Source organism: Choristoneura fumiferana, chromosome 4 (assembly GCF_025370935.1).
Source record: "Choristoneura fumiferana chromosome 4, NRCan_CFum_1, whole genome shotgun sequence".
In the NCBI taxonomy this organism is placed as follows: domain Eukaryota; kingdom Metazoa; phylum Arthropoda; class Insecta; order Lepidoptera; family Tortricidae; genus Choristoneura; species Choristoneura fumiferana.
In genome coordinates this window covers 6319640-6391728 of record NC_133475.1, presented here as the reverse complement: position 1 = coordinate 6391728, position 72089 = coordinate 6319640, and the positions used below count along the sequence as shown (strand labels likewise).

Below are 72089 nucleotides of genomic sequence, written 5' to 3'. Positions count from 1 at the left end.
TTGATTTTTTCACAGCTCCAAGGGACAGTAGACCTCAGTACTTTATATAAATTTCTGCTTGATTCCTCCACGCGTTCCCGAGAAAAAGGGTCTTGACAGACAGACAGACAGACAGACAGACGGACAAAAAGTGATCCTATAAGGGTTCCGTTTTTTCCTTTTGGGGTACGGAACCCTAAAAATAGTTTTTATCTCGGGAAATTGCATAATTCCCGCGGAATAGCGAGCAACAAATTCTTAATAGACGGAGTTACGGGTAAAATCTGGTTAAGAAATAAATTAGGTACTCCAATATCAAGAATTACGCTCCAGGTCTTTTTAGGAAAGGAATTACATTAGAATGACAGAGCCTACCGAGATTACTAAGCCTAATTGAGACTGGGATGGCCCCGTCTTTTGAAAGAAAGAAAGAAAGAAAGAAAAACATTTATTCATGACATTTTTTACAAATTAAAGAATACGAAAAAAGGAAATAAATTTTGTCACGAAATGGTCCCAACTCAGCATGATGTCAACCTTGCGGCCGACGCTGGTCTTCCGTTGGAACCATTTAAGAGAGTTAAAAGTATACAGTGGTGGTCATGTAATTAAGAACGATTTGAAGTTCCAGATTATTTTTAACTAAATCATGTCATGTGTAGTCGTGGTTCCTTCTTAGAAGTAACTAGTTACGTTATGAAATAGCCTCATGTATAGAGCAAACGGGATTAAGAATAAAGAATAAAATTGCTGACAATTTTTTACAAATTTTGTTTTTATTCTCTTTAGTAACAAATTAAAATAGTAATGAAGCTGGACAAATAATTAAGAACGATTTATTGAACTGCTCGAAAGTTTTTTTATTTGAAACTTAGATTAACTAAATCACACTAACGTGAAGTTTGTACACAAAAAAAAGCAATTTAATACATTTTAACTAAAATTAATAGTTAGTAGCATGTCCACGGCTTTTTATTACTGCCTTACACCGGCGAGGCACTGAATCTATCAATTTTTGACATTTCGCAAGAGAGATAGAGTTCCATTCTTCTAAGAATACGTCATACAGTTCTCTTAAATTGCCACACTGTCGATTTGAAACCTTTTTCTTGACTTCGCACCAAAGATGCTCTATTGGGTTAAGATCGGGGCTGTTGGCTGGCCAATCTAAGACAGAAACTGATTGTGATGTGAGGAATTCCTTAACGGTACGTGCAGTATGCTTGGGATGATTGTCATGCTGGAATGTCCAAATAACCGGAAGCACGCCTTCAGCATATGGTAACATTGTTTCTTCCAGTATGTTTTTGTATTGAAATTGATTCATGTTTCCTTCTATCAGCCTAACAGGTCCAACACCATGTCCAGAAAACATCCCCAAATTTTCACATTTCCTCAGCCATGCTTTAAAGTCACTTTTGTGTACTTTGGGTCGAATGCTTTATTTGAAGGCCATTCTTACATATCGTTTGCCATCAGAACATACCCTATTTATTTTTGTCTCGTCAGAAAAAAGAACGTTTTTCCACTGTCTGACTGTCCAGTTTTCATATCTTCTTGCAAATGCAAGGCGGGCTTGCCTATGACACTGTTTCAACATAGGCACCTTCCTTGTTATCCTTCCGTGCAACTTTTCTTCTACCAAACGCCTTCGAATAATGCGTGCCGAGATTGCTGAAGGGTTGTTTTCGCCAAAATATTTTTTTCTTAACTCATTAGACGGTATTAGACCCTTTAAAAGGATTTTGTTTTGCCAAACGAACGATATTTCGATCATCTCGACGAGATGACTTTCTTTGTCTAGGTACACGCGGAACATTTGAAGTAGTTTGATACGTGGCAAAATGCTTTATGGCGTGGAAAACCATAGTTTTTGAACATTGCAGATGATCGGCTATGTGTTTATACGACCAATTCTTGTCGCGAAGTTTTAGTATTACTTCTCTTGTAGATTTATCACAACTTTTATTTTTTCCCCATTGTTTTTATATGAAGCAATCGCCCTTAAGACTTTTACGGCACTAAATGGCGCCAAAATTATTCGAATAATAACCTAAACCACAAAGCGGCGGTCCGTTCTCTATATAATTTGAATAAAAAATAAACTATTCAGCGTTCTTAATTATATGACCAGCCAGTAAGTAGTAATACTAGGTTTAGATGTAATGTATAAAGTTTATATATTTATTTTTTAGCCAATTATATGTATAAATAAATTTACCGCTAGTACGGAAAAGTTTTACGATACCGAGAGAAGTACAAAAATATACATGCAGTTAGTAACACTTGTCAGTTTGAAAAAATCTTCTCTATAAAAAATCGTTCTTAATTATATGACCACAACTGTACATCAACAGCGTAATATTTGTACAATTGTGCATGAAAATGAGCTAGGTACTCACTATACAAAGATGGATTAGTTTAAGTTTAAAGTTTCGCCATGTCCGTCTGTTTGTCTGTCTGTCCGTCCACGGCTTGCTCAGAGACTATCAGAGCTAGAAAGCTGTAATTTTGCACGGATGTATATATAGCAACTATGCCGACAAAATGGTAACAAAAAAATGTGAAAATATTTTTTTAGGGTAGGACCTTCCATCCCATAGTCGTAAAGTGGGGGTGATATTTTTTTACGTCTAATTATTTATTATGTGTATGTTAGTCGGTAAGGTATTTATTTTATGGGCCGTGTTTCCCTTAATAAACGGTTTTATTAATATACTATACATGCAGGTGGTCGGAACGAGGGCCGTGCAGTGCTTCGTGCGGCGGCGGCGTGCGGCTGGTGCGCCCGCGCTGCCTGCGCGGCCAGCGCTGCGCGTCGCCGCGCTACGAGCCTTGCAACATGCATAGGTAAAAACTACAATCCTACTAATAAACCCCTATCACACTTGCGAGTAGTGAGCGTATTTTGTATGACAAAAGATCACGCAACGAGTTCGCCGCGACTGATCTAGACACGCGGCAGCCTGTCAAGCCAAGTTCAAGCTAACAGAACTTAACTGCAGCACCGTGTGTAACTTTAACGGAACCATTTGGAGCCACTTTTGACCCCCTCATAACTTAATGGAGTCGATCGTCGTTCGTCGATCTTAATAATTAAAGGAGTCGATCGTCGATTTTTAGGTTTCCATACCCAAAAGGTAAAAAGGAAAACCCTATTACTAAGACTTCGCTGTCCGTCCGTCCGTCTGTCACCAGGCTGTATCTCGTGAACCGTGATACAAACACTAAACACACGTGAACAAATACTATTTAAGGGGGGCTCCCATACAACAAACGCGTTTTAAGAAAATTTCGGATACTTCTCACAATTTTGAATGGGGGTTGAAACTTCCCGTTTCTAAAATTTACGTTTCCTCGTATCTTGTAATAATTTCCAGAAATTCCTGAGAACTTTTCCAACTTTCTGGAAACTTTCCGCAACTTGCACATCTGATAAATGTCTAATGTTGTACAGATAATGGTACGGAACCCTTCGTGCGCGAGTCCGACTCGCACTTGGTTGGTTTTTTATCTCTTAATAAATGGACCACTTTGACCAGTCTTCTTTCAGCAACGCTCGGGTCAAGCTGCTATAATGCGACATTGACAAGAGACGTACATAGCGCTATACGTAGTATCTCTTATTTATTAGTCTGTGGTAGCGCCGTTTCAAATGCTAATGCGAGACCGGCAGTCTCGGATCGACTGTGTATATCTAGTGCCATCCTCGAAGACGCGTGATTTTGTCAAAATTGGCCATTAATAACATTGTAATAAGAACCACGGCACGCGTCATTGTGAATGACTCTACCTATAGTCTACGCATATAGGTACAATACAATACCAATTGAGCATTTGATAGAGATACTTGTCCAACTTTTTAATCAAAAGCAGATCGACACAGCTTGACTTTTCTGTCGAGCAACTATATAGGTATCGAGTTGACAGTAAGCGCGCTCCAATTGATTACACAACAAAATAGTTGTTCAATTAAAAATTGTATGTATGCACTAGGCCTTATCTAAGCCAGGGATTCCCAAGCATTGTTCGCGACACCCTGTTAAGTACCCAAGGGCGGCACGTGGGGCTCCTGTTAACCCGGAAACTTGGGCAATCTAGTGGAAATCGAATTGCTATCGCTAGGGAGCTATAACAAAATAAGTTTAGTTACTAAGATTACATTTAAGTGCGCCACAACTGAAAAAGTTGTCCCCCACCCCTGACCTAAGAAGGAAAAAAGATTTCGTTAAAAAAAATATATAGTCTCGCCAGAGGACCAGCGCTGGCTCCACCAAAGGAGTCCGCATTTTATGCTGAGGCGGGACCATTTCGGGCACATGAAAATAAGTTTTTTTTTTATTTATTTTTTAATACGAAAAAAAAATTCGGATCTCTGAACGGCATCTGCACCTTCTATGGCTTCTCGCGCCAGAATTTCGATTGGTTAGTCGGATTTCCTGGTGGTCTAGTTGGTAGGACACCTTTCGTTCTTGCCTTGTCATATAAATATGTATGTTAGTCTGTAAGGTATTTATTATATAGGCCAAGTTGCCCGAAATAAATGAATTTATTATTATTATTTATTATTATTATTATAATGTACCTACTTATATCAAAATTTCAAGTCAATCAGGATACTGGAAGGTGATTGAATTCCTTTTCCAAGATTAAGCCCATGCATGGGCGTACACAGGGAGGGGGGGGCAGGGGAGGGCAGCTGCTCCCCCCTGGAAATTGTATGTTTTACAATATATTATGCCCCGTTTACCTATGAAGCAGGATCCCTTGCGGGTATTTGCCCTACACACTACATAATATACCTTGTGTTTCATGTAGGGTGTCTTTGAGTATTGTGTATGACAAAACAAGCGCGGGCGATCTGAAGCTGGGTGCGCCCCTGGACCCATGCTAACACGACAAGATAAGTACTTACTTAAATAAAACTTGTAAATATATCCCATAATAATATCCCATCCCACTAATATATTATAAATGCGTAAATTTGTAAGTCTGTTTTTTTGTTACTTCATCACGTCTAAACCGCAGTCGCTGCGGTGTGAAAACCTCGTAAGTAACAAAATTTTACAAAAAACTTTTTATACTTCTGTTTATGAGAAAATCTTGTAATACACGTTCGCATTTAAAAAGTACAATAAATGGAATTTTTGGTACTTACGAGGTTTTCACACGGCAGTGACGCGCTGAACCGATTTAGATGAAATTCGGTATACAGATAGTTTGAGTCCCGGGGAAGGACTTATGATAGTTTTTATCCCGGAATATTGCATAGTTCCCGCGGGATATCGATAAACGAATTCTGCGCGGACAGAGTCGCGGGTAACGGCTGTGTAGTAGGTATAAAGCTAAACCACAATGGTGACAGTCGGAGAGAAATTTAAGTAATCTCTCCTCCGATCAACGATAATGATAATGCACATATAACTATTGTGCAACAAGAGAGCAAAGTTGTTTTTTGTTGCGAGTGTTGATTTTTAATCCCGAGTAAGTGAAGGATTCTATAATTGAATCACGAGCGTCAGCGAGTGATTCTAGGTTAGAATCCTGAGAGCAACAAGGGATTCAAATACACGAGATGCAAAAAAACTTTGGTCTCGTGTGACACATACAATTTTTCACCTCAGCAGCGAGAACATAATTAGAATGTAACATAAGAATAAAACCACATAATACCTACCTGTTTACAAAACAAACAGATATTTTAAAATAGAATCCGATTATTAAGAAACAAAAATAATAATAACATTTAAAACCATAAAAAAGTGTCCAGTAGATACAATACAAATCTCATACTCATAACATGCATTGTAAGAACTTCTTGTACTAATGTCACACTTATTTTTTAATACTGCAAAAAGCCTCATCTTGGGGTTATTAAAAAGGTAGAACAATAAACGTATAATTTATCATAAAACCTTTAAATATGAATTTTATTCATCATCATCATCATCATCCCAGCCTATATACGTCCCACTGCTGGGCACAGGCCTCCTCTCAGAACAAGAGGGCTTGGGCCATAGTTTCCACGCGGGCCCAGTGCGGATTGGGAACTTCACACACACCATTGAATTGCTTCGCAGGTATGTGCAGGTTTCCTCACGATGTTTTCCTGCACCGCAAAGCTCGTGGTAAATTTCAAATTTAATTCCGCACATGAATTTCGAAAAACTCAGAGGTGCGAGCCGGGGTTTGAACCCACGACCCTCTGCTTGAGAGGCGATAGGTCAAACCACTAGGCCACCACTTCTTTTTGAATTTTATTAAGATTTACAAATTAAATTATATATTACAAAAACATAAATAGATTTGTTAAAAATTCATTCAATTTAACAAATATTTATTCCAACTGTAGAGGCAGTATACGGAATTATTTTATAAAAAAAAAAAACAAGAGAAGCGGCTTTCGTGCAACGAGGTTGCATACTTTATTAAAAGATCGGGAAAATTTACATTTTGGAAATATTTCGTTGTCATGTAATTTATTAGGTATATATATTTAATACCAAAAAATGACAGATCAAAGTAAAGTTCAAATCCTCTTTGGTTAAAATATTTGACATTCAGTGAGTAGACCCAACCTGTACTCAGCATTTAAAAAAAAAATTAAAAAGTTACTTTGTCTCACGGTGATTTCTCATAGCAAAACCTGCCTGTTTGAGGTGCTGAGGTGAAAAAAAAATATTTCAATCCCGTCTTCCCGCTGCAAAACAAAAGGATCCTGGATTACGGAGCCTGTAGCAATTTTCCATCCGCATCATTATTACCTACTTACTACGTACTTAACACTTGTTTTATTTTGTGTTTTATGTAATTTGCGAAGTGCGAATAAATATTTCTAAAATATTCTATTTCTATTTCAGCTACGACTGACTTGTCTGTAGTTTGTGTGAAAACTGCTTACGCGGTACTAAGAAATCCAGCAAAGCCTAAATTCTATCTTTATTTAAGCCTTCTATGTTCCAATACATTATTCACGAGCTTCACTAGGTCCCTTTGTAGCGTCGGCGAATTGAATCAATTTTCACTTTACTTCTGCTATCACGCCAATTCTAGTTTCTTTGTAATCACAATTTACACGCGTGTCCAAATTCATTCATCAGTTGCGTGTAAAATAGACAAGGATACGACAGATTCAATTGCACTTTATATTATTCTTAACCGACTTCTAAAAAGGAGGAGATTCTCAATTCGAGTGTATGTTTTTTTTCGTATGTTTGTTACGCGATAACTCCGCCAATTGTGGGCCGAATTTCAAAATTCTTTTTCACCTCAGCACCTCAAACGGGCAGGTTTTGCTATGAGTAGTAAAGCTATAAGGGTTTTTCTAACTATTTAATCCGCAGATGTGAATTCGCGTGGGCGGCGGGCGAGTGGGAGTATTGCAGCGAGACCTGCGGCGGCGCAGGTGTGCAAGAGAGGCAGCTCTTTTGTGTACACACTAACCTCACGTAAGCTCTCAATCATTCTGTTCAATCTATTTGAGTCCCGGGAAAGGACATAAAATAGTTTTTATCCCTGAAAATTGCACAGTTCCCGCAGAATAGAGATAAACGAATTCTACGTGGACGGAGTCGCGGGTAACAGCTAGTGTGTAGGTAGTTCCACCAGAGTTGAGGTCACGTACACAAGAACATGTCGTGTAATGATAGGCGGGATTTTGACATTTACTCATTCGAAAATACAAACTGAGACATGGGAAAAACCAGAAAAAGAGACCAGCGCTGGGAATCGAACCCAGGTCCTCACCAATCCGTGCTGTAACCCCTACACCACCGCTGGACAGGAATCTAGACACGAAGTTTTCCTATGCATACATATCTCAGGTTGCTTATTTCTACTACGCTACTTATGCAGCAGCACTAGCGACATCTATGTTCCGCTCTCATCGAGAGATGTCACACTCTTTCTGCTGCTGGATTGCTGAGGACCTGGGTTCGATTCCCAGCGCTGGTCTCTTTTTCTGGTTTTTCTGTGCATCCATGTCTCAGTTTGTATTTTCGATATGGTTTCACGGGATACCCGTAAAATTAACAAATTTGGAGTTGAAATAAAAAAATACAAAAATACTCCAAAAAACCAATCATAATTTACTCATTCATTTCATTCATTCTCCTTTTGTGCAATCAGTTGTTTTTGTAGCTGTGTGTGTAATCATTCACTTCAACTCCGGTGGAACTACCTATAGTATGTGAAACGTATGAATGGACTGTAATAACTAAAAAGCAAACGAAGAAATAATATGATAAAATTGAAATATAATATTTTGACTTGAAAACACAACCACACAACACAAAAGCAATAATGACAAGTACTTAGAAAAATATACAAAAAAAGAACTTTACAAAAAATACAGCAAAAAGTACAAAACTCCAAGGAGTTTGCTACAGTATGAAATAGGGATTCTAAAACTGATCTGATTTTGACATCACTTAAAAAACATATGAGGGAGTACATCAGCTAAACATTGAACATATTTGCGGAATGATGTTAATGTAGACTGTGCTCTGTATACTCTTACATATTCTTACGCGTCAACTGCACGTACTCTCAATACCTACCATTGAACACGTTCTCACTTATCACCCGATCCAAACACACAACACTCACTGTGTGTGTTCCGATGTGATCCGGGACGAGGTGCGCAAAGTAAGAAAATATATAAAATGTATCAACTGTGAATCATGTAATTTTTTAGCAGCTTGCCAGTCTTCGACAGGCTTTGCCGTCCTAATGCTCGTTCTTATTGTTCCCTTTACATTTATATATCGAGTAACTCTCAAGAGTGATCTTCCTCAACATAATCATGATTATTTCAGGTCTTCGTCTAGAAGGGATTTAATAAGGGCTGCCGTATCTCCCGCGCTGTGTCCCGACCCCAAGCCGGACCGGCAGCAGCCGTGCAACCGCCTGCCGTGCCCAGTATACTGGCAGGAGATGCCATGGACACAGGTTTTTTTTAACATTAATGTTTAGCAACTTAGGTACGGTTAAAGTCCTTGTTTAATGCATGAGCCACCCTGGAACCATTTCACAGTAAACGTCATAGTGACATCGCATTAATAAACAAGGAAAATCGTAATGACTTTTCCTTTGAAAAGGTTCCATGGTGGCTCATGACTTAAAGTCCTTAGCCGTACTTAACGATATCATTATCATCATATCAGCCGTACGATCTCCACCACGATGACCACATAGGCCTCCCCCATGTACCAATTCAATGATATGGTTCAAATCAAATTAAATATTAAATCTGTAGTATTATGTACAAAACATACCTGAGACTTATAAACCTACTGCAAATCTACATTCAGAGGAACACGTTTGACATTATTATAGCAGATGTTATGTTCCGCTAAATATGTATGTAAAAGCCTGTGTATGTAGGTAAATACATCATACAGCCGGTGGTACAGAATTGTAGTGTTGACCGTTAATGTTGAGGAGATTCTGCGCATTAGACAGTCGCGCACGCCAATAGCGCTTACGCGTGCCACATGCACTCACCCCTCACATCGCGCACACCCCTACGGTACCTTATTTCATACTATTTCATAACGGTCACCAATTACATTTTCGTAACACCGGCTGCAGCAGAGTTCAATAAATTATATTTATTAAGTATATTAATTTACTTTTGAACATGAAACTACCGTGAGACTCACTCATATTAAATATAATGACCCGGATAACTCACGTCTTAAATCGAGTTTAGCTCGACATGTTTCGGGCTAATCCGTAGCCCTTCGTCTTCGTCTTCGTGTTGCAGCAGCCGCTGAGTCGCGTTGCTCCGAAGACGAAGGGCTACGGATTAGCCCGAAACATGTCGAGCTAAACTCGATTTAAGACGTGAGTTATCCGGGTCATTATTTAATATTATTTACTTCTTGAAAGAAAGAAAGAAAGAAAAAAAATGAAGAAAATATATTATTTATTTACGACTTCAACATTAATACTTATATTACAAAATACACAACACGAAGGATAAAGATAGAGTGTGTAATTTAATTACATCTGCGAATCAGATACTAGCTCAGCATAATGCTGAAGCGTTTATAACACCCCTGAGTGCTGATTTTAAGCCAGCACCGCAGGAGCACAGCCAGCTGATTTTATTTATTGACTTGTAAACCTATGTTTAATTAAATTCCTCATGCCTTTTCTAGTGTTCGACAACATGCGGCCGTGGCGTGTCCTACCGCCCTCTAGTATGCCCCGCATCCGACGCAGCCCTTTGCGGAACAAAGCCGCGCGAGCGCCGGCGCCGCTGCCGCCTGCGCCGCTGCCCTCGCGCCTCACGCCCTGCCCCGCCGATGCCCTCAAGTACTGCGAATTCTTCCCCCCCGAACAGCTCCGACGCAACTGCGAGCTGCCGCAGTTCAGGAAGTACTGCTGCAATGCTTGCGCTGGCGTCGGCCGAACAGACAGAAACTTGACTTAAGGAGAGGCTAAAAACAACTAAGAAGCGTGACCTTGATTGTATTTCAATGCGTCTCCTTGCTGCTGAAGTAATTTGGCAGGGGTACATTTCAATAACTAGTAGATCTATACGCGCGCCCTTTTGTCTTTTGTAGATCAGGAAGTCTCTTTTTTACTTAGAAAAAGGCACAGCGACAAACAAGAGCGGAGTGCATCCTTATCATGGTAACCACTCGTCGCCAGCGCTCTTAGGTAACCATTTGTGTACATTTAGATAATATTCAGTTAGTAAATCTGTCGGTAAATGTACAAAATAGCCGCCATATTTGCTATGGCTTTAATGTTTCAAGATTACTCGAACCTTTTTCGACAGAATGTGGAATATAAGTACCTTTGTAAAAAGAGTTCATATCAATGTAATCAGTATTTGGTATTGTGCTGTCATTAAGTATACATTTTTATTGTTTATTTACCTCTAGTTATCTGGTTTATGTAAGCGAAACGAAGTGCCATAACTTCCATAATAAATGTGCTAATTTAATAGTTTTTTTTTTTTCACTTTAACTGCTACCTATTAATTTCAGGAAAACAATATAATAAGGTTCCCGTTTTGACTTCAAATTGCTAACTGCTGCGAGCTACTTTCTTATTTGCATTCCGAGAAATTTTCCTTTTCCCTATAGAAATAGTAGGTAACCTAAATTTCTGGCTGTAACATAGTAGATTGTTCAAGGGACTAAAAAACAATGTTTTGTTCAAAATGACAATATTACTTTTTAAAAACGTACGCTCGACTAATGAACAAAATCTGTACAAAACTTCAACTCATATAGAAAAAAAAAATGTTGCTCTGTTTTTTTCTTTTCTTTTATTGTTTATGAAGTGACGCTTTGAAAGCTTGCATATTTAGAAAACAGTTTCAAAATTGAAAACTATTTTAAAACTAATTGGACTATGCATAATAAAATGAATTAATCCTTAAAGTAATTCAATAGATTCATATTCGTAATCATTAATTGTGCATCACGAAATTAAATCGTGTTTCTTTTTAATATTTATGCACAGTTGTCACTTTGAGGTTATTTCCACGCCTAAAAATCCTCCATTCACAAACACCTGTTGGCTGTTTCGGGGTTTCGAACGTAAATTTAAAAAAAAAATACTTTAATCCCTAGAGAATAAAAAGGAGCCTTAGTCCCGATATGCAGAGACTAAAGTAACATTTTAGGAGCATGAGAAGTGAATAAGATTTTTAGAGTCAGTTAGTTAGTAAGAAGTTCTGAATATAAAAACCCCTTAAAACAAATAAATATTATGCTATGATTTTATCGTAGGTAGATATTTTACTAAAACTCCAAGGTAATTCCTGAAGCATTTCTAAATTCCGAAAATTTCCCCCTCTCTCTTAAGCAGCAATTATATTGTATTTCGATCCAATTTATGAAAAGTGTAAACAAAGACGCCATTTATCCGACCACAGACATTCAATGATGTGAAAACCTAGAACCTATTGCAAAATAATTAATCTGTTCAGTAAATCGATTAATTTATTAATTTAATAGATCAAAGTATTTTTGTCTATTTTATTACTTACAATACAAAATACTTACAATACTTGATTTCATTCCAAAGACTGTTTATTCAATTATAAATGCAGTAACTATTTTTTTAATTATAAGGACAGTAAATAAAAATCGCTTATTCATCCGCGCATTAATCGATTTTTAAAAGGAATAGCTTCGAATTCTTATTGATCGAAGATGAATAGAGTTCAACTCAAAATTCAAAGCATGTGAGTGGCTAGGAAACCCCAGGAAATCAAAGTTTAAGCGCACCTACAGACTAATATGACGGCGACATTCGTTGAATGAAGCAGTGTGATCGCCACTTTAAATGTATGACAATATTTTATAAAGTATCTAAAAGAAATTTCCTCGAACTCATCTCATCTCATCCCAGCCTATATACGTCCCACTGCAGGGCACAGGCCTCCCCTCAGAATGAGAGGGCTTGGGCCATAGTTCCCACGCGGGCCCAATGCGGCCTCGAACTATCAGCTTTAAAGAAATATTTTTTCTCACATTTCATGAAGTAAATATTCCTATCCCTGAGAACGGCTTTTTAAATAAGCAATTAGGGAATACGACAGCGCTAATTAAAATTATAACCAAGGGAATAGTGGGCAAAGGGAACAATTTACACAATAAAATTTCTCTAAATATATCCAAAAATTTAACGTAGACTTCAGTGTTTTTTTTTCATATCTTCCAGTAATATAAGTAGACATTAAAAAACGCCAGCAAAAAGAAAAATAAAAACGCCCGAAAAAAACGCTGCTTGAAAAGACAATTAAAAAGTAAAAAATAATTATGCGCTACCTAGCTGTTGCCCGCGACTTCATCTGCGAAGAATTCGTTTATCTCTATCCCGCGGGGACTATGCTGTTGCCCGCAAAATTAGCCTAAGTTAATTTAGTATAAAGTATCTAGTAATATTTTTTTATCTAAGCGTTGTCGGTGTCGGGGGACCGCTAAGGTTAACATGAAACTAAATATGTGTATTTTTTAAAGTATTACTTACTTACTTAACTTAGCGGTCCCCCGACACCGACAACGCTTAGATAAAAAAATATTACTAGATACTTTATACTAAATTAACTTAGGCTAATTTTGCGGGCAACAGCATAGTCCCCGCGGGATAGAGATAAACGAATTCTTCGCAGATGAAGTCGCGGGCAACAGCTAGGTAGCGCATAATTATTTTTTACTTTTTAATTGTCTTTTCAAGCAGCGTTTTTTTCGGGCGTTTTTATTTTTCTTTTTGCTGGCGTTTTTTAAGTCGGGGGTTTTTAAATTTTAAATTTAAGTTTTTATTTCATGTTTTTTAAACTTTGATATAAGTATATTTTTTTAAACTGTACTAGTGTGTTGGTTATCCTGGCTGCAGCATCAGCTCATCTTGTTGCCACCATTGCATTGTATGTAGAATCAAATACTGATCAAAAGGAATCAAATACGACATATCTGCTATTATTTTTTCAAGAGTATACTGGTGTGCTGGATATCCCGGCTGTAACATCAGCTCGTCGTATTGCCACCACTGCATTGTATGTAGAATCAATTACTGATCAAAACTATTCCAAACACGACATATGTGCTATTATTTTTTATAGAGTGTACTAGTGTGCTGGATATCCTGGCTGCAGCATCAGCTCATCGTGTTGCCACCATTGCATTGTATGTAGAATCAAATACTGATCAAAAGGAATTAAACACGACATATCTGCTATTATTTTTCAAGAGCATACTGGTGTGCTGAATATCCTGGCTGCAGCATCAGCTCGTCGTGTTGCCACCACTGCATTGTATGTAGAATCAATTACTGATCAAAACGAATCCAAACACGACATATCTGCTATTATTTTTCAAGAGTATACTGGTGTGCTGAATATCCTGGCTGCAGCATCAGCTCGTCGTGTTGCCACCACTGCATTGTTTGTAGAATCAATTAGTGATCAAAACTATTCCAAACACGACATATGTGCTATTATTTTTTATAGAGTGCACTAGTGTGCTGGATATCCTGGCTGCAGCATCAGCTCATCCTGTTGCCACCATTGCATTGTTTGTAGAATCAAATACTGATCAAAACGAACCCAAACACGATATATCTGCTATAGTTTTATTAAGAGTGTACCTACTAGTGTTCTGGATATCCTGGCTGCAGCATCAGGCCGAGATTCCATAATCTTGCGTAGCTAAATAGCATACATGGGTGTTTCAAATTTTAGGTCCCAAATATGTTTGAAAGTAAAGTAAATATCCATTATGCGTCTAAGATTCCTACCGCAGCGAACAAAAGATTTGATGATCTTTTAATGGCTGAACCGATTTTGATAAATCATGTCTAAGATCCATCGCTAGAAAACCAGCTTTCAAATAAAAAAAACCGCATTCAAATCGGTCCACGCATTTAAGAGCTACGGTGCCACAGACAGACACACAGACACACAGACACACAGACACACAGACACACAGACACACAGACATACAGACACACAGACACACAGACACACAGACACACAGACACACATAGCGGTCAAACTTATAACACCCCTCTTTTTCGTCGGGGGTTAAAAATATGTTTTTACCTTGGTCACTTTCCACACACAACACGACATTACTGGATACGATGTGCTAAAGCTAACCAAGCGCCACTAACCCGTGGAACGGCCCATAAATGGCTTAAGATTAACTGCTGGCGGCATCCTGTTGCATCCCGACCTCGGCCAGTCTATGTAGGTACCTAGGTTAGTAGGTGAAACAATTTAAATTTTATCATGTTATGGTTGTGATATTGATATTTATTTCTAGGCTTTTACTATAATGAATGCAACTATTTATTTTCTTTAAACTACGATAGTTTTTCCTCCCACTACACAACCACTAAGAAGTAGCAAGGTATGTTAAGAGTTTATGTTTATTGATATGAACCTCCCCAAAGTAAAGTCTGAATTCATCGACCGAGAACATTAATAATGTAATTTGAGAGATCGCTCTTAAGCGATAAGGCCGCCTATTACTTACCTTGTAATTTTCTCTGTGTACCTGTTTTCTGTATCGTTTACTATTTCTGGTGTACAATAAAGAGTAATTGAATTGAACTGAATTGAATCAATAATTTAGGATACTTCTGGAAGTCTTTCCTTTAACTCATCGTAGATGTAAACCTGCAGCCCCCCCCCCCCTTGCAGGAGAAAACTCAAGCATTTTACGATGAAAATAAATTATATATTATTCTCAACCATACAAGGATAGACTAGGTCATATCACAGCTGGAGACCGAATGCTAGATGACAGTCGCTCAGCATAACCACAGGCATAACATAGATAGGAGTAAATACGCTGAAAGCTTAGAATATGAGTAGACCTGAACTAGATTTAGGTCGTATTTAATACAAATCCTGTACTTTAAACTTCAAAAACGACCTTGGAAAAATCGATTTACATACACTGAAGTAATTTTACCGTTATTAATTTAATGTAGGACTAACAAGCCGCCGCGCCGTTTGAGCGTGTTCGTGAATACTTGCTCCGCCCGGGGCAAATGTATTAACTCCAAAAGCCTCAATTTTTCAATAAACTCCCTTAATCGCGTATTAATAAATCCGCTTTCAGATTTTGATCCCTGTAATAAATACAATTGCGCGTTCTCGCGAAAACAAAACGCTCATGGAATACAAAAACGATATCGTTTTGACAAATCATTCTGCGGGATCTTTGAGATCTTTGTCGAAAATGCACAACAGGAAATGATTCGATCTGTATCGAAGTGAACAATAATTGAATTTTAATTTTGCTTTTAGGAAGTGATAGGTTTTTGTAGCGGAATATTCCGTCGCCGGGATGTACTTATTCAGTGTTAAAGGTGTGCCAAAAAAGAGAATAGAACCGATGACATCCTCAAAGAAAAAAAGAGTACATCCGACGTTTTACGTAAAGAGCTAACTATTAGCGAGTAAATGGCACAATTTCTGTTTTTGTTAGGTTATACTGGTATCGATTTTCAGTCTTTACCTATTCGACACCCTGTATGGAATTACACGGTATTTTTTACAGCAATGCTAAGGCTACGGCTCCACTGAGGCGGAGACGAGTGGAGTGGGGAGGAGACGTGTAGGGATCGACCAATCATATTAGTTGAATCCACATCTCGTCTCCGCCTCATTATCATCAGACGTGTTAGGGATTGGTCGATCTCTACGTCTCCTCTCCGCTCCGCTCGTCTCCGCCTCAGTGAAGCCGTAGCCTAATACGCTTCAGGCACCAAACTATATAGAAACATCGACGACAAAAAGAGGTGATGCAGTAGAGCGTGAACGCTAGAAACAAGCGTCAGTATCGATAGAGCTACAGAAAGTTATCATTTTAGCAAGCTTTTATTTGACTTGCCCTGTTTCTTGACATTAGTGGGTCAAATCATGTAAGTTCATTTTAATCCTCTTACAATGGTTGAATTTAATTGAAATTTGATGTATATATGTATGTAATTTAAGTTGGACGACAATGCAAGAACAGTCGACAAAAAGTACAAGAAAGTACAAGAAATAAAAAAAATATTTTTAAAATAAACTTATTTCTCACTAAATTTTCTATAGATTCACGTTCACCCCTAGACAAATAAATAATATAAGTTATTCCGTCACGTGTTTGATGAGCACACGTGAAGTTCAACCGAGGTTATACGGTTTATCGGTTGCTATGTCTTTAGCCATTTATTATGAATGGCTGGCTGGCGCTGGCGGTGTGTCTAATTACTCATATAGCTACACTACGTAGTTACTGATCGATTCGGCCCGCCCTATACTTATCAGGCAACGACTTTAAGGAGACTGGCATCAGTATGTTAGTTGCTACAATAAATTCTAGACTATAATTATTATGGGGTACTATAAAACATTTAAAATAATTAACTTCATTGTGCCACTCAGCAGAGCTCGTGATTAAAAGTACTACTGAGCATCTAATCTAAAAGTGTACAAATAATACACACAAAATAACCATCACTGCACACCGGGTTATCCGGTCGTCTATCGTCATCGTTGATGGTCGGTCGGTCGGTATGATTTGAGTAGCTACCTACATCGTTAATTACCTTACATACCTAACTATATGTAGGTATAGTTAGTTATATATAAGTACAGCTAATAAAAACCCGCTAAAAACAAAGAAGTTCTTAAACGTCGACCGGTCCTCAGGGTCTGCGAGAGCTATTACAGTAATATTAACACCGTTTTTTTTCCGCTCTTCATAATATCTACTTTCGTTGACGTAAAAACTATGCTAAAAATAAGGTAACTACTTATTATATACGCCTTTACTACTTTGAGCTTGGAAATTCAATATTCGTTCCTTAGGTCCTTTAATTGCTTACAATTGTTAAGATGTTCCGCTAGCAATTAAAAGTTGGTAATTAACGTGCACCGAAATTGATGATCTCAGCCTTATTATGATGAACATGGTATGTGGTTTTGTTTTGTTATTATCAACACGTGGAAGACAATAGCTTACATTCATGCTACTTCTTTTTGCTGTTTTCTTTGTTACAAGGGGCCCCCGTACTAGGCAATGTATAATAACATTCACCATAATTGTGTGAATGGTATCCATATCACGCACGTAATCAAATTTCAGCAGTAAATCGTGCAAAACATAACAGAAATTTCATTTAAGTAAGCGCTCGTTTGTAGTTATTTGTATATAGAGTATTTGATAAGCATGTTTGCTAAATATAAGGCTATAAATTGCAAAATTTTTGTTAGAGGCAACTTATCCCCTCCCCAATATCAATAAGTTTGTCCTCTTCAGAACGAGCATTTGGCTATTAAAAGTCTAGTACTTCATCAAAGTCATCCTATCGTTTTCCTGGTTAAAGGATTTTGAAGAAACAAACTCATCTTTTGAGCTTATTCATACAATAGGTATTTACATTATTTTTTCGGAAGTTTTAAAATACTAACCATAGCTGTACTATTACTTATTCTGTGCCATAGCGATAAAATCCTATAGACGCATCCACAAACGCAAAATACCAACTCTACGCAAAAAACACTTTGGCAAAATACCAACTACGCAAAACACCAACTACGCATAACGCCAACATGAATTTAAGCAAAATACCAATCACGCTAAATACCAAATACGCGAAATACCAACTATAGCATTACGCGAAATACCAACCTACCATAACACTCCACCTGATCGATGATGATTGAGTTAATTTGGTGAAAAGATGGTGTGAAGAAGTGATGGTGAAACATATTTAATTATTGTGCATTTGCCAATATATTAAAATTTATTGAATAAAGGATGAAGCCGTAAAATGTATTAGCTCAAGGACTTGTTTCATTAAGTTAACTATGTCTTGAACATGTTTTTGATTGAAATCATGGAAATGTACTATATTATCCACCAACTCTCTCCAGGCATTTTTTTCCAAATGTTCCCGACACACAAGACTCCATTGAGGAATATAAAAGTTATATTCAAACAGCACTTTTGCTCTTCTTATATTTGGTATCTGCACCAATGTAGTATTGAGACATCCGACATGCAAGCAGCAGCAGCAGCAGCTGTTGTCATCATTGATTGCAAACATTTTACAAGTCCCAGTTGGTGTTTTGCGTTTGTGGTATTTTGCGCAATTGATAAAGTCGCAAAACACTTCAAAACGTCAGGTTGGTGTTTTGCGTTTGTGGTTTTATACGTAATTGGTATTTAGCGTAATCATTTTTTTAAATCTGCAAATAACCAAAAACCCTCGGGTTGGTATTTTGCCTTTGTGGTGTTATGCGTCTAAAGGGATAAAATTGTAATTGTAACTACCTAACCTAATTAACAATAGAAATATGTTTTCGAATTTTGTATAAATATTAATTAGGTAGGCATATTTTGAATATTGGTAACATGATTTGAAAATACGTTGGTATCCATCAATTCGCATTTTTTTTAATTTGTAGGTTTCGTTTCGACTTCTTTACCGTTTATTTCAAATTGTTTATTAGGTAATGCGATAAATATTTTTTAAGTAAGTACCTATTCTAAAAGAAAACGAATGAGCACTCACTTGGTAGCCTGGTCATTCTACAGTTTTTTTGGAAATAATTCGATATAAGGATAATTTTTTGTATACGGCTTTTACGTGTAATTTTAAGAACCTATATTTTCGAACTCACGGAAATTTGATTCCGGAAGATGGTAAAAAAAAATTGTACCCTAAAATAGGTGTTTTTTTTGGAGCAAAAATGCTATCAGTAAATTTACTGTCAAAATATGTTTGAATAATTGAACTTTTAGATCCGCAAGCTGAATCCACCAATATATCTAACAGGAAATTAAAAAAAAACACTAAAGTGATTATTTCGTATTACGTCCAATTTCTATTCGGAAAAAAATAAAATAAAATTTTTAAGTCACATAAGTATTACCAAGAAACAATAGATATGATTGGAAATAACGTACTTTGTTAAACCGATATAACATGAGCAGCAAAAATAAGTACAATAAGAGCGTGTTGGACACGCCTGAAATATGGTTCCGTAGCCATTACGAAAAAATTAAGTTTGGCTACGGAACCCTGAAAAAGTTTCAAGGCTATGCCACTATCGTAATTATTTTTTAATTTTTACTTTAGAAATTACGTAGCCTTTTTTTAAGTTCCTTTAAAAAAAAGTGGATTTTACATCTGTTACAAAGAAAAAAAATAAAACGACTAAATTATGAAATAAATAGGCTTTATAGCAATTTCGTCTGATTTTTACAGAATTATTAAAGATCATTTTTTATAAAATTTTACTGTTGCGGTTATAAATTTTGGTGGATTATTGAAGAATATATTTGCAAACCTGACCTAATTTTTAAAATTGCTTATTTGAATTAATGTTGATTTTACTTAGAGCGAAGGTGTTAGATGACTGGGGTATGAATATATCTATCTCCACAACCCGTAATAACGAGAAATCCTTTCGAGAAAACGGACGAGTAAAATCGCGTCGAAAACATTTCACTGAATCTGGTTTGTCCGCCGATAACACCCAATTTACAGGGCCACCGCATCACTGAAAGAGCGTCTCGATAAAACATATTATATATATATATATAGGCTGGGATGATGATGTAAGTACCATTACTCTTGTCGTAGGTTGTTAGTAGGAAAAGCTTGAGTAAATTTTTCTCAAGCTTCTGTTAAACTTTCCTTGAAAGAATTTTGATCTAGGTACGTGCCACGAAATGACACGACACTAGGAAGTGATCGATTTGGCTTGCTTAGTCTCTGTATGTAAGTAAATCTAATAAGTAGGTAAAAACGATATAATAATCCAACCTTGTCAATAAGATAACTACTTTTAAAACCGTGTTCATATCAATTTACGAGCATAAATCAAATCATTGCTTCCCTTGTCGTGTAATACGTGTAGCTAGTTAGAAGCAAATTATAGGTCATCAGCAATTTTACGGATCCTTGAGCATCTCTAACCTAAATTGGCCTGACGCTGGGTAGGGAACTTCGACTAGAGGCGATGAATAGTAACCAACCACGCCCTAAAGGCGGAATTCTAGACAAATGGCTCCGGAATTATACGCAATGATGGGTTGATGACGCGACAGTGATACAAAAGCTCTTTGAATATAAATACGTGAGCGTTTATGAACCAACATAGAGGCAATGACGCGAAGTCAGTGCCACCGTCGCTATCTGCAAATAAGATGCTGTATGCGAGTAATCGCATCCAATACGAGAGTGAGAGGGACGGTACGATACGAACTTCGATTTTGGAATTTAGTAGCCCCCCTGCTCGTAGTGCCACGCACGCGCTGGAGTTGGCTTAATTTTATTGTAGGTACGTAAAACTTGGCCGAATATCCGGCATCCGGCAGTATCCGGTATCAGGCGAAACAACTATCCGTTGCATCTCTAACCTAAGCATGGTTTGCTAAGCAAGATTTCTACAGTTTGCAGGTGGTAGGTCCGCCCGGATTGCTACCACCATCTTGCTCGCTAATCCTGCCGTGAAGCAGCAGTGCTTGCACTGTTGTGTTTCGCCGTGGAGAGTAAGACAGGCGGTGAAATTACTGGCACTTGAGGTATCCCATCTTAGGCCTCTAGGTTGGCAACGCATCTGCAATACCCCTGGTGTTGCAGATGTTTATGGGCGGTGGTGATCTCTTACCATCAGGAGACCTACTTGCTCGTTTGCCATCCAGTCGAAAAAAAAAGTTAATAGATTATTTAACAAAGCACCACCAATACGCTGCCATTGTTTTTTTACACCAATATTTAAAAAAAAACTGAAGACACACAACATTCCTTACCCACATCACTCAAAACGCATGTAGATGTAATGTAGGTAATCGCTACTCTTATATGAGATTATCTCTGTCTCTACTGTTACACGCAAGAGTAAAGTGATTTAGAATTATACTCGGCATACTCGCGTGGTTTGACGACTGCGTTAGGCTACGTCTTGGACACAGGTTCTGACTGGTTTTAGTTGGCTAAAAAAACAATATAATACATAGATAACACAGGAATACAGCAGTGTGCAACCACTATCTGAAAGTGAAGAGGGTCAGATCGACTCTATCCGAACGACTAGCAAGCCAATCAGTTCATTGTACTAGTTGACACGACCTTTCCATTTTCGGGTATTTAGGTTTGACTTCCTTGAGCCACGAGGTAGGAATGGAATAGTAATGACTGGTATTATTCTACTAAGCACAATTTAATTGTTTGGTTCCAACATTCTTTTACAGGAATAGGTAATATTAGAAGCAAACTAAAAAAATAAAATAAATAAACTAAACTACGAGCGACGTTAAGAAAATGTTTTGCAAGAGATGGCTCTTATTAATTAAATAAATGATCAAAACTGTTATGTAAGCACGTGGCAATAATCTGTTAAAAGTTACCTATAAGAAATAGAGAGAACGAAAATACGTTTTCATTCGATAAAGGTTGCAACGGTAGAAAACACATTGCAGTGGCGTAGCTACCGGAGGGCTAGATAGGGCAGTGCCCCGGGATTCACAAGCTCAGGGGGCACCTATAAATGACAAATCTGGAGTACGTCGAATTCGGAACACGACGAATACGGAACAAATGATTTTAAATAGTTTAGTTGCGGCCCTAGTTTATTTTTTGCCCCACAGGGCCTTTGGTTACCTAGCTACGCCACTGATCGCCTGGCTTGGCTTGCCAGTTGCCACTGCTTTCGATGCTGGTTGCACTTAGAAAAAACACCTTTTTAACGCGAATTTTACGAGCATTAAAAGTAAAAAACATTACATTTACACTTCACTACTACACGCATTTCCCCTAATATCGTTACTGCCTACGTCAACCGTCCCTACAAAGGCGCAAGATGAGCCCCACCAAAACCTAGCAACAATAGCTCTCGTTGCTAGCCGAGGATTGAATTCCAGTCCACTGAATAACCGGATTTGCATTCACGATGAAGGCAATTCATTATTTTCGCTGACAGACGCGACGCGCATTGCACATTGTATAACTAGCTACAACTGCGCGTAGTACAAAACTGCAGAAGCTAAGAGAAATCAATAGTAGATACTAATTCATCGTTTAGGGTTTACAACTGTACGTGAGTATCTCTCTCTCGCATAGCTGACTGTAGTTAAACATCAGTGAATACAGAGATTAGATAAGTTTGAAGATCGAAATAATGGTTATTTGTTTATTAATTGCTATGTAGATCGCTATTTAAGTACAATTACTAGCTTGAGTTACATATATTATAAGCAGAGATCGGAGAAATGTGCGTCATTACTCGCAATAATGTGGACATGACTCCAAAGATATTAATGTATTAATAGGGAATATTACTGCAATGTTTTGCCATCAGATTGTAGCTCTAGCATAAACATAAACAATTTTTTTAATGTCTTAAATGTCTTTTTAATGTCCGTAGGACGCGTTAATTAATATCATATTATTTCAATATTTTTTTTTTATTTTTTTTTGGAAATCATGTTATTTAGTTACTAATAAATATGTCATGGTCCGTCATAGCGACATACTATAAAGGGAACTGACATTGTCATGGCGGTTCGTTTACGGTTTGCGCTACTTAAGTGTCAGTCTCTGCGTAGAGTTTTGCGTAATATTCCGTATTGATTTCTGATTTGTAATTTAATTTGTATACTTCACAAGACAGAAATAAATAAATTAAACAGAGACTTCTTATTGTATACATTTATTAAGGTGTGAAAAGGAATAAACTTACCAAAAAATTCAGAAAAAATACTTGTTATTTACTTTAATAACTCTACACAATAAGAAGTCTGTGTTTAGTTAATTTATTACTTTTAATTTTAATTTATTAATTTGTTTCTTGCTTGAAGTATACAAATTAAATTACAGGTAAGAAACCAATTAATTAATCTTTGGAGTCATGTCCATATTATTGCGAGTAATGACGCACATTTGTCCGATCTCTGGTTATAAGAAAACACTATAAAAAAATAAAAATTTTGAACATACATACCATTACAGTTTGCGATGATGATTTATGATAATTGTAATAGAAAAAAAATTGACTTTAAACGACTTTCCTAGATATTTTATCATCAAATTGAAAAGGATTCTAGACAGACCAGAGTAAGTATAGGTACTTTGTATGTAAAGACTTGGTGAGAATGTGACCTAATTGAAAGGAGGTAGGTATTCGCTATCGAACAAAAAAATTTAGATATTTTTCTAATCAGTTCATAAATGGCGCGGTTAAAAAAAACCCAAATTGATAACCTCCTCCTTTTTCGAAGTCAGTTAAACATGGTTGTAAACCCTCACTTATAATACAGAATGTCTTCTCTTAATCTTTTGATCATAATTCCCTTCTTCATACGATATAATTTTTGTAGCTACGCTGTGCGCTGATAAGGCATACCTACAGCTATCTTTTTGTTTGCGTTACTATATAACGTTATATTATACGTGTTCTTCAATAGTAGTACCTAGTAGTAGTTTTTCTTTAGTAGTTGTTGCATGCAGATTGCAGATGTCGAAGAACTCAAACCCTGTAGAGTAGACAAGACACTGGTCAATCAATACCTAGTTTGGCGATCGGCATATAAGACTATTCTTTGGCTGGCGTTAGCTGGCTATATATATTTTTTTCATTTCATATTCATTAACTATCAAATTACTCGCTTATTTATTTTGTTTTTGGGAACAAATTATTACCAATTTTAAAACAAGTACAATGTACAATAAATAATAGGGTTTCGACAAACAACGAAATTAAGCTTAAGGAAACTCATCACGGAGTTCAAAAGTAATTACAACAATGCCTAGAGCGGCTTCGATTAAGAGGAGGTTTGATCACGGCTGCTTATTAGTACCCCTAACTTTTGTCATTTATCATAATAACCACCACCGTTAGCAAAACTTGTCACGGCTTTCTTTGGTACTAAGTACATCCCTCTCTCATTTACTTAGTTAAAAAGAGAGGTTAGATGACGACAGACGCGAAAAATCAAATTGTACCAATTTGCCCAAACCGATTGGCAGGCGCCGCAGGAATCAATTTTAATTGACATTGTTATTTTATTGCGTTGCTTGAAACTTTGTACAGCCCTTATCCATTAAGTTACGAATGCCCTGAATATTGAATGTCTGGAACAAACTGAAATAGCTATAACTTTGGCCGATGGCTTTTTGCCCTCTGCATACAAATGGATTGTTCGTATTCTAAAAAACGCGGTTTCAAAAATTACAAATGGAAAGCGAGGGCTTAAGTAGGTCGTTAGCGTAAACTTGCCATAGTGAAAATTTCGTACTTTCATGGGATGGTTTAGAAACAACTTTGCAACAAACCTATATACTTTGTACTTTCTAGGTTCGTTGTACTTGCTTTCGAAGTTCTTTCTAGGTGAATACTTAGACAGAAAGTTTACAAACGTTCTCTCACCATCGGTACTTAAGTATGAATGTGATATTCTCCAATAATATTCACATGCCTCGCATACGAGATCTGACTATCGATCCATACGCTTAGTTAGATTGAGAGGGCTTAGACTATAATATTTCCCACGCGGGTTTGACACCTTGAACGGGTTCTTAAATCCATATCCATAATATTATAAATGCGAAAGTGTGTGTGTCTGTATGTTTGTCCGTCTTTCACGTCGAAACGGAGCGACGGATCGACGTGATTTTTGGCATAGAGATAGTTTATGGGCCAGAGAGTGACATAGGTTACTTTTTATCCCGGAAAAATACACAGTTCCCGAGGGAACAGCGCGCGATAACCGAATTTCACGCTGGCGAAGCCGCGGGCAAAAGCTACTCTAAGTATATTTAGAGAATTTGACGTAGTGTGATATTAATTGATTGATTTTTAAGATTCCCATCAGTGCCCCGTTTAAATTAAATTTAAATATGCAGGAATTTTCTGTGCGTGTACCTATCTAACTTGACTTAACGTATTGTAGAATGTTCGTGACCTTTTACACTTATAAAAGGGCCGTGAAATCTTCAAAAACATCAAGTGGGTATATCAAGGGTGAATCAGAGCGCTTTGTATCCACTGAGTAAAGGGCTACGGGGGTGGAAATGTAATAATTCAGTTGAACGGTTTTATGAAGTAGGCTGCATAGATGTTCGTGTGTCAGCGAAGCGTTGCGTTTCTTTCCATTCTAGAAGGGTGTATGCCCGTAAGACTTTCCTGTAGTCATGGGCTGTTTTGGAATAGCCGAGCTTTCCCGACGGGTGAAGGTTGACTCTGGTGTGAAATTAGAGCGGACCGCCGACTGATAAATTGAGTCGGCGGTGCTAGCCGATATGGGATTTAATATAGTAATAGGCACATCACGTTTGTAAAGGCTATAATTATAAAATTTTGGGAACGCTAGTAAGTAACATTCTGTAAGAACTGGAATATAGAATAAAAACGTTTTGTGTGTGACAAATTAAGCTGACCCAAGTGAATCCAAGCGTAATTTTTCTTATGGGGCCTTTGGGCTAATTTTATCGAAATATATATACTGCATAGGTATAAAATACGACTTCACGTTTCTCTATAATGGAAATACATATTTACGGAAGAAGGTAAAGTAACAGTTTCACTTATAAAATGATTAAAGAGGTTAAATTCCAAACTTCCAAAATTAAACCATTTAAAAATTTCCTTCTAGCTTAAAACTAGTGAATGAAATACACGTTGTAAAGCTTCCCGTGATCCCTGAGATTTGTTTCAGGGATTTAGGGAGAATGGTCCCGCTGTGTCCGCCGCCCGCGCCTCTTTGTTGCAGGACGACAGGGCTGCCGACAAAGGGGGAGTTATTCGAAAGGCCCAAGAGGATCGAAGCTATAAACTTTTTGATAATTACATTGAGGAATGATGTCACAAATATTTTGCTTAATTGCTTTAAATTCTCTATTAACGCTAATGCTGGCATGACAAAATTGATATTTGACATTAAAAAGCTTAATGCAAATCATAATCGTGAGGCCATAGTCTACCTTACTGTTTTTCTGTAATCTATGTACTTACTTGACTGATTTTGATGAAAATGATAATAATATGCAGTACTTTTATGCTGGAAGTCATCGTGTTTCACGATAGGTAGCTAAATTCAACGCGGTTGCGGGAGGAAAGCTATTGTTAAATAAAAATAACTTTCTTCTAAGTTTGGTTTGCAACCCTACGGAAGCGGCTTCTGCGATTTATACCTCTTATTAACTTATCCTAGTTTCTGCTTCGCTTGGTTTGCACATCTTGAGGTTATCTCGTAGCTTATAAATTAACTACAGGCTAGTAGTTTTGTATTTTGCTTTATCGACGCTGGTTAAACTAGTTATATAAATATTTTTACGTGACAGTAGATTGAACATAATTATCATTCTAGAGGTAAGTCATTCTTGAGGTAATAATTTCTTTCCTGTTTTTTTATCTTCTTCTTCTATATGTACAAAAAATAGTCCCTGTTTCCCGTGGTCACGCCATAATTTAAGATTGACTATACCGATTTTATCCATTTTTTTTTAATTTCTTTACTTTGTGTTGAAGGTTCTTAGAGAAAAAACAAGAAATTTGCGCAGAAAAATATTTATGCATGAACACACGTTTCTTTCATACGTAATTATACGCAGCTCATACGGTCGCGGGTGAGCAAATTAATCGTTTTAGTTCATGAAATTCGACACGGTTTTTTTTTTTAATTCACAAGTGACATCCCGGAATTTCAGTTCAATGGCTACTCGTAGGCTTTATAGTTATTACGCGTGCGAAGCCGCTAGTAAAAGCTATTCACGATCTTACAAAACATCATTCATACCAAAAAAAAACTCAAAAGTGGTTGCAATGTCAAACAAGCACTATCAAGCACGATGCATTCAATACAGCACATTTTTAGACTTCAAAATCCATTGACATTATTCCAAACCGTTTATTCGTAAAAGATCACACGGCTTCAAATCAACATCAACGCGAAGATAATAAGCTCCCAGCGGGACACTGAAAGATGTTTTTGAAATTGGAACTCGATAATGTCTCAACTCTCGCCCCGGTGCAACGGAAATATGGAACCCAATAACAGTTCCCAACTAAAATTTTGGCTATTTCAACTAAAAAAGAAACGAAGAATTCTCTAATACTCCTTTCAATTTGTTTACAGTGTGCTTCGAGCACTAGCGAGCGCCATTATGAAAACCAACTTTTAAGCCATAAGAAAGACCTGCAAGCATGAAATGTCATAAGAAATGTATTAAGCTGTGAAAAAATCACAAACATCTCGAACCTTGCTTAGTCAGTTAGGCCGCAAGCACTTTTGTACCAGCGCTTTCGGAAAGACATCATTGCCTGCGCCGCAAGAAAGCAGAAAGAGCGCCATCTACGTTTTGTAGGCCATAAGAAAGACCCTGCAAGAAATGTCAGATAAGAAATAAGTATAAAGCTGTGACAAAAATCCACTTAACAATATCTAGCGTATAAACCTATATGCTTGAGTTTCTGAGGCGCAGGGGCCGATCTCTATGATCGAGTGATTTATGGGCTGCTTGTATGTAGACCGCAAAGAGCTCCTTGTCATGTAACTTTTATAATAATACCAGCATTTTCGGAACGACCGTCATTGCCAAAAAAAGTGCCACAAGAAACATGACGGAAAGTCATTATTTCAAAACAAATATCATATTACAATTTTCTTTATTTTTTGTAAATTTACTTTGTTTCATATTTTAATAGTTAGATACGAGTCGCTTAACTTCAATCCCATTCTGTATTTTTTTAAGATTTCGGTATTAAATAATTTTAAAAAACAATTTTATCGGTTAAGTGTAATTCCGTGCTGTTGTTGAGAAAAATACAGTTAAATCATAATACCTATTTTATCAAAATCAGATAAATCCATATGACTGTTTTTTTTTCAAATGAAGGTAAGTCCATCCAAACCAATCAACGATAGAAGTTTCTTTTTTTTTTTAAGTTTTATTTTCAAATGTAGAATCCAGAATCTAGGTCTGTTCATTTTGAACACTGTTGTTTTTTGTTGATTTTTTTGGTCTGTTGATTTTTTGTTGTTGTTTGTTTATATTTAATACTAGGTCTGTTAAATCAAAATTATACAAATCCACACTGAGTTATCGATTATTATATCAAATGAAGGTAAATCCAATGAACATTTTATTTTTTGTAAAGAATGGATGGTTTTAATGCTGATTTTGCCGAACAGGATCGATTTCTTTAATGCTTTAGCCATAATAAAAAAATACTGGCTTTCAAATCACCGAATTAACGTTATTATATATTTTTTTTCAATAATCTCCCAAATGGTTAGAGTGGATTTATCAGAGTTTCAAGTTAAGCGACAGCAAAATAAAAGTAATAATAATGTCGATGGTGGTATTATGTTAAATAGACAATTAAATAAATTTAGTTTTCTAAGTATAATAAGTATTAGTAGTATCTAAGTAGTATTAGATAAGTAACGTCTCGTAGTCATCGTCAAATGTAGGGCGATGAAAGAATTAAATTAATTGAACGAGAATTTTATTTTCAAGAATATTCATCGTCTCCGGCTTATTCATGTCCCACTCCTGGACACAGTTCCTGAGCAGATGTTACTAGTAGGTTGGTAATAAGATAATAATCTTGGATAAGATGAAGCGACTTTTACATGTCTTTGGTATGAAAGTAGGTACACCTACCCTTACTTCCACCTCGCCCACTGCTCAAAAACTTGGCCGGCAACTGCAATAATTACTTGAAAAAGTGGAATCAAATTATTTTCGTAGAAAGTAACGAAATGGCGTTCTGTAAAGGTGCTGAATAAACTTGAGCATTCAAAAATACAAACTGAGACATGGATGCACAGAAAAATCAGAAAAAGAAACCAGCATAACCTATAACCCCTACACCACTGCTGGACAGGAATCTAGGCACGAATTTTTCCTATGCATACATTTATCTCAGGTTGCTTATTTCTACTTTGCTACTTAAGCAGCAGCATAGCGACATCTATGTAACGTCGACAGACGTTACACTCTTTCGGAACCAACCGCTCACCCAGACAAGAGATGTCGCTACTAAGCAATCAAATTATGATTGGTTTTTTGGAGTCTTTTTGTATTTTTTATTTCAACTCCAAATTTGTTACTTTTACGGGTTGAGCAACTTGAGCATTCAATTGTAATAAGCATTCTAGCGAATGTTAGATTGTACAAAATACACAGGGAGCGTTTTAGTGAGCATTCTAGCAAGCGTCCTAGCGAGTATTCAAGCGAAACGAAAATAAATTTGCTTCGAGCTTTTTGTCGAGCATCCGTCCGACATAATCTTGATAACGTTTTTAAGAGCATTTCCTATAATGATCACGTAAATTAAATGTTCGTAGCAATGTTTGGCTCTATTTGTTGTTCACTTCGAGAAAAATCAACGGCGAATGTTCGGTGTTCTGTAACAAGTGAACGCTCAAGTTTATCAGCACCTTTAAAACGCTACTTTATGTAAAAGATATCATTACTATTTTATGTATAAAAGAAAATATAACAGTGGCAAAATTGCTTGTAGTTACATCTACATTCCTCACTAATTGGCACTTACAAGGCAACCTGCTGTGCAGCGTCAGACAAATTAGGCGACAGTTCAGAAAATAGGTGGTTCACGCTGCCAGGTACAAACAGGGCTCGGTGAGAATAAACAACCAAGTGACAATTGGACTCCCGCGCCAGGAGTCCCGAATGTAACAATATTTCATTATTAAAGTTAGTAATATTTGCTATTGCTCTAACGGAAAGATAAATCTCGAAATTAAAGATAAAAATTACCTACCTCACTTATACCTATAAAAAGTAACGTGATGTGACTGACTGGCTGACAAACAACGCTCAGCCTAATCCACAGTAGCTAGAGGCTTGAAAATTTTCAGACATATTCTTAACGGTCATATATTATGATAGAGGTGTACTAGAAAGGGATTTGTTGAAATGGGCACGGGACAGGAAATCAAACATTTTCGGTTCTATGATAATAGACTACAAATTAAGCATGCAAATAGGTAGTTATAATAGTTAAAAATCGTTTTCAGGATTTTACAAAATTCACACGAGATAGAAGTATTTTTTACCCGACTGCCCGGTGGAGGGTTATGTTTTTCGAGCGTATGTATGAATTTATTTATGTTTGTCGGGACCCATTCAAATCGTGACCAGCTCAAAAATTCGGGTGTGTAATGTTTGTCATAACAATGATTTGTGAATTTTCATTTCTCATACCACAAATATCAGAATTTCAATCTGTCGAAATATTATTGAGAACGTATGAAAACAATATGCATATAAACAAATTGCCAAATTTCTCAAATCATATTATTCAATCAGCATAATTGTTTTATGCATATTAAAGTATCTACTGTATAATATTCATGCAGCATAATAATCAAAGTTAATAAGCTACGCTCCGCTTCGCTCCCGCCTTAGCCTTCTGGACCTAACCTATCCGAGTTGCTTCTGCCCCGAACCGTCTTGCTCGCTCGCTTCGCTCGCTCACACAAATAAAATGTTTTTTTTTTGCATTTGGCACCGTCTAATCATTATTCTAAATTTTGTTATAGATTTTAATCATTATATGAGTAACTGAATATTCAAAATAAAATTATTTAGTACAGGTAAGCATTATAGCAATTGTTGTTAAGTATGACTAATAAATGTTATAATATTTAAAGTTTATGTTCGGTAAAAATATGAAATCCGTTTTTATGCTTAATGAATATTATCATTTTTTAACGTAGTAAAATGAAATTGTGCTAAAAGTTTGTATGACGATTGAACGGCACCCCAAACATTCTTAATTTATAATCCATTGTTGAACTTTAAATTAGCTACTTAACAAAGTTCTAGTCCACTTTTGTACAATAAAGAGTTTACATACTCGTACATACGGGTTTTTAGTTTTTTTTTTTTAGTTTATTGTTTTATTTTACTAAGAACGCACAGCCTAAACTCAATAGCTACAATTAGCTAAAGGCTTGAAAGGCATGTCAGTCAGAGTCGGAATCCAAAACTACGCGTGCCTTGACATGCACTTGGCGGTTCTTTTTTAGGGTTCCGGAGCCAAAATAGCAAAAGCGGAACCCTTATAGTTTCGCCATGTCTGTCTGTCTGTCCGTCCGTCCGCGGCTTTGCACAGGGACTATCAATGCTAGGAAGCTGTAATTTTGCACGGATATATATGTAAACTATGCCGACAAAATGGTATAATAAAAAATAAATTTTTTTTGGGGTACCTCCCATAGTCGTAAAGTGGGGGTGATTTTTTTTTCTCATCCAACCCTATAGTGTGGGGTATCTTTGGATAGGTCTCTTGAAACCATTAGGGGTTTCCTCAGTCGCTCTTGGCCGGGTTTTTCCTTTACAAATTACGGAACGATAAAAAGGCTTCCTCCCATCCCTGTTTTATAATTTAGCGTTCAAACTCCTCACGCACATCATGGCCCTCAATGTAAGCGTACGAATAATCGTATGTTCTGTATTTGTGAGGCAACCTATACTTTGCTTGAGTTAATCACGTAAAATAAATGTTAATTGCCCTTTCCTCGCCACAACTCGCTAAATTTTCTACTTTTATATTTATGCCGCCGCTCTCGGTTGGTATTGATCCCGCTTTCAATTTACCTACTGGAAGTTTCCCTATATATTTACTTCGTTCCAATAAACGTCGAATCATCTAGTATTTTCTGAGATATGTTTAGGATTGAGTAAAATACAGTATTCAATAAACCAGAGGTATCTAGCCACATATGTAGTCATATGCTTTTTGTTTCTATGTTTCCTCCATCTCGGTTGCCATGTTACAATCCGATTCTGTTGTATGCAAAAAGACAAATGATTTTCCCTTTTTCTTGTGATACATAAAATAAGAAACGGAAGGATGAAAAATATTATATAGGTACTTGCGAAGATTCTATAATACTTGTAAGTACGAACTCACAACTGAAATTTGGTATTTTCCATTAATCAGGTACTGTAACGTGTAAGGTGTATTTGTCCTTACCTATTTAAATTAAGAATAACTTTTGTTTGTGGGCATCGGCTACTCTGTCAATGCAGAACTCAGAATTCAGAATGAGTTGCACCATGTTAGTTAATTAAGTTACGTCCTTAATCTGTTCACGCTTAAATAACATAGGTAAAAGAAGGTATCCTATTATCGACATAACGTAGTAGGTAGATTTGATCCTAGGCTTGTTCCAATGTTTGTATTTTTTTGACATTATGTATATGTTATCCAAATTTACACACAAGTATAACGTAAGCGACTTAAACATAAAACACCTAAAACTTCTTATTTCCCTCTGCTAATTGACCCGCATCCGGAAGCCGTTGAGCAAGCAGCTTGCAGCACAGTAACTTTACCTACACAATTCTATTATGTGTATCGAAGGACAGACCACTTACGAGAATAACCTAATTGAAGGTATGATAAACAGATGATCCCAAAGGAAGAACAGCGTGACATACAACTTTTTTAAAATATTAATGTTTTTTATGTCTAAAACATGTCTAAGAACCATTGCTAAAAAACCTGCTTTAAAAAAAACCGTATTCTAATCGGTCCACCCTTTTACGAGCTACGGTGCCACAGCCAGACACACAGATACACATAGCGGTCAAACTTATAACACTCTTTTGCGTCGGGGGTTAATAAAAATACATTAAAATGTAGAGGTAGACTAAAAGGGTTGCCACGTAAATGTAGCTAAATTAATAAATTCAAACGGTTTTAATTTTTCTTAGTTTAGCTCAAACCTGATCTTAGAAATAATTATACGAAACTCAGTAGGTAATTAAATATTCACATGGTTATAATATAATGCACTCTTTTGTAGATAATATCTTCCACTTATTGTATTCAACGTAATCCAAAGCTTGCGGCATATTTTTCAAATATAAAAAGCAGTCATTCCACGTAATTGCGTACTCACATTATTATGGTAGCACTGTTTTATGGTTTCAGCCATACTTTGTACTTATTTTATTTCATCGTTGCTTTTCTTATGTTTAAACAAAATCACGTCGGTGGTTAAAACATGCGTTTTCCGCGTGTAAGGCAAAGATATGCGTTAATGTATTATTCAAAAAGCCGGCCAAGGGCGAGTCGGACTCGCGCATAGAGGGTTCCGTACTATTCTGTCCTCCTAAGCCGAAAGGCGCTATCTCAAAAAAAATCGCTTTTCTGTCATTTACACCATGAAAATGTGATGGAGAATGTTTTAAGCTACACAATAGTATTAATGACTCAAAAGTGTTTTTTTAGATAGCACCTTTTGGCTTATCTACACAACATTCACTAGACATTAGCAAAAAAACGGCAAAAAAAATCACGTTTGTTGTATTTATTTTATTCTGTTTTTAGTATTTGTTGTTATAACGGCAAGAGAAATACATCATCTGTAAAAATTTCATCTGTCTAGCTATCACAATTCACGAGACACAACCTGGTGACAGACAGACAGACAATGAAGTCTTACGTTTTAAACTTTCGTGATTCTCACTCATATACTTCGAGGTAAATATTACTTGTGTAATAATAACGTGATAAGTCCCGTTTGCGGTATATTGACTATGAATGAAGTCTTAGTAATAGGGTCCCGTTTTTACTCTTTGGGTACGGATCCGTAACAAAAGCTGACTGAAGACCGCAATCTACTTTACTTCTAAACGACTGCATGCCTGCCCCAGTGCGACACCGCAATGTTAGAAAAGGTTCTTATTTGCCTCTTAACAAGTCTCGAATATGCGGGTGTTTGTGTATCTATCTGATAAGATATTTTCCCTACGAGTAAGTATGTACAAATCGACTTAGTTAGGTGTAAAGGGTCTAACTTATACTTATATATATCGATCGGAGTTGTTATATATCATGGGAAAAAAATCGGTCAAATGAGAGTGCGAGCGACTCGTGCATGAAGGGTTCCGCACCTCCGTACAATGTTTTAAAAACAAATAGTTCAGTAATAACTTTTTGTCAAAAATTCTAATACAAGCTTTGTTTTCTTGGCTGTGCTTTTTGCCCCTGGTTACCAAAGTAGTCATCAAGACAAATAAAATGAGTCCAAACTCGATGCGGTCGTGTCGTTTTATTACAGAGTTCCTATGGCCAACATCTAACTTCATCATCAGATTAGCTCTACGTCATAATAATATTAAATTGTCATCGGATTTACTCATGCGCATGCATGAGTAAATACAAGTAAATAAAAACATAAAATGTAAGCACTAGGTGAAAGTATTTTGAAAAAAGAACAATTTTGAATTCTCATCCTCTTTGGCTGTCGCCCTGTTGGAGGCTGATAGAGCTAGACCATGCGCCACGGCAGAAAAAAAGTGGCTGTCAACGCGTTTCATGAATTAATAATTTGTGGGTAGTTTTGTTTTGTTTCATAAAACGTATGTGGGTACTTGGGGAGTTACAGTGACAAGTTAACACGGTGGTTGTGGTTCGTTAGTCTAACAACTGGTAGCATGGTGTACGGTTGTGTCACTCTGAAGATGAGCTCTGTTTGAGTTCGAAACGCGTCAGTGTAGTGTGGTGGTGGTGATAGATGGGTTTGTGTGATTTGTGTGTGTTCTTACAGTGTGGAGGTGGAGGAACTGCATGAACACGCATATTTTGCATAAGCTTAGCTATCGTAAGGTCGCGGGTGAGCAAGGAAATTATTTTAGTTCATTGATATGGACCTCCGCAAAGTAACGCCTGATTCAATAAATTATTTAAAAAAACACGGTCTTAGTTACAATCATTATATTATCAAAAGTTTTATAAATTAGCACTAATAAAATTGCAAATTAATAAAGTAAACATTCAAACAACATAGGGTCACTCGCCTTCCCCTAGCAACTGACGGCCGCTTAGCAACGCCTAACAAGGCCTAGCAACCAAAACCGCTGAATGAAACACGTTTCTTGTATGACGACCCCCTTTGATTTTTATAACTTTATTTTATTTTTAGAATTTGTTGTCGTAGCGGCCACATTAATCCATAATCTGTGAAAATTGCAAGTGCCTAGCTATTACGGCTCAAGTGATAGAGCCCTGTGACAGACGGACGGACAGACAGATAGACACACAGACAGACAGCGGACTCTCAGAAATAGGGTCCCGTGGGCACCCTTTGGGTACGGAACCCTAAAAAACATCCTGTCTTACCAAAATGTATACCTAGGTAGGCCCGCCTATTGCTAACCTTGTAACTTTCTCTCTGTGTACATGTTTTCTGTATCGCTTACTATTTCTGGTGTACAACAAAGAATTGTATTGTACAGTGGTATAGCTATTGTATGGCCAGATGGTGCAGTGCACCAGGGCCCCGGAGCTCAGGGGGCCCTCTAACCTAAGCTTAGAAAAAAGAGAAGTATAAAAGAAAAAGAGAAAAACAACTTGTTATCGTTTAGTTTTGAAGGGCAACATAAGTTCAAGCTACATGGAAGAAAGGGTGAGGGCCCGATCCTTTCTCTATGCACCAGGGCCCTTGTCCACCTTGCTATGCCACTGGTATTGTACCAATAATTCGAACAAATAATTGAGTTACAGTGTTAATGAAGCGTTGTGTTCTCTTTTCCATTGGTATTCATTGGTTTGGAGTTGGTTGGGACTATGTTATTAGTTATTTGCTCGTAGGTTGAGAGTTTCATGGCTACTTTTGATAACTGATATTCCTTCTTCTTTACACCTATTAACTATGCCAAGATTTGCAGAGTTGTTTTGTTATAAACAAAAATATTTAATCCACCAATTTACGAGCTCTTTCAGTATTTTATACGCTATTACATGATTCTTCTATCTGAAAACTAAAACGTTCTCATGAGAAATTGGATTAGGTGTGGTGTAAACTGAACTGACACACGACGCTAGGATAGGCCATTAACGGCTAGGTCGGAGTTTCTGCCTTGAACTATTAATATTAGGTCTAATGTAACATTTGATCTAATTGTTCCCTCGACCTCAGGTTTTTTTGTTGAAACCGTGAACCTTAAAGAGTCATGAGATCATAAATAAGTACTTAACTTTTTAGACACTAAAATAAGCCTACTTACTTAATACAATCTATCCATTAGTACAATTATATTTATACAGTGAAATTGTGGAATCAACTCCCATCAGCGACAACTTTGAAACCGGGGCTTTCAAGACAAGGGCTTAAATACCTACTTTCTTTAAAGGCCGGCAACACAATATATTTTTTAGTGTCAATAAATCACTCAAACAATATACCTACCTATACGTCTTATCAGTTATCAAAAATTCACATCATCTACAAACTACACTCTTACAAACAGTACCACTACCATGAGTTTACAGTGACCGTACTCGATAGCGACGGCGTAAATTATTTGTAGAGGCGCTGTACAATTCTCCATACAAATAATTTACGCCGTCGCTATCGAGTACTGTAAACTCATGGTAGTGGTACAGCTCGTTCAGAACCAATTACTCTCCTTGAGTTGTTGTACTTGTGGGGGTGGTCAGCATTTCCCATCAAATGACCCGCATGCTCGTTTGGGAGGCAATTAAAAAAAATATTAAAAAATAAATAAAATCTAGATCCGATGGAAACTTACCTAGCTAATTCATAAGCGCGCTTGATATGCTTCGGTTAACTTAACTTTTGTTTGTTTCTTTCCGTCGCTTTGATATTTATTATGCCAGGCTCCGAAAACACATTATGTATTTGTTAATATATTTTATTAATAAGGGTAACTTTACAACTTGCACAGCTGGAAACCCGTGCACATTTATTACTTGTCTATTACTGCTATTATTCAGAACCGATAAAAAACTTACCTGCCTATAAACCTATATCAAAATGGAAGCAGCAAATCGAACATGTAATTCCTATTTTGTGGCTAAAAAGTACGCTGGCAGTAACTGAAACATTTGCAAACCTGAAATGTAAGTAAGTGAGCCTCCTGTCGTCTATTATTGTACATATTTTTACTGTTTGGGTTCGATTTAACTAAATGTAGGGATAGCATAAGGTACTTTGTATTGCCCCGCCGCCATTAGGGCTGGATCAGCGTAATGGCTCGTAACGATAGATTATATCCTCTCTGGTGTGAAATCTATATTACTAGTCAACACACACATCGCTCATTTACTTGATAAACTGTTGTACACATTACTCTTGCCTTGACGCAAGATTTAATGTTTTCGTATTTTCTTAGCGGCTGTAATGATATATTTTCGCAAAAGAAGTAATGAAAAAAGTTTTTATTAAAATACTACTACAGATTGCCTTTCAAAAAGCCCGGTTTCAACTTGATTAAAAAAAACTGGCCAACAGCCTGTCGGACACGCCCAAGAAAGGGTTCCGTAGCCGTTATGAAAAAAATCAAGTAATATTTTTTCTTGTCATGAAGCCTAAGGTCGGTAAATGAGTCAGTGCCCGTACTGATGGCGCCGCGCGCGCTGCTGCAGGACTACATGGACCACATGCACACGCGCGTTGCGGCGCATGCCGAGGGAGGTTGAGGGCGAAGCTGCCAAGAGCACAGCCTAAGGTATCGACAATATTTGGAAGAATTATATTTTTTCTTTTACAAATATAAAATTTTACTTGCAAATTTGATGAAAAACATTGTATGTCGCACGGGCGGTACTAGAATTACGAACATCGACTTCGGGCTTCTAATAGACTCTCGTTCGTAATTCCTTACTTACCGCCCTTAAGATACTATTCTAAAGATTTTGTATTTTATTTTGTAATTTTCCAAGTTTAGGCATATTTTATACCATAGGCTGCTTATTTACTCTTAAACTACTACTAATTCTCAAGCAAGCTTAGCCATTACAGTTTTCAAACAGACAGACAGACATACAGACATGGTGAAACTATAAGGGTTACGTTTGGGTCATTTTGACTACGGAACCCTAAAAATGATTCGCGTTTCGTGGCATGCAGTTGATGGTCTATGGGCTTTATAGCTTACGTAATAGCAAATACCGATTTTTTTCGAAAAAAAATCTGGTTTTGGAGTTGGTGAACGAGTTGGTAATGGACTATGGACGGGCGGCGGGCGCGCTCGCGCAGGCTAAGGCGTTCCTGCGGCTGGACGACGCGTGGCCGCTGCGCGTCGCCGTCTACGACTTGTTCGACGTGGACTTGTCGTTGCTGTTCAATTTCGTTAGTACCGCCACCACTTATTTCATTGTATTAACACAAGCTACGCATCTCTTGTAATTTGTGAATAATAAATTGTCATCATAACATTGTTTAATATTTACAATATTCCGTTCAGTTATAGTGACTTGCCTTTGCTGGCTCTCACATATAACTATCACAGTGTATTATTATTAAATATAACAGGTTTACTTATTTAATTATTAACGCTTCATTAAGTAATTATATAGTTAGGTATTTCTATTACCTATGTATTACGCTGGGTACGAAGTTACATTGTAAAACTGTAAGATGACTTAATATATTGCAAACTTAACAAAACTAACTCATTGTATTGTAGTTTATTGTATTGTAAAACTCTTTATTGTACATAAAAACACATTGTTTGGGACTTTCGTCTGAAATAAACGCTTTCATTCCATATTAAATATATTGACCCGGATAACTCACGTCTTAAATCGAGTTTAGCTCGACATGTTTCGCGTTGCTCCGAAGACGAAGGGCTACGGATTAGCCCGAAATAAGTCGAGCTAAACTCTAATTTCACCGGCTGTCTTACTCTCCACGCCGAAACTCAACAGTGCAAGCACTGTTGCTTCACGGCAGGATTAGCGAGCAAGATGGTGGTAGCAATCCGGGCGGCCCTTGCACAAAGTCCTACCACCTGCAAAAAAATCTATTGATATCATGAATTAATTCATTATGTCTATAATGTATTGCCTGAATCAATAACAACACTTTAGAGGTAACAAACTGTACCAAAGCCACGGTTCAACGTTGAAACTTATTAAGTACTAGTGTTTACCCGCGGCTTCGCATCCAGCAGCTGAACTGAAATTTTGGAATTTATAAGAATTCCCGTGGGAATTCCCGAAAATTAAATCGTGGTTTCCTCTCACGTTACATAAAAAAAATCATGTCAAATTTCCTGACTCTAAAGCCCAGCGATTGTTGTTTCGAGATTTTATCCCTATCCCGTGGGAATATCGGGATAAAAAGTAGCCTATGTTTAATCCAGACTATAAACTAACCTTTGCCAAGCGTGTTTTTCAGCGTGAATAAGTAACAAACATTATTATAAAAACAGTTTTATTCGTAGGCACAAAATAAATTTACTATAAAGTAGCTACTCAACATCCAATAATAATACGCAAATGAAAATAAACAAAACAGATTTTTGCGTAGAAGCTACAGCAATTTGGCGAGGCACGCGGGTCAATCTTATATCAATAGAGTCCTCGCCATAGGCCACACGGTCCAGTATTTGTTTGCAGGTTCATAAACAACGTTTTATTTTACGAACAAAAATTTTCTCTGTCTACACAAATATACAAAATGTAGAATCGAATACAAAGTTCTAACATACTCAAGCATATTATTGTAAAAGGTCTCTCGATTGAAATCTCTTCCTGCCAATACCAAATTGTCATAAACGTGAGAGTTTATTGCCTTACCGGATTTAAGGATTCCGGTACCTACACAGCGAAGGCCGAATTCAATTGAGTGAAAACAAACCACACGGCGGTTTATTTAGACATAAACACAAACAATTGATTACTTTGATACTAAACAACAACGTTAAGCATGCACACAAAAACTTGACCTGACGCCGTTAAAATGTTTTCTTCCGCAATTAAAGTCATAATCTAATAAGGAAGTTTTCTGTGCATTCGTCCTATAATATCTGAAGAGCGCGTATGAGGACTGACGTCAAATAATTAGGTGAGCAAAGGAAATGATGGCGGCGAGCGTGCAGTCGGAAAATAAGAGACGTAGGAGTGATATCATCCCTGAGTTATAGTGTAGTTCAGGACGTGATCTGAAAGTGTGCCACCCTAACGAGCCGCAGACGAGTCTGACAGGAATTTATCGCTATTCATGGCGCACGAATAACGAGAACTTTTTGGTGATCCATAACTCAAATATTATGGCTCTTTATATGACAGCGGATTCTGTTTATAACAAGTCTGTAATGATCGCTACGGCATTGTATTGCCGAATGCGAGACAATTGGATTTGAGCTCAAAGCTTACCTGGAAAGCAATATTTTTTATATCGAAGCAAGATATGCAATTTTGCAGCTTACTGTATTAGTTCGTAGTATAGTCCTACTTAAGGGTAAAAACACGTCAGCTTTATTACGTAATGACCATGGTTGACGTATTAGGTACCACAGAACACGCATACTTATATAGCCCGAAACTAAAACTAGGTCACCTATGCGCAAAGGGCCAAGAAGGTCGCTTCCTACCTAGTGCGTTTAGGTCTCCATTTAGGTTAAAAAGTCTGAAATAACGTATCAAAACTATAACCACGTTTCAGTTGACGACCAAAGTTTAAAACGTTGTTTATTGTCAAATCGAGATAAGAAAACGATCGAGTACATAATATGTCGTTTTTCAATTATTATATGACATGACATTGTCAATGGTACAGTGTGCAGGTAAATGATAATAGGTACCTACTTATTTTTCGCGCGTATCTTGTAGTACGAAGATGTACAAAAGCTCAGGTAAAAATTTGAATTGTATATTACCTAATATTTAAATTATGTTACGAAGTTAAATAAAAAAATAAATTATGTTTATTGTAACTCAATCCTTTACAACGAATATATTTTTATAAATGTATTTTAAATAAGTTGGGAGCAGTTCGTCGTTTTTGTTACGGAATCTAAATATTCCCACGATCTGTTCAATCATGTAAACCATTCTTAAATTTTGTATCACATCCTTTTCCTTTATACTATTGAAATAAAATGAAAATGTATTTATTAAAATCTAGTAATAAAATATTTTATGTCATTTTATGTACTTCTACTATTTTTGTGTGTCGAATAAACTTTTTTCATTAATTCATTAATTCATAAAACTAATTAATCCTTTCTCTTTTGCGTGCGAAATCATTTTATGATTTCTCATTTTACCGGGTGTGGCCTGTAACACGGGCAAATAATTAAAATATAGATCTATTATTATTATTATTAATCGTTTATTTCATAATGACACATTTAAATTATTACAAAGTAAATTACACTGCCAAACTGCGTAGCAGTTTGTTGGCAGTTCGAATGCTCTTGAATTCTTGATACACTTGTGTCTTACATCTAATTAGTTATATTCATGCGGTATTATTTACTAGGTATATAATTAATACTATGCATGCAATTTGAAATTTTATTTCCGTAAGGTCCAAAAGCAGTGAAAAACTCGTCAAACTGAACAACATTTAGTTCGGCGACTTTTAAAGATAATTCGTTTTAAAGGGTTCCGGAGCCAAAATGGCAAAAACGGAACCCATATAGTTTCGCTATGTCTGTCTGTCTGTCTGTCCGTCCGCGGCTTTGCTCAGGAACTATCAATTCTAGAAAGCTGTAATTTTGCACGGGTATATAGGTAAACTATGCCAACAAAATGGTATAATAAAAAAATCAAAAAAAGTCTACCTCCCATAGACGTAAAGTGGGGTTGATTTTTTTTTCTCATCCAACCCTACAGTGTGGGATATCGTTGGATAGGTCTTTTAAAACCATTAGGGATTTGCTCAGACGATTTTTCGATTCAGTGATCTGTTTACGAAATATTCAACTTTAAAGTGAAATTTTCATTAAAATCGAGCGTCCCCCCCTCCCTCTAAAATCTAAAGCGGTGGGTGGAAAAATTTGAAAAAATTCAGGATGGTAGTAAGTATATCAAACTTTCAAGGAAAACTATAACGGCTAAGTTTGATTGAGAATTATTTGTAGTTTATAAGTAAATAGCAGCCTAAGGTATAAAATATACCTAAACTTGGAAGATTCTTTGAAGATTATTAGAAAAATATTACTTAATTTTTTCGTAATGGCTACGGAACCCTATTTTGGGCGTGTCCGACACGCTCTTGGCCGGTTTTTTTATTTTCATTACACTTTAAAGTTTATTCGAGGAAGCAATATAAAGCAAATTGTTTGATATTTGTAGCGTGACAGACGACGTCATTTGGGTTCTAGGATAAGATTAGAAAGAAACCGAAACTTAAGTTTTGATTTTAGTTAAGTGGGACCATGATGATCCAATTACCGGTGATCTATAGAGCCTCTGTTTTTAATATTATCCCCGGTTCTGGGCCACACACTATTAATTCTGCTCAATTTTGTAGCTTTAGCGTGATCTACTTGAAGTTTCTATTCAAACTTTACTACATAAAAGTAAAAAATTCATCATCTTTTAAGAAATATGACACAATATTCTTAAAAGTAAAACTCGTAAAATCATTTGTACATAATTATTATTACTGAGAATAGCTCCATTAACGTTTAATAACCTACTTAATGCCACCTGTCAACCCACTGTGAAAGTAATATTTTTGTGGCGGGGAAATGATAAAACGCGTGCATTTTAGTCGAAGGATGTTTCGGAAAAATGTTTTCGGGAACCTACTATATAAAAGATGAGATGTTACTCACAGCGTATACAAACAAGCTAAATTACAAACATAGATATAAGTTGAAATTGCATATTCAATTCAAATTTTATTCACAACACAAGATACAATAATATGAATGGAAACAAAATTAATAAAAACAACATAAATATACCTAACTATAAAAATAAAACACCATCTAAGAGGCCCTCCTGCGGCATAGACCCCAACACACTGGCGGCATTACCTCTCTGTACAGTTAATTCATAATTTGTACTTGGAATAAATTAAGAACGTCAATAGTACATGTCTATAACTCTACCAAAAAAAACTGATTTAATCAGACAACCTTTCCAGCAATTTTAATGACTTGCAGTTTACCTTCATAAATGACCAAGTTGTCAATAATGTGTTTTAGCCTATTTTATTGCATCTTCAATTTTTAAATTGAATGATTCAAAATTTCTACAGCGCATATTTTGGTTGTAACCATAAATTTCTAGGTAGTTAGTAAAGGCCAAACGGATTATCGTACGTTTTATTAAAAAAATTATGACTTTTTTCCTTTATAAGATAAATTAGGTCTGTATAACGTGAACCACGCTTTAGGCACCGATAAGGTGAGCAAACGTTAGAGCAAGCAACAGATGGCCTGAGTCGAACGTAATAACGACGTGCACTCTAACAGGTCTAGCTACATTGTGTGCAGCAGTTGCCTAATTGATCAAAAATAAGAAAATGTAACCGTAGAAAACCACTGGGAACCAAATTCTAATTATTTTAGTTTTCCGTTATTCTCTTAGCCTATAGCGGTTAGAGACTCAGGACTTTACAGCCTTCAGAAAGTATCTTTCACGTATTTAGAAACCGACTGTTTGCTAGGAAACAAAAGCTAGTGTAAACTGTAGGTAAGTACCACGGGTACGTAATTAACTCACTCGATGTTATTGCGAGTTGCGATCTTGCGATCTCGCTCGAGGCGTGTAGGGCGAATGATTGGGCGGGCGTCCGGCGATCCGGCCGGGAGGCTGCGGCAGCGGCAGTGACTGCTCGCCTGTCGACCAGAGCGCACGTCGCGCGCTTGCCCTCCGGTACGCGGTATATTCGCATGCAACCCTACTCCCCCAACCCTGACCCCTCCCCGCGCCGCCCGTCTGCCCCTCTCGGCCCCGGCCTCTGCGACCTTCAGGTGGATACATATTGCGCGGTGCATACGTCCATCATCTATTAACACTTGATCACTTGTTAAGAATCGAATATTTTCAATGTGCGCAAGTATCAAGAATAAAAATGCGGTACGGAAGTTCCAGAGCACTTTTCATTTCTTTTTGGGAAATGGATCTCTAGTTATAAAAGTGTATGCACTTTAATTGTTATTGTTCCCGCGCTTAGCGTACATTGTTTTCGCAATATGTGTCCAAATGATATCCAAATATCAACTATTTTTCGAATAAATGTTGCATGGTTGTATGTAGAACTTTTATACATTCCGACTTTCCCCGCAATAAAATAAAGGGCAACTTATTAATTAGTTGTAGAAAAATCAATAGTTCTTACCAGTAATTAAACAAAGTTTTTGCATAATTTTTAATAATGTTATGATGTAACTAGTAAAATTAGCTTTCTCAGTATTCATGTTTTTGATTAAAGAGTGAACAGAATAGCTAAAACTGTAGAAAATTTTACCACGTTAGTCAATAAATTTTCTCTAGAAAATAAATATTGCTTTACTTACTTCGTTTTGTTTAGTAAGACATAAAATGTCTCATAATAGTAATAAGATATATAAAGGTGATACTATGACTTACCTTCTCTCCTTAAATGCATTTGACTTCATTATTGTCATTACACTTATATGTAGTCATTTTGTCTTTATCTTTTCCAAACGTATAAATTGCTACCGTAAAGTACGAATCAATTTGGGTGTTTTTCTATTAACAACGCTAACTGAGACTTCCACTTCATAATTTAATCAAAACCAAAAAGTTAATCGGCTCTAAACTGCCCCAGACAATGGTTTAATCACGCAGCAGCAGTGTCGGAGTTTTATCCTTTCATCTTCTCCTGAAAGTATTTGACGGAAAATCAGAAGATATTTGCATAAAATTTAAATTACTTTCTACCGTGTTTCGTTTAGCTTTTCGCGACTAGCCACCTCTGGGAGCTTTCCAAGAGTCGGAAAATAATTTGAATAACAATATTTGTACATGTACCTACTTACTTTTCTAACGTTATTATATCGCTTTTCAAACGCGATTTTCTTCTAACGGCTGCTTTAAAAAAAACTAGCTATCGCTCCGTGAAAAATTGTGTTTCAAGTTCAATACAAAAATGATAAAATCAGCCTTTGTTAGGGTTCCTTTGTCTCAAAACTTAATTAACCTTCTTTTACTTTGGACAGGGAAACAATTTTCAATAATTTCCCTTCTAATTATGCTAATTAGTACTCCGAACTTTGGAAAATTACATTTCTAATACGATTTCGAATTTACCACGAGCTTTGCGGTGAAGGAAAACATCGTGAGGAAACCTGCACAAACCTGCGAAGCAATTCAATGGTGTGTGTGAAGTTCCCAATCCGCACTGGGCCCGCGTGGGAACTATGGCCCAAGCCCTCTCATTCTGAGGGGAGGCCTGTGCCCTGCAGTGGGACGTATATAGGCTGGGATGATGAATACGATTTTATTGTTGCTTTGCATCTAAAATAAGATAGTTTATCGAGTTTGCTATCAATCTTCTGCATTGTATCTGCAGTCAGATTACAAAATTGACTATAAGTATATTATGTTCTAGGCTTTTTAACCCGTCCAGAGTGGCACGCTAGTTTAGTCGCCTAATCTGCTCTAAGCATGCGTCCTTCAGCTGTGTATGAACGTTTGCCTGCGAATGATGTACCATTAAAATCCTATTATGTTTCGAGATTACCTACTCCTTCACGCATCATATCCGTTTACGAGCTGTGAATGTAGAGGTGTGGCCGTCCCGGCCGGCGCTCGCGCGCGGCGACTCTTGTGAACAAACAAGCTTGTGTTTACAAACATATTTCCAATCTAATTACTGCACTCAAAGACGTGTGTAATCTATATACGTAGGGCAAACCTTGGCTTATTGGTGATACTTAGTAATTTGGTGATACTGCTTTATTATCTTACACAGATCTCACTATAAGGAAATGCCAACTATAAATTCGATGGCAGCTGTCAGTTTTGATGCTTGCAATCGGGTTGGTGGAGATTTCATTTCTTGCATTTCACTATTGTGAGCTCAACGTAAGATGGGTAGTATAATAACGCAGTATCACCGAATTACTTACCAAATATCACCGATAAGCCAAGTTAGCCCTATGTTTATCCGTTGATAACTGTAAATTGTCCCATGATATTTATTTATTTATTTCATAATTTTAAGTACCTAACTGAAAATGTACTTACATTTAGGTTTAATTGAACACAATCGAGGTCTTTGAGTGCGGCAGTTAAAGCTTTCTGTTTTTTCGTGATGCAGAGAAATAAAGACTTCTGACAGACCAGTGCGTCGCCCGGTTACATGGATATGAATTAAAACAAGTGTGGGAACAATCACAAAGGAGAATAACAAAGCAGTAAGTTGTGAACTTTATAATTTCTTAAATATACTTAATTCAGCGCAATAAGTAACAGACCGACAAGCAGACATGAGTTACTTTCGCTTTTATAAAACTAGCTTTTGCTCGCGACTTCGTCTGTCGAGAATTAATTTATCGCTATCCCGTGGAAACAAATTTTCCATAATAAAAACTATTCTATGCCCTTCCCAGGGTCTTAAACTATCTCCATACTATATCTTATTTGGTTCAGTGGTTTAAACATAAAGACGTAACAGACAGATAAAGTTACCGAAAGTTACAAAGGTATCGAGTAATTTAAACACATCCGCAAAATCTTTTATCGTTGCTAAAAGATTGAATTTTAGTAGAAGCTTGGAATCATGAATACCACAGGCTCAGCTGATACACTAATATATTACATTTTCCGATGCAGTTTCACTACTCTCTGATAAGTTTCTGATAAGTATATTAAGTGGCAGATAAGGCCAAGTTAACCATTAGGCATTAGGAAGAGTAGGCAACTACCTAGGAATCGCGTTGAGAATGTTTCATTGAGTGATCATTTAACTGGAAAATTATTATTCGTAATGGCAATACCTGAGTATTTTTGTTTTTCGACGTACGCTATCAGTTGACTTAATTGAACTTGAACTTAAAAAGAGCTGTACCACTACCATGAGTTTACAGTGACCGTACTCAATAGCGACGGCGTAAATTATTTGTAGAGGCGCTGTGCCCTTAGTGTAAGTTATCGGTTACAAAATACGTCTCGATCGCGTTCGCGTTAAAATCTCAATTTGTATGGAAACACGCACAGCGCCTCTAGCGGAACGTTTGCGATGTTCGTGTTTCCATGCGAATTGAGATTTTAACGCGAACGCGATCGAGACGTATTTTGTAACCGATAACTTACACTAAGGGCACTGTACAATTCTCCATACAAATAATTTACGCCGTCGCTATCGAGTACGGTCACTGTAAACTCATGGTAGTGGTACTGATGCCCTTTAAACGGCTGAAAAGGGGCCCCGAGAACTGCATTGCATAGGAGCCTTGACATGGTTAATCTGGCCCTGGATATCTGTGTCTCTACTTCATCGGCCAACTAAACAGAGGCGGCATCACAGATATCTGCTACAAGAAACATTAGAAACTTATTAGAGAATAGTAAAATAGGCTCTTAGTGTTAACGTTGACTGTACAGATTGCTCTTTGATAATGATACGAAGGTATACGGCATACTTGGCAATGTTCACGAGCTGTGAAATATTTCAAACAGCTTTGATGTAACTAGTATGTTAATACGTAACTTACGGATCACTAAATAGAGTTGTTTAGTTACAGCAAAGGTTCACCTATTGAATACTCACAAGCTGTAATGAATTTTTTGAAGGGTTCTTTTTATTGACTAATACTCTATGAAAACAAGTTTTAGTATAATAAATCATTTTTTCACTGATATGCTACACTTATTGACTGATTGTTTTACCTTTTTATTGACTATATTTACATTCAAAGTGAAATTACACCACACGCGTAGGTATACAAAATTTCAAATCGATCCGACAACTAGAAGTGGATCAAATTCGACTCGCAAGATTTTATTACAGACAGACTTGCAGACACAGGGACACTAAACAAATATTAGTATAAAGCTCTAGATATTTTTTTACTGTTTATATAGCTCCTTCAAGTAAAGAACGAACAAAGAAAGAAACACCTAATTGTACCCATTGACCCCCCTCCCCTATACCCCTATTATCCCATATTGATACCCCTGGTGTTGCAGATGTTTATGGGCGGTGATGATCTGTTACCATCAGGAGACCCACTTGCTCGTTTGCCATCCAGTTGAATAAAAAAAAATGCAAATAGATGATGTTATTATTATTATTAAAGATGATGAACGATATAGCTAAATACTAAATAAATCTACGACGAAATATTCGTGCACTTGAGATATTTGCTCAACCTATTCGCCAAAAGAGATTTATATTTTTGTGAGCTGTGTTGTGTACGATCTCTTAATCGATAAGACCGCCTAATGTTTACCTTATTTAACATCTCATTTTGTACCCCACTGTATTAATTTACGTTCAATAAATAATATTTGTATTGTATTATATTGTATTAAAAAAAAACTTTATTTCAGACCAACAAAAGTCCATATTTTTTTGTTAGTACAATTGGTCTTACAAAACTAGTGTTAGTCGCATTATTATTATTCTTCATTATTATTATTAAATTAAATTAAATTATTTTACTTAGTGGGTATAGGTAGCTAAAATAGTGTGGACTCTGTTCCAGTGCAAAAAGAGCCGGCTGTCCAGTCGGTCGGCTATCACGGCCAGGAGGCTGTTGCGACTGGCGCAAAGGTATTGCCCAAAATAAAGTCTAACTCATTCAGTTACGAGTACTCATCCTACTTGATTCTTATGATTATGAAAATGTTCCTAGAACTCAAGTTTCAACTTTTTCTCATTAGGTAAAGCCTGATAAAGCCAACAGAACGAACGAACCTTCTAAATGTGTAATTGTATCAGTTAACAGGCTACAGCTGACAGGACAATCTGGTCTTGCATCTTTTTATGTGGCCGTCCACAAGTTTGACCGACGCTCTACGAGTATTATGATCACTTCGCTAAAGCGCATTGAATAGAATAATGCAACTTAATGCAGCGACGGCGAGACGGGGCGCTATGGTGCGGTATAGGTTCCGTTAATCCGTTTTGCATCTCCGTATTGCATTAAATATTGTGGTAGTAGGTAGAAAGGAATAGAATCGTATAGCCTTATTATTGTGAGAATACAATTCGCAACTTATTACAGAATTACTTATGTTCTATCTCATTCGCATGCATTTGTTTTTACGATCTTTGTAAACATAACAGGGTTTCTTAAAGATGAGTACCGCAATGAGGCTACAGGCTTTGCCGAGTGACCTAAATTAGGTACGAGATTTTAAGGCCTTATTATACATACATATACCTAATCGTTGTATGGTTAAAGATAAGGCATCAGACTAGCTTGATATTAACTAGACTAGAGATAATATTAAACAATTAGAAAGCAGCAGAAAACTTGTGTCACAACATATTCGACAAATTAAATGAAGAATGAGCCTGAATTACGACGTTCGTTCTTATTATTGTAATTTTCTTAAATTCAGCGCGATTTCCGAGTTGTGAATTCAAAATTCGATCCTCTGTGTCGCCACACCACTCACCCTAACCCTTCATGGTTGACTTTCCATTCGAACTGACCTTAAGAAAGAACCACGGATTGGTTCGTGACATGTCGGGCATGCCGCATATCTTGACTGCTGATGCTTGAATGACCCCTATATTTTATATTAATAATAAATTATGCCTGTGCCTCACGGTGGTTATATTAGTAATTCGAAGAACAACGACTCAGATAGGGTATATATTATATTTTACTGTTTACTTGGTCATGACTGTCGCCTGCAGCTATGGAAACACCAGCTAAACACGTCAATTCGTTGCCTTAGCCAAATTACTCAACATTTTGAGCATAAGTACCTTACACCGGTATTTTAAGAAACATTAAAAAGTCTAAAACTTCATGTAGTATCAGCACGTCAATAGGATATACTTATCCTAGAAATTATTCATAAGGGGTGTAATAGGTTTGTAATCCATGGAAATGTGACTCATGAATATGACACGGCGCATTATAAATATTATCTGCCTTGTTAAGGTAATCTGAGCATGTTTATTGTTTAAACATTTTAGAAGGAAATATGATGCTATATTCCGTAAAATACACAATCACGTACATGTTTGTGAAAATTTGATAAACGTTTTGTTTTTCATTAATATTATTCTAAAATAGGTTCTTGAGAAAGTCTTGGACTGAAAAAAAAATGTTGTCTAGTGGTATGTTAAAAATACTTTCGATACAACAATTTATGATCTGACAAAGACCAACAATAACAGAACAGGTGCTGAACAACGTCAAAGTTGTAAATTTCAATATATTTAATGCTGTGGCAAAAAACAGCGCTGGTTTTCAGTACGCCGTTTATTAGTTAAAACTAAAACATAACCTCTACATAACTACTCATATATTAAACCTAGTTACTTGATTGTGCGCACAATGCCAAACTTAGCGCATCATTTCCTAAATTTGACAACAAACTGATATCGTCGAGGAAAGTTATTTTGCGGAAATTATTATCCTGGCGAACGGAACCCGAAATAAATTGTTACAATTTCCTGCTCAGGTACTTACTCACAGTTGAAATATTTAACGGCCCACTTGTTTCGATTATCTATCACCGATGGGAGCTAACTAGTACTTCCTAGCATAGCGAAGGCTAACTTTCAATTACAGATTACCTCCACTCCCCCATTCTCCTGCCCCAGCGTGTTGCCTATATGTTACAGTTGAAGAAATAGTTTTTCACTTCTCATGCTCGTAAAGTTCGTGTTTATGCTGGATCTAGGCGACATAAAATGACTTTTTATGCACTAGTGCATAAAATAAAATCTTTGTCTAAGACCAAGGTAATCAGGTGTCAACAGGGACAAACAAAGAGGTTAATATTATTTTTTTCATAATTTTTAATTTATATATTTCAAATTAAAAATCAATCAAATAAATAAAACTAAAAAATTACAATTATATAGTAATGCATGAAAAATAAAATGTACATAGTAAATGAAAAATTGTTTCCAGTGTTACTATTTCGTTTCCTCGCCATCGAAATGAAAAGCAGTGTAAACCTCGAGCATTAAACCCATTTTCCCCTCGACGTGTCTATCCACCCTCGCCATACCGGCTCAGGTGGCTATATGAACGTCTTGGGTAAAATGGCTCGTTTTATGCTCTTGTTGTACAATCTACTATTGTCGTTGCGTGATCATTGTGGTTGTTATCATTTAAGCCAGAAAAAGCTCCAAATAGGTATAAATTGATGTAATAAAATAAAATAACTTATTTAGCTTTAGACACGGTAAAAAGTTGTTTTTTGTAAATAGTTTATGTTCACGTTGAACCAAAAACGCCCGAAAAAAACGCCGACAAAAAAACGCCGCCAAAAAAGACAACTAAAAAGTAAAAAAATAATTATGCACTACCTAGCTGTTTCCCGCGACTTCATCTGCGAAGAATTCGTTTATCCGTATCCCGCGGGGACTATGCTGATTTCCCGCAAAATTAGCCTAAGTTAATTTAGTATAAGTACCTAGTAATATTTTTTTTATCTAAGCGTCGTCGGTGTCGGGGGACCGCTAAGGTTAACAGGAAACTAAAGTACATAATTATGTTGTATTTTTTAAAGTATTGAAGAGTTGAAGAATGGTAAAGATTTTGCGCGTCGATAGATAATTATGTGCCAAATTTGTTTTTTTTTTCTATTATTTATTTCAATTTGTAGAATTTGTATTCTTTGATACAAATGAGACTTGAATGCAGTTTTATTTTTACTTCTGATATACGAGAGGTTATTCGACTAAACTGCTTTTCAGCTGCATTTTTTGCTGCTTTTAATGCTTTTAAGCTGGACTTTCTGACAAGAAAGCCCTAAAACGAAAATTCCAAGGAATAATGCCACATTATGGAGGTATACGTAAGTTATTAGTTCTGCAAGGATAGGCTTAGCCGTGCACCAGCTCAATTTCAAAAAATACAGGGTGACTCCTAAGCAGTGAAGAGAAATATTTTTTTCTTACTCTGTACCTCTAGATTAAACACTTGTACAGAAAAATATTGAAAAATCTTTTAATGTTTTTGTTATTTTTAAGATAATTATAATTAACTTTAAATTTAGCTGATCTCGTGGTTGCCCTACTTCTTACGTTGAACGGTCATAGACGCAGCTTGTTTTTATATTTGTTGGATATAAACGTTTGAAAAAATTTCATTGACAATGTCATATCTGATTTTTTTATTCTACTTACAGAACTTGACTTCTAGAATAGGATGACCATACGATTGGTAATTCTACTGATTAAAATTAACTAAAATTAAATAATCGAAGTTTAATTATTTACTTTAAAAGCAATTTTAAACCAGTCACTATCAAGCCTTCAAGGGCTTCGAAACTCCCGACGAAATCTGCAAAACAATACTCTCGCTCAAAAATACACATGCTACCGGCTATGATAAACTATCAACTAAAATACTAAAAGCAGTCGCATTTCCAATTTCTATTCACCTATTAAACTTAATCAATATGTCATTTGAAAAACCGGCCAAGAGCGTGTCGTACACGCCCAGGATAGGGTTCCGTACCCATTACGAAAAAATCAAATAATATTTTTCTAAGGATTTCATGTTGTGTACTGAATCTTCCAAGTTTAGGCAACAGTTTAAGCGCTGAAACAGTATATGTATAGCCACACTAAACAGTATGGAAACTACATAATGTTATCTGAACATGAATTTTATCTTTTGGAAATTCATGATAATTTAATTAATCGCAACACTAAAATTCTGACTTTTTTCTATTCTGTACATAACATTACACTAACTAACCCAATTCTGTTCGAAACCATTTAAGTGCGAGTGCGACAAAAGAACAGATAGGTAATTCGCGATTTACCAATGCCCACTACGGGCGTACAAAACCTTTGAGGCAGCCGACGACGCAAACGGCACGCGACCTACCTTGTACAATTATTCATTTTGTGACCGTCGGAGATCGTAGGCGCGTCAATTTAAAAATGTTAAAGAACTAAGTATTTGTCCAAATTTACTTATAAGTTATATGTGAGTATTATTTTTTAATTGATTTACAACCCTATCCTAAACCAAAACGTTGGTGCTGAATAAAAACGACCTTCGCGCGAAACACTAGAGTTCAATGTTGCTTGGTGGTGCGCGGTGATTTTGCTAATAAAAATTACGTAGGCATATAAAATGACGGCTTTCGTCAACATCAAAAGAGAGAACCTTCTGTACTTGTACTATTACCTTATTCTGTGGTTTAGGTATATTTTATACCTTAGGCTACTATTTACTCTTAAACTACTTATAATTCTCAAGCAATCTTAGCCGCTATAATTTTCCTTGTAATTTGATATATTTACTACCATTCTAATTTTTTTCAAATTTTTCCACTGAACAGTTTAGATTTTAGAGGGACGCTTTAGGGGGGACGCTCGATATCAATGAAAATTGGCACTTTAACGTTGAATATTTCGCAAACAGATCACTGAATAGAAAAAAACGCCTTAGCAACCCCCCAATAGTTTTAAAAATCTATTCAACGATACCCCACAATATAGAGGTAGTCGAGAAAATCTAAAATCACCCCCACTTTACGTCTATGGGAGCTACCCTAAAAAATTTTTTTAATTTTTTTATTGTACCACTTTGTCGGCGTGACTGATATGTATATTCATGTCAAATTACGGCTTTCTAGTACTAACGTTCTCTGAGCTTACCCGCAGACAGACGGACAGACATGGTGAAACTATAAGGGTTCCTAGTTGACTACGGAACCCTAAAAAGAGACATACCCTGCTAAATTAAAAAAGTCAATTGTCAAGCCAATATTTAAAAAGTGGAAAAGAAACAACCTTAAAAACTACAGGCCAATTACGCTAATTCATATTCTGTCAAAAGTCTACGAAAAAGTGTTTTACAAGAGACTAGATATATTCCTAACTAAAAATAACGTTCTGAAACCAGAAGAAAACTATTTTAGAAAAAATAAATCCACTTCCCTAGCTTGTTTTAAACTAAACAATCTGATTACAGAATGCATCGACAAAGGTACTCCTATAGGTGTATTGTTCCTCGACATGTGCAAAGCATTTCACACAGTATGCCACAAACGCCTTGGACAAATACGGAGTGCGCGGGCCAGGCTATACCTACCTGGATTGAGAGCTACCTAAATAATAGAGAACAATGCACACAAATAGACAGAGTTGTTGAAAATCGACTTTCTAAGTACAGCTCTAAGTACAAAATAAATAAGTTCGGCGTTCCACAGAGGAGTATTCTGGGTTCACTTTTATTTCTTCTATACATTAATGATTTACCTAATTCAACAAGACACGACTGCATTCTATTTGCTGACGATACCACATTGATAATTAAAGGCACAAACGATAACTTTGAAAATGAGATAAACACAGCTTTGAAAGATGTTATTAATTGGCTAGACTTAAATAACCTCCAAATTAACCTTGATAAAACGAAATTTATGCTATTCAAGTCATATAAATCTAAAATTCACAAAGTTAAGGTTGCAGCCGAGCAGGGACACGACCGGAGTGCAAATAAAATTTAAGAAGTAAATACCACTGTCTTTCTCGGTATGACCCGACATTAGATACTCATTGTAACTGGAAAGAGCATGTAGACATAGTTTGAAAAAAAAAAAACGATTTTTTTACTCTCGTAGACAAGGAAACAACTAGGCCATAAAGGCGCTATAGGTTAGCATTACCCACTAGCAGTAAACTGGCATTAAGAAGAAAAAGTGCACACAATGTGTATAAATTTTTTTAACAAAATACCAGCTACACTTAGGGCATTATCTAATAGTGAATTTAATTGTAGTATAGGATTGTTACTTTTTTATATTTTGATTATGTATTATCTATTTTGACCACTGAGCGATTAAATCGCCTTTTCACATGCCTGCCTTGTCTAAGCATATTATGGGAAATACTTAGGTATTTTATTAGGTATTGTTATTACTGTAATGTAAGATCCTCCGCTACCATATGTTTCTGTGAATAAACGAATCATTCATTCATTCATTCAAGTGCACTGAATTTTCATAGAATTGCTGCGTTAGAAACTATAATTTTTGTTCACCACAAGTCAACCTGTATAGTGGCTGCAGATCGATCGGCAAGCCGGGCCGGCTTACTGCTTCACGGCTGCATTCGCAATATTCCTCTTATTACTTTTAGCTGTCTTAAACTCTGTTTAGACTGCAAATAAAATGCGATTAACACCATAATTATAGTCGGTGTCGCCTAGTGTTGTGAACTACGGCCTCTCAAGCAAAGGGTCCTGGGTTCCAGCTCGGACTCGGAGTCTGAAAATTAAATGAATAAGTATTAAAAAAATATATATAAAAATATATATATATATTCTTGGTGAAAATATTAGTTGAATTTCCAATAACTATGCAACTGACTCAGCGATATCAAACACCCGACAGTCAATTTAATTGCGTGACGGCAGCGGCGGTGATAATTTTCAGGCTTCCAGTGAATGAAGATTGAATTCCGGGAAATGTTTTTGATGAAAACCTATAATTGACGGCTTTTTGCAATTTGGCACGGCTTTTCTCACGCAACGCCACCATTTCCATTTTACATTCGGAGCTTCCCATTCAGATACTTATCCATTGTTAGTAGGTACTGAATTAACGTGACGTAACAGAAAACATAACCCTCCTTCGGGCAGTCGGGTAAAAAGACTGGGTTTCACAAAGTGACGATTAAGAACCTGAACTAATTTCCCTCGGTTACACCTAAAATAATAGTTTTTTGCCTCTCATCACTTCTATCCAAAAAACTTAAAAATAAACTTACTCGCCTCTCTGCCTACATCTAAGCATCATAACTAAGCAAGTTGTTTATTATTAAGGTTTCATCAACGCTTCACCTCTAAGATCTACATAATCAAACTCACTTAACGTTATAATACAAACGAAACATAAATTATTAATTTCTCTTGATCTGCAAAGGTCCCTAAGCTTTAAGGAGCTTTGTTTGAAATTCAGAGCTGTTATCGTAATCATTAACGTTATCAAATTTTGTAGACATTCTTTCAGGTCGTGTAGACTCCACTCGTCGTATAATGATCATCCACTCCGAAAAGTTACTACCTATTTATTATAATGAGGCTTTAAACAGAAACTCTTGAAAATGCCTACATTTTCAATTTGTATTTTTTGCTACACTGGGATAAACGTGGTGAGATAGAAGTTTCTAGTCCTGTATATGCATAATATACGTCATACGTATGTTTATAGACATAAACAAGACTTATTTGTAAGTAAGCATAAAAAAACATTTGAAACTAGTGAAAAGAGTAGTGAGTGACACAAACGGCTTGCTGTTACAACTATGCGTAAGGAGCTATTAAGGGTTTCGTAAAAAAAAACAATAATTTTAATTGTTAGGCAAGACAATTGTTTAATATTCAGTAATTCAGCTGTTCAATGATTAAATATAAAAACTATTAGGTACATATATAACATAAATTCAGACTTAGTTAAGTATAATTCAATCAAATGATGTGTTTATGATATCGTTAATATAATATAATAGGAAAAGAAACAGTAAAGTTTAAATTATGAACTTTTAGACGACCGAAAACGTCGCGTTGTTCTTAAACCGCACTGGGCGCCCATAAAAAACACAGCCCAAACCCTCTCAATTTTGGAGGAGGCCTGTGCTCAGCACTGGAACAACTAGGACGTGTATTATATAAGCCAGAAGTGATGACGACGATTAAAACTACCTACTGAGCTGTGCCCTAAATAATCTCTAAAGGATTATCCCTAAAACTAGGCATTCATGTCAGGAGTGTAACATTACGCAAATAGGTTGGCATGCACCTGTATAGTATACTAAAAGCTACAGGCTTGTAACAAAAAGACCTTTCTCCGCTTTTTACTCGCGCCATAAAACACACTTTCGCGCCGCTACCATTTTTATGTCGGGTCCCCTTCGTTACAATTTACATCTCCTGATAAGATGTAGCGCTTATATTAGCGCTACATCTTATCAAATTAAATGGTCGCTCTTTTTCCTCTTGTCCTCTTGTCCAGACCCTTTCTAGTTACTTTTATTAAATTCTCGATGTGATAAAGCGGGGGTGGCTTTCGTACCTTTTCTTTAAAAACCGTGAATGGGCTGCGAGGATTCAGTAAATAAAATTGACATAAAAATTTTGTTCTTCAAAATGACGCTTCATTTACTCGGTGTATTGTCAAGAGAAATTAATATTATCCTTTTGATTTAAATTCTATGTTGAACGAATTTACGAAATGACTTCAATTTCCGGATTTGTTTCCGGTCTTTACATGATGGAAATTGAATTTCTTGGTACGGAGGTGTAATCTAATAAACTTTATTCAATTCTGGTAGGTATGTAACTAGTCAGTATATCAATAACGATTATAATAAACATTCTTTAATACTTATATTCTTATAAAATATGTTGAATATGTGATAAAAAATTAATGAATTAAACTTTCGCAATTTTTATACACAAATACCACCACACCCAAAGAAAATATCATATAACATAACATTATTAAACTCTACTCGTGATCACGGCCGCTGTAATGTGAATGTGGCCAAAGGGTCGTTATATTTTGAATAATAATTTAGTGGAATTAAATGCATATTTATGATAGTTACAGAATTTGGTTGTGAAAAATATCTCAGGGCATATAAAAATCGCTTTTTCACTAAGAATCTTTGATATTTCCTTACTCAATACAAATTTTACTTGACGAGTATATAGCGTGTAATTTACATTGTGTTTCCACATAATTTCCTGTTAATGTATGTAAGACAGGAGTAACCGTCGCAGAAGTTAGTGCACTTAGGCCTGGCGCGGCCGCTAATGCCACAATTGCCCTTTGATTGCCCGAAAGCCCTCCGCGTAAATTGATATTTCACGTCCTTTGACACCATTCTTCTTCTCATTATTACGAGCGGTCTTTTTCTTCCCTCGGCAGTGTTTTATTGCCTTTATCGTCGCAATTTTTTACTTTCTTTCATTTCTTATTTCATACTTGTTTTGTAAAAAAGCTACGATTAATTGTTGGCAAGTATTTGAGCTGAAAGCATCCCTCGAGGTATAATCTTAACGGATTGCTCTGTGCCGATCATCCTTCTTAAAATTATTTTACTACTTAGCTGTTTTACCCGGCACCTGTATTATAAAAGCTTAAAATCAACATAAAAATGGAACTGTGGCTCCTTGGCTACGTATATTTGTTTCGGCGACTTCAATTTTACATTCTCGTGCGAGCGTAGCCGTGCACGGGTATCCAGGATAAACATTTCGACTGCAATAAAGCTCAAGCCGACTCGGCAAAAGCTTTTATCGAGATAAATCGATTTGCATACCTAAAATGGAAACCGCTTCGTCTATTAACCGGTACATATGTCTTATTTGCAATGCTTGTCACTCTAAGGTAATGTATTGAATTCGTTCGGTACCAAATTTAAAAAATACTAAATTGAGTACACAAAATAGTATTACCGTTGTCGTTTCAATTCTAAGCACGTTAATGCATATCTTCTAAAAATCTCGTAAAATATTTCTCGCCCCGAGCGCACAAATTAGAGTGAGGACCTCTATCAAAAATTATATTCGACGAATAAATTAGGTACTCACCCACCGCAGGTGAGCCGACTGTTGAACCCTACTCCGCTGTCGCTCCCATACTTTGACTAAGAGGTTGGAAACTGTATCCATATAGGTCGGAGCGAGTGATGGGAAATGTGAGCGTTTGCAGTGAATATGGGGCAAGGCTGTGGAGCCGGAGTTTTGTTGCAAATCATACGCGGAGATTGGAGATGGAAAATTTTTACGTTCTCTTATCTGTTGCGGAAAGTTATCCCACTCGTTCAAGACTTACGAACTGACTTCAGTCAGTCATATATATTTTTTATGTTTAGCACATTTCATACTTAGGTTAATCAAAGTTTAATTAATACTTAGAAGTTGTTATGATATTTTTTTTGTTAAAAATGTAATTTAACTTGGTGTTGATTGTACTTGCATTCCTTCAAGTCAATGCCATTAACCGTTGAGGAGTTCCATCCTGCAGTGCAGACACCATCCTGGCCCCGTACTACAAAGTGCAAAATTCTAACTTCGCATCTTGCCGTCCGCTGACGCTAATATTATTGAAATAATGCTAGAGTGAGTGGGACGTTATAGGTACAATACGAACTCCGATTTTCGAAACACATAGTAGCCCCCCTGGCCCTACTACCAGGATTTTACTATCAGATTACTGTATTGTCACCAGATTTACTTAAGTATGCCAAAGTTCAAGTCAATCTAACTACTGGAAGTGTGTCAAATCTGACATATAAAAGCTTGTAAAAATATCTACAAGTTGTAAAAAGAAAGTTATATGTATACTTATCTAGTGCCATCCACGTAGAGGCGTGATTTTGTCGAAATTACACATTAATGACATTGTAATAAGAACCACGGCAAGCGCCATCTTGAATGACTACCTATACTACTGTAAATTTTAGGCTATTTCTCTAGCATTAGCATCTGGATTCTAAATGTTATCTAACCTCTTAGCCCATTGTAGATAAAACACGCTTCGTTAAAGATAACGGCTGAACCTATAAGTAAGCTTTCGTGTTCGTATTTTATGTCTAATACGTTAGCCGATAGCCTATCAATACGCTTTCACGGGCCATATACCGCTGCCGGGCCATATAGCCCTGCCGGGCCATATTACCGCCATATCAACTACGGCAAACTGAAAAGAATTTTCCTTTAACGTTCACTAACGCTTGGTTATATTTTATCTGTAATTTATTGCGATGTGTACGCACTAGGAAAAAAATGCGAATCAGAAGATAACGCCTAACAACCAACACAGCTTTTTGATTGTGATTGATCTTAACTTTTGATGTTGTGATACTTAAAATTTGTTTGTTGTACTTTGTTTATTATGGACAGCACATATCAACCGAGACTGCTAATGTTTTTGGCAGCACGTTTTTATTAAGGCAGTTACCTACTTATATTTAAAATTTACTATTCGATCAACATTTCGCCTGAGCTTTCTGCCTAGCACTTACCTAAAATGGTACTTGCATTTTTGTTCGATTAAGTAAATAGGTATAAGTACTAGCTCTTTATCGTCGCTGCTATTCAATAAGTCAGTAAGCAAAATAACAAGTCTCGTTTAATATAAATTGTCCTTAAAAGGTAATGAAATCTCACAAACAGGCAATCGCAGTAGGCGGATAAAAAAAAACGAGTAATTTGGCTTTTTTTTATACGGCTGGATGGCAAACAAGGAAGTGGGTCTCCTGGTGATAAGAGATCACCACCGCCCATAGACACCTGCAACATCAGGGTGATTGCAGATGCGCAGCCAACCTAGAGGCCTAAGATGGGATACCTCAAGTGCCAGTAATTTCACCGGCTGTCTTACAGTAATGCAAACACTGCTGCTTCACGACAGGATTAGCGAGCAAGATGGTGGTAGCAATCTGGGCGGACCTTGCACATGGTCCTACTTACCACTTGCAAAACCTGATTTCAAGTAAACCACTAACAAAAACCATCAGCCACTAAAAGCTTTATTTCTCCGCTGAAGAGGAAGGGGGATATTAACTACCAGTTACAGATGGAAATGTACTAAGTTGGCACGATGTTTTTCCATTTACCACTACATAGCGAAATATAAAAGCTCACACATTCATGTTAAGATCACTTTGTTTCCGTTTTAAATACTTAAGCATTGTATTATTCAATGAATAAACTGACCCATTAAATATTGTCCTACTGACCTGTTTCCTAACTACATCCCCTTTATATTGTAAACACAAAAACAACCATTAACATCCCATCCCGTAAATGACGTTATTTACATCACGGTAGTACTGTATTTTATGTAAATAATCGTTGCTACTAATGACCCTATTGGAATAATAGTCTACTTTGTGAGGCTTTTAAAACCATATCATAATGCCACTATTTGCGTATTTAACTGTTTCTAACTGAGTCAGGTATAGCATTTGGTTACGTACCTACCGACGATGAATCACGAGAAAATCCTTCTTGTTGGAAATCGGTAGAAAATGAAACACTCAAAATGGTATTTCAATTAAAATTTAAGCTTGTTTCTATCTTATTCTGAAATGCTTGTAAAGTTTCTGTTAAGTCGTTAAATTTATGATTTAACACTCGTCTTTGCCAGAAAATAATTAAAGCTATAATTTGATAAGTGAGAGAGTCAAATTAGACTTATTAATTGGGTCGTTCTATATTTAACACCTACTCAAATTACATTTTTGACACAAGTTGTGCTAAAACTTTACATTTAATAAAAACTCTTACCGCGCTACAACTCAATTCAATTCAATTCATTTATTTGCCAGAATACGGTTACAAAGGTCTTATATCTAACATTCCGTGCGTATTCAACCTGCATACAGGTGTACAAATATTTAAAGTCCTATTTAAAAATTTCTGAAGATTATGATATAAAACAACGTCAGTGGTAATTAAAATGTCAAATGAAAATACTACTTAATTAAAATCAATTCAATTGTATCATGTCAAATATTCTCTTATACTATAAAAACATCTTTCTTGAAGCCATTTAGTTAGTTTCTTTTTGAACAGATTCCTATTTTCAATTTTAATGTCTACAGGCAATTTATTATACAAGACTATGCACATATGATAACAGTTTTTCTTATAGATATATGTGTGGCAAGGAGGTTGGTAGAATAGGTTTCTGTATTGAACTATTTAAAAATGTCAATTGTACGCTGGGGATATGGTAGGAACACTCCTTTGTGGGAGTGTAATGCTTGCGAATGAGTTTTGACGGGTTGACAGTTCACTCTGTTGCATCCCGGCCGAGGCCTCGAAACCGGGTCAGTACCAGGGCCTTGGCCTCACCTGCTGAAAGATCTAATTCCCACCCGGCCTTTGGCTAATTACCTCGCTAGATGAAGATTTCCACGCGGACAGCTTATTTATTTTACGCCTGAACTTTACTTTATAACAATTTCAAATCGAAACAAATGAACAATAGACGGCGTAAATATGACAAGGAAATCAATATTTTTATGGAGTTATTTGAGTATAGCGTACTTTAATACAGTTTGAATCCACTTTAGTAATACTTTTTTTGATGCTCTAAATACGAAATGTCATTCTAAACATCGACTTATTGTGGGCGTACCACTAAATCAACATTTTAATTTTCTGTTACGCGGCAAACTACGTATTAAAGTTTCTTAAAATATAGTTGTGTGCCTATTTTACTTATAAGTTGTGGCTGAAACTATCACTAGCACATACCTACTTCATTAATTTACTTCACGACTAAGAAGAGAGCAGACAAAAAAAAGTATCTTACAAGATCGATCCTCAGTGTTATCTGAATCATAATACTAACTAGGTTAGTAAGAAAAAGATGTAGTGTCAATTGAAGGCGCGGCGCGGGTGGCTGTAACTAACTTTTTTATTAAATACATTGGCTGACTTCTTATTCATAGGTACGCGTTGAACGTTATATTCCCGAGTGGATTATTCCGAAATTTAATGTGTGATTATGGGGCGTAATCAAATCAACCGACGTCCACCGACTGCAGGGAAGGTTTCCATCCATATCCAACCCTATCTACTAATTTTAAACCTCCGACACAAACTTTGTCTTAATTAAGCACGTTTCACGCACGCAGCACGCATTCAGTGCGTTTACGGGAGAATATTTTAAAAGATATTCGTCGAGTAGGTATGTATTTGAACTATTATTTTAAAAGTTCAAATAAATTCCAGCTGGGGCAGTCTAAATGAGACAAGTTATGTCAGGATTTTGACCAAGCGTATTATTTTCCTTTTGTAATTTCTAAACAATCTGACACCGAAACTGTCTGAAACCATCGCATAATCTAAAATGATTTAGTTTCCATAACCGCAACTATTAGAGGGTCTTCTATATTATATACCCTTGTAAAATTTCAAACACAGCATACATACCTACCTGATTTCAGTTCACGTCATTTATAATGGGTGCGCATTTTTTCACATAACTTTTTTAGTCCTATTGTCGGAAGTCCGAAAATGTTTCTCATACCATTTTACATCATAATGATCACTCTTCACATTTTTTTTAATACTAACGATCGAAAGTCATAACCATCAGAATTAATAATACGTATCACTAATCATACACCTTGTTCATACTAATATTGGTTTTCATATATTTTCTTATACTAACGATCGAAACTCCTAATCACTCTCATTCATAACGCCAATATTCCTAACTTTGTTAATACTAATATTTGTTTTAATATATTTCTTAATCATAAGTGTTATTTACCCGCATTATTAATGCGCAGGGACTTGGAAAATTTTCAATGGTGTCAAGTGATGAATTAAGGAAGGACTTCGTTAGGTACGACGTCGAGCGAAGCGAGGAAGAGTGTTAGGTAGAACTGTGACCCTACAGCGCGTGAGTCGAGCGAGCGAATAGAGCGTGCCGCGGTAGCGGCCGGCGAAGCGCCAGGACCGAACATATTTTTTAAGTAATACTTATAATATAAATAATTAACGATATAAGTAAATCTTATTTCGAAAACATTTGAACGTATAATATTGTTTTTCATAACGGTAACATGTACCTACATACACAATAAAATACATGTACAATATTATACGTTCAAATGTTTTCTTATTAATGCCATTATTAATAAGAAAATTATGATATTGGTCTGTTATGAAGGAAAATTTTCTGAAAAACAACATTATGAGTTAGTAATGAAATTATAAGTAAAAAAAATATGAACACTGTCTGTTATGAGTTCCGATGTTAGTAATAATTTATGAACAAAAAAGTATGAGGAAAAAATGTATGAAGAGTGATTATTATGAACACAAATCATTAGTAAAATAAAAAATAGGAATAAGAATTTTATGAGTCAATATGGACCCCCTTTATATGTATTACTCTTTGTGTGACTCTCGGTTTTGACAGGGATTACGGTTTGTTTTGATAGTATATTACCTAAACCCGTTGTGACCCAATCGCGGCCTCCCGTGGAATAAATTACGCTATTAAATAACACAATTTTAATTGCAATCTTTTACGTTATCTTTGTAATTAACGGACAAGGAAAGTTTTATTTAATTTATTTTAATCGAGCCTCATTCAGTAAGTCTATTGAATCGACGATGTTAATTAAAGAGGATACCTAATGATTGCTTATTGCATCCATTATTTACGACCTCTTCACTTCACCGTTAATAATTTATTTAAAAATTTACACTCTTGATTCAAATTTGATTGGGAACGAAAAAAGTGATGTTTAATTTTTACTATTGTTCGTTGGTTTAAAAAAAAATATGTTGTTTCGATCACCTTTTTGCTTTTTCGAGTGTGTCATTTACTCCATTGTCGGCATTGTGATATGATGTGTACGATAAACTCAATTTCATTGAGTTGAATTTGAATGCAAGGTAATAAACTATAACACAGACACTAGCTTTATATAAATCTAAATTCTTTGAATTATTATTTTTGCCTAGTGACCTACATAGCAGACTCCAGGAAATACCTACATTCATCATTGAGCAAAACCCAGGCAACACTCTGTCTACAAAGATCATTCCAATAAAGTGAAAAATAATGTATAACACGTAAAAGCGAGCTTAGTTTTGGTAATAGAAGGAAAATAAAACAAAAACCATTTAGTAAAAGATGAAGGTTGAAACCGGCCGGCACTCAGCGCGCCCTAAAAGACTAAATTCTTTGGAAACATTATCAGCTACGCTGAATCCATTTTCGATACTAAGTTATTAATAAATTCGCCGAGTTTGTAAGTTAAATAGACTGTTAATAAATGTTTCTGTAACGCCCTAGGGGCTTGCGGTTTTAATACGTTAGTACTCCTATCTATTGGGATCTCACGTGTACCTAATCATTGGATCATAACACACATTCTACTTTCAAGTAATTCGTTAAACAAATATTATTGATGATACACATTTCATAAACGGTTATTTAGTTCATGGTACTGGTATATAATTTAGTTAATGGTGTTGTAACAATCGTCTTATTATGCTGTAATTATATAAAACTAGCTTTTGCCTGCGACTTCATCCGCGTGGAATAGTAACTTTGGGAAGTATTTAATTTATTTAGGATACCTATTTTGCCAATAATAGCACATAGAAACTTCTGCGGTTTACTGAAAATAATCTATTTTAAAACATTGCTATAAATATAAACTATTTTTTTTGTTCTTGATTCCATCCATCCATCCATCCATGTTCTTTGGTAAAACATAAATATTTTGCGGGAAGCCACATTTTATCAATACGACGTGTATTCTACCCTGCCAACATAAAAGGACTACTTAATTCTTCATAGTGAACTCTTGACACCTTACGTCCTTTATTGTAAGTTAGGAGGGTAGGATTATAATTAAGACGGCATTTTTAATATGAAATATTGTATTATAGACAACGGTATACACGGCAGCAGTAGATAATATATCGAGATATATAAAGAAATATAACTTAAAAACTTAGAAACATCCAAGATTTGGTAGCATAAATCTGTGGTCATCACACAAATATGTCTCTACCGGTATTTGAACCCCTAGCGTCCGTGGGCAATTGAGCTACCGTGCCGTATGTATGTATATTCTTTTTTAAAGTGAGTATGTGTGTGTATATTTATCTTTTTATTAAATTTACTAAATTATTTTTATTCTTCTTATTCTATTCTATTCTTTTTATTAAATTCTTTAATTATTACAATCGTTACATAATTAAGCCCTTAAGTCTAGTTCCATCGAGTCGAGTAGGTTGGATTGGGTTAGGCTAATTATAAAATGGTTGTATATTGCTTGGGTTAGGTATTAGATTATTGCTCACAAATAAAATAATAAACACACCATTCTTTCTCACAAATTTATACATAATGAGTATAAAAAATAACTTGAAATCTCATCCAGAACTAGAAAATTATTCCAAAAATCATTAGAGGTGCCCTCAGTTATAATTCGGCGTAGGTAGTGCTGGGAATCCCTGTAATAAGTAAGACATTTATGTAAGACAAAATATACCTAAACCTAAAAGTATCAAAACAGTTCGTTTCAACTTACCAGTCAACTCCACGACACGCTTTAAAATCGAAGATTGTGTTTGATTTACACCTCCTTCTTCGCATATTGTATTATACACATTGTATACAATATTCCTCACTTGAGATCTCAGCGGTTTTCTCGACATTTTCACCAGATAACAATCGTTGAAGACGAATTACAAAATGTAAGCAATGGTAAACAAACGATTTGACACAGCTGCCAGTTGACAGTTGCCATATGAAAATCACTATTTTTTTATTTAAATTATTGGTTAACAATGCCATCAGATTCTGGTACACCTTTATAGCTAGTGCCATCCACGAAGACGCATGATTTTATCAAAATTAGACATTAAATGACATTGTTATAAGAACCACGGCACTCGTCATCGTGAATGACTCTACCTATACTTGTGATGACGCGCACAGATACGCATAATTTTGTTGCAACTGCTTGCCAGCTTCATGTAATGAAAAACACAAGTAATACTTAATATTTCTTTATGAAGCTGACGGAACCTGTACCTACTATAATGTGTGTTTCATTACGGTCATTGAGTTACTTGACTGTATGTTTTTGATATTAAATATTTAGCGGATTAGTACGGAACCCTGATCTGTATGTGACTCGACCCACACTAGACCGGGTTTTTTATTTTTTATTGATCGTTTTTTAATCCTTTTGTTAGTATTTTTGTTAACTAACACCTACACTGATGGGCGCATGTTCTGTTGTATCCGTCGTAATTTGTTCCAAGGCAACATGGCATAATATTAGAACATCATTTACGATCCAATAAATAACAATATCCCAGTGTAGTTCTCATAGGGTGTTCGTAGAATATCAAAAGAAAATTTCATGAATCGCATGACTGTCAAATAATATTTTATACGTTGCGGATAATAAAGTGTTTTAATGGTGCTATAAAACTATGTTACATTGTGCTCCTTGAATGAAAATAGCCGAAACTTGCTCGGATCATTTTCCTTTGAAGGCAGCAATAAAACTACTGTCCCCGCTTTTTTACGGTCTACAATGGACTCATACAACGCTACACTCAATAAATCCTTATTGTTTGCGACACTTGTGATGATGCTTTATGAATTTTCGAAAGTGACAACAAGCTCCTTAAGTTTCACTGAACATGTTATATGATGTGCCATATTTTAATGCGAAATGGGCTCATTGTGGTAGAGTTTTGAGTCTGTCCGTCCATCCGCGGCTTAGCTTAGAGACTGCTAGTGCTAGATAGCTGTAATTTTGCATGAGCAGATATGTTAGTCACGTGGATAAAGTGGTAAGATAAAACATGTTTTTTTTTCTTACCGCCCCTACACGGAGTGTGAGGATAATTTCTTCTCTCGTCTAAACCCCAAGTGTGGGATAACGTGGGATACATAGATTTTTAAAAAAGATTATAGGACTGGAATGACCATTTTTAAGGATCCCTTAACTTTAAAGTGCTCATTTTTGTTAGTATCGAGTGTCCCCTCCCCCCACTTCTCTACAAGTTAAACCGTTGGCTGGAAAAATCGTAAATATAGTAGGTAGCTTTAAAAGAGAAACTAATACGGCTAAATAGGCCATTTAAGTTAATGAGTTTAATCTATCAAAATTTTATGTTGAATGTTTGCCACGTCTTAGTAGGGAACCCTACTGTGTACATGATAAGATACGCCCATGGATAGTTTTGTATCCTAATTCCAAAGTAATCGTCTACATAGCCATATGTAGATGATTGATATCCTCCTTGATTTTTATTTTGGTTTCCGGTCTTATGTATCTTTTTCTAACATAAGCTTGATTTTGTGTAGGCATGATGCGGCGCGGCTCGATGGCTATCCTCGGAGGCGGGGAGCCGCTGATCGTGGTGGAGGAGAGCGGTGCAGAGGAAGAAGCCGCCTACCGCAGCCCCGTACCCGCCCGAGGCCTGTCCATCGACCAGGAGTCCCCCCCAGACCCCTACCACCTCTCTCCCTGGCGTGACACTCGCAAGCACTCGCTGCCTACGCCGTCATGCACCACAGGACCTACCGCGAGTCAGGTTAGTTTTAATTTTCACAAGTACGCCAAAAGAGCCTTTTAACCTCGTTTCTTGGTCGAAAATACAAACTGAGACATGGATGCACAGAAAAACCAGAAAAAGAGACCAGCACTGGGAATCGAACCCAGGTCCTCAGCAATCCGTGCTGCGTGCTAACACGAATTTTTCCTATGCATACATATCTCAGGTTGCTTATTTCTACTATGCTACTTAGCACGCAGCACGGATTGCTGAGGACCTGGGTTCGATTTCCAGTGCTGGTCTCTTATTCTGGTATTTCTGTGCATCCATGTCTCAGCTTGTATTTTCGACATGGTTTCACGAGATACCTGTAAAAGTAACAAATTTGGGGTTGAAATAGGAAATACAAAAATACTCCAAAAAAATCAATCATAACTCGTTTCTTGGCTCCTACAAGCAAGGCTATTATCTCCCAAGCAGCAAATTTGCACATTAAATATGTTGTTGAGTGCCGATTTCATTCTATTTTACCCCGATGAGGTCGAATTTGTCAATTTTTAAAGATCCAGGATAGGTACCCTGGATCTTTAAAAACACTAGGTAGTAACAATCAACATTTTTGTTTGCCTTTAAACAGTTTAAATATTTCAGCCTAAGCCACAACAAAAAGTCTCGAGTTTTTCTATACACTACTTTTCACTATTAAATAAAAATTGCGAAGAGTATTAGAAAGGGTAGGGTAGCCATACCCTGTCCCTTAAGTACTTCTCGCAATTTTTACATCAAAATTAAAATATGTTTTTTTTTATTTCATAACGACTTGAAAATTATTATCACGATACAGATAAAAGAAAAGCTTTATAAATTCATAATTATGGACCTCTTAGTTATCCGAAATCAAAATCTTTATTATTACAACGTTTTAATCTTTCGTGATTTTCACTCATAATCAAAATACCACAAACGTGTCTTATCACGCTAAAACACACGAGATTTACCTCAACGTTTCAACCACATTACAGTGGCCGTGGTCACGGGTAGACTGAAGTGTAGGGTGTCAAGTCTGCCTAGCAGCGCGAGTCCTTCGAACTACTCGCACTTGATCACAAATAGTACCGGCGCTCGTATCTCGAACTACCCGCACTTGGTCATTTTTATTTTTCAATTAGGTATTGTCATTAAAATGGTGGCCCGTTTTTTAATTTACAATAAAGAGCGCACTGGCACAATGGTTATGTCATAACCATTAGACTACTAAGCCTGTGTTGTTTATAGGTTCGTCGACTGTCCGAACGAGGAGAAGGAGCCGCCCGCGAAGCCAGAGAGGCAGCCTTCCTTGCAACCCTGTGCCAAGCCCAGCCTCAACCAGGCGGTCGAAGGTATAAACCAATTTCAATAAGCTAGGTAAATGACCACATCTTGGATTGTGAATTGATTGATTGCATTATAAATTGATTCTCTGTTTTTAACAGACATTCCGTAGTGACAATATCCCGCGTGCCGCAAGCGCTGTTCGGCCGCGGTCGCCGCGAGTCCATCGCGGCATTCCCAGCCCTTGGACGCCGCAGGGATTCTGTAAAAAAATGTTAGTATCATGAGATTTGCTAGCTGTTTTATTATTAAAATAGTAATTAGACTTGTTTTATTCAAACCAGTTCCCTGCATCCTCAGTTCAGAATCTAATCACTTGGCCTGTTTCAGGTCAAACAGCAACCGAAAACTTAGGCAGTACGCACAATTTACAACTCGACATCATGGATGACATTGTACAAGCACGCAAAGTTCGCATGCGGCTCTGGAACACCTCGAGTGAACGCGTGTGCGAAGTTCAACCAATGGATGAACGCTCGCCGATGGCAGGCTCCGTGCGATACACGAACCGCGGCCGGCGACACTCAGATTTCGTAGGCCCTCCCTTGCCACCGATTCCTGCTCGCCGCCGCGCCTCTGAGATGCCACCGCCCCCTCCCATCCCGCCACGAACAGGCGCCGGAGTTGTATGCACCGACACAGATCTCCATCACATGCTCAAAAACCTCACTTCATCGTCAACCGAGATAGATTTGTGCGGTAAACCCGACCGGGTTCGGCGTCTCGCCGACACACGTTCCAGCAGCTTCGATGCGTCTTCTTTGCGAGACAAACCACCGCAATCGGGCACCACTTGGTTCACGCGCCGCCATCAAACACTTGCAACCAAAAAGAAAGCGAACGAAACCAAGAAAGGTAAAGTGACTTTCGCTCCAGATTCGAAACAAGCGCCTGGAGACACGGCGGCCGTGGTGTGGGATCAGCCGTCTGGATCGATCGTAGATGCCAGCGCTCTTGGGAGTGCTATCGAAGTGTTTCTTAGGAAAGGCGGTGCGGGGGATCCGGGTCAAGCGACTGCGACAGCGAACACTACGAAAGAGACGGCTAAGAGCAGCGCCACCGCTGAGACGCGTGGCAAGAGTCGCGAGGCGGCGGGCGCGGGCCGCGGCCGGGACGGCGACCGCTGGTGCGCCGCAAGACCCGACGAGGACGACGCGGCGCAGGGCTGCGACGCCAGCCTCTGCTCCTCCCTAAAAGACCTTTTCGTGTAGGCGCACACGGTGCGGTTTACTCTTGTAAATTACTATCTAGTCGTTACAGATTAATTTCTTAAGATGTGAGAGAGGTGCGAAATTGTTCGCGGTCTCGAGCTCGGCCGCTGAGCTCGGGCCGCGTCGTGCTCGCGTGAATATACCTTTTGTACTTTATGAATCTTTCAATGTGATAGTCTGTGCGCTGAGCCGAGCGCCGGTCGTCCTCGTTAATGCTTCTCCTTCACATGTGGGAATGCACAAAAATTTTGCAGCATTTCGACTGCGCTCCGAACCGCGGACCAACATAATGGCCCTTCGCATTCGCACGAGATCGGACCGGCCTTTGCATAGATCCGCGACCGACGCCCGCTTCGCGTACAATTATTTTTAGAATGAATTCTATTTTCATTGTAAATTTTTAATATTAGCAATCAAAATATTGACTTATTGTTAGATAGAGAAATATATTTGTGATGCGCGGGCGCGCGTTTTCGCCGCCTGCCGGTCTCCCGCCGCGCGCCCGTCCCGCCCCGCGTCGTTCGACGTCTGTGTCTTGTATCCACGTAACATTAAACAATTCAACTTTATCATATAGCAGACAAAATTATGGAGATTTCGGGAGAAATGTACGCTTAATAGAAAAACGCGGCCGACTGTCGGTCGCCTCTTATCAATAAAAGTTTTTATCGATGTTACCTGATATTTTATTTTGGCATAAAACTCCGATTTAGCGAAGTCAACCAAAAGTTTTTTTTCCTATTGTCAAGGACTATGCTCAAAATTGAGAAGTTACCGGTATTTAATTGATTGGGCTGTGCAAAGTTTTAGAAGCCACAGAACAATTTCCAGGCCGGCCCGTGAGGACGCGAAGTTGCGAAGTTTTCAGACGCGCCACGCCAATCACTTTGTTACCTTTACGCGACAAACTTTTCAAATTACGAAGACAGCTGCAGGTGTTTCTCTACGCGCTCCTAAAATACAGCTTTTTATACCTATCGTTTTCGCTTTTCATGGTTCCGTACCGAAAGGGACCAAACTGAGCGTTAATTCTCCTCACGCACGTTTGTCAGTCTGTCTATCCTTACGTCGTAGGACTGGATCTTCTGAATCGTAATAGGC

General features: G+C 36.9%; 2 protein-coding genes across 9 annotated transcripts in view; both read left to right on the top strand.

The window, feature by feature from the left end:
• LOC141427363 (A disintegrin and metalloproteinase with thrombospondin motifs 1-like) overlaps positions 1–10938 on the top strand; it is a 64203-nt gene extending 53265 nt beyond the window's left edge. The window contains 5 exon segments of the mRNA XM_074086704.1: positions 2710–2829; positions 7323–7427; positions 8796–8928; positions 10143–10284; positions 10287–10938. Of these exon segments, the coding sequence (XP_073942805.1) occupies positions 2710–2829; positions 7323–7427; positions 8796–8928; positions 10143–10284; positions 10287–10417 (631 nt within the window). The 3' untranslated portion in view covers positions 10418–10938.
• A 33053-nt stretch (positions 10939–43991) lies between these two features.
• LOC141427030 (uncharacterized) lies at positions 43992–71665 on the top strand. 8 transcript variants are annotated; one of them, XM_074086256.1, is made up of 7 exons: positions 44064–44080; positions 45959–46060; positions 46494–46590; positions 68216–68445; positions 69682–69785; positions 69879–69991; positions 70108–71665. In XM_074086256.1, exons 4-7 carry the CDS (start codon positions 68218–68220, stop codon positions 70986–70988), a joined length of 1326 nt encoding a protein of 441 aa, XP_073942357.1. In that variant the 5' UTR covers positions 44064–44080; positions 45959–46060; positions 46494–46590; positions 68216–68217; the 3' UTR covers positions 70989–71665. The 8 variants fall into 8 exon arrangements, with proteins under 8 accessions (XP_073942364.1, XP_073942356.1, XP_073942363.1 ...); XM_074086263.1 differs by lacking the exon at positions 45959–46060 and having other exon boundaries at positions 43992–44080; positions 70117–71665; XM_074086255.1 differs by lacking the exon at positions 45959–46060 and having other exon boundaries at positions 43992–44080.
• Positions 71666–72089: the final 424 nt, after the last annotated feature.

Excerpts from the sequence above, each read along its gene's own strand:
- LOC141427030 (XM_074086255.1), top strand. The coding sequence starts at position 68,218 with ATGATGCGGCGCGGCTCGATGGCTATCCTCGGAGGCGGGGAGCCGCTG. Across the intron at positions 68,446-69,681 it reads CAGGACCTACCGCGAGTCAG|GTTCGTCGACTGTCCGAACG; the intron begins GTTAGTTTTAAT and ends TGTTGTTTATAG. Across the intron at positions 69,786-69,878 it reads CCTCAACCAGGCGGTCGAAG|ACATTCCGTAGTGACAATAT; the intron begins GTATAAACCAAT and ends TGTTTTTAACAG.